At 39.9% G+C, this 72,089-nt stretch overlaps 1 protein-coding gene across 1 annotated transcript; it reads right to left on the reverse strand.

The window, feature by feature from the left end:
- Positions 1-11,785: 11,785 nt before the first annotated feature.
- Positions 11,786-50,676, reverse strand: LOC123745596 (WD repeat-containing protein 43). The gene is made up of 11 exons (XM_045726300.2): positions 50,479-50,676; positions 48,157-48,330; positions 46,901-47,178; positions 46,025-46,261; positions 38,734-38,889; positions 32,198-32,366; positions 22,859-23,011; positions 22,360-22,512; positions 20,688-20,839; positions 18,529-18,776; positions 11,786-14,490 (listed from the first exon to the last, which is right to left on the reverse strand). Exons 2-11 carry the CDS (start codon positions 48,325-48,327, stop codon positions 14,231-14,233), a joined length of 1,977 nt encoding a protein of 658 aa, XP_045582256.1. The 5' UTR covers positions 48,328-48,330; positions 50,479-50,676; the 3' UTR covers positions 11,786-14,230.
- Between the last annotated feature and the right edge of the window lie 21,413 nt (positions 50,677-72,089).

A 72,089-nucleotide genomic window follows, 5' to 3' on the forward strand; every position in this document is an offset into this window, starting at 1 on the left:
ATAGGTGTTGTGTTAGTTGTCTCTTCAGAGGTTGCATGGCTTTTCACTTTCCTTCTTATGATGTCTTCGATGAAACCATTGGAGAAGCCGTTATTGACTAGGACCTGCCTTACCCTACAGAGTTCTTCGTCGACTTGCTTTCATTCTGAGCTGTGGCTGAGAGCACGGTCGACGTATGCGTTAACAACACTCCTCTTGTACCTGTCGGGGCAGTCGCTGTCGGCTTCTCCAATGGTTTCATCGAAGACATCATAAGAAGGAAAGTGAAAAGCCATGCAACCTCTGAAGAGACAACTAACACAACACCTATACCCCCTATTAGACTATTTTACAGGAACTTCTTTTCCACAGCTCATAAAACGGAGGAAAGGGTCCTGAAAGATATTGTTAATAGAAACGTTATCCCTACAGACAAAAATCAGAGGATACAACTGACGATTTACTATAAAACCAGAAAAACGGCCAGCCTACTCATGAGAAACTCTCCAGACACAAAACAGAACGCTTTAAAAGAGACTAACGTCGTCTATGCCTTCAAATGCCCACTTGGGGACTGTAAGCTCCAAAAAACCCAGTATATAGGCAAGACAACAACATCTCTTTCTAGGCGTTTAACGATGCATAAGCAACAGGGCTCCATTAAGGAACATATAATCTCTTCCCATAACCAAACCATCGCCAGAGAAATCCTAGTAAACAACACAGAAATCATCGATAGATACAGCGATAGCAGGCGGCTTGACGTTTGCGAGGCACTACACATCAAGAAGTCAACACCAGCAATCAACAGCCAATTATTGCACAACTATATTCTACCCACCTCAAGACTCCGCTCCAATATAGAAGCATCAAGAAATATGGACCAATAGGCTTTCTACAAACACTTCTATTCAATACCCATTGTTTCTGTTCTGTCTTGTGTTGATACTTTTAATACCCTATTAATATCCCCTCCTGTTCTGTCTTGTGTTAATGCCACATCACCCTTCCCACCTCACTCAAATGTAGATATAATATCAGAGAGACGTAAGTTCTAATCAGTTGTGTATTTGTGAAGTCTTTGAAAATGTAATAAGTTTTACGAAACGCGCCCGTGTCGCGTCAGACTAGAAATAAAAATGAATTTTGGAGAAATGATTTTTGAAAGTGATTTTTGATTTACCTCCAACAGTGAAGCGTAATGTACGAAAGATTGAGAAAATTCGTGTTAGAATTATTAATCTTACTTTTTCGGTCATATTTAATAATATATATATATATATATATATATATATATATATATATATATATATATATATATATATATATATATATATATATATATATATATATATATATATATATATATATATATATATATATACATATACTGTATCTGAATTCTGTCATAAATAATTCAGCAGGCAGACACATTAGCTTGCATGTTTGTGTTGGTTATGACAAGCAATTTTACTTGACAATATTAGAGGAGATTACTCTAATGTGGGGTCCCTTGGGCACGAGGCCCAATTGGAAACAATTGGTTCAACTGCCATAAAGGCGGCCCTGCTTGCCAGTGAACACATCGTCATGAGACAGTCCAGGGCAGCATCACTCATTCTGTGAGTGAACACACCTTTATAAGTGAATGTTTAACACCCTCTAATAGACAGAAAACCCGCTAGGTTGCTCATCCTATCACTCTTACCCATACGCGGATGTGACTGATAAGAACACTTATAAAACAAGTTTATGGATCAACTAAACAGCATTTTTTTACCATAAAGAACATTTACCATTATAAACACATTTGTAAATGTGTTTATATCCGACAAAGTAGAGTGGTTGACAACGAGAGGTTGATATAGAGGTTAGCAGAACAGTTGACAGATAAGAATAGGCTATGGCGCCGTCAGCTGTCTGGGAACCACACAACAATACATCCAACCTTGAAGCATGAAATTTCAAGAGGTTTAGCCTAGCCAGAAGCGTACAATAAAACTACAAACTTAGGCAATTCACCTGACCTATCAATACCTCCTCATTAGCCTGAAGTCGCGTCCGTTTTATGATGCTGATGAATGAAAACCGAAATAAAAGTAAACTTCTGAAGCTTAGTTAAGAGCCATTCATGTTTGATATCTGACCGACGACACGTCCAGCCTACGGCAGTCGTCAAGTTCTGCATACTACAAATAGTATTTCTTAATCTAATATTGTGCAGTTACCTTTAACAAGTACTTAAAACCTTCTTGTTGAACATTACAATCGCTGATCAGTGAACACACATTAAAAATGAAGTTCATACCTCCATTAGAATAGTGGATCTAATGATGGCCAAGTCACACATCAGAAAATAAAAAAACGACGACATTTCGGACCATTATCAAGTCGACATGCGTCATTATCACAAGATTTGATAATGATTCAGGACGGATCGAAACGTCGTCGTTTCTTAATTTTCTGATGCGTAGTTTGGCTATCATGAGAGCCCTCGACATTCCAAATTCTTTCTCATTATCGATTAACTAAACATCAGGGAATATAAAATATCCAACACGGATTTATGAAAGCAATATCTGAAAAACTCCGTGGTATATTTGGTGTTCACCTGTACTTTCAAGCGGTGTTCACATATATTCGAGCAGCGTTTACATGTACTCTCGAGTGATGTTCAGATACACTCAGGTGGTGTTCCCATGTGTTCAAGTAATGCGCATATACACTAAAGAGGTATGCATGCTTTCAAGCGGTGTTCACATCACTCAGTGTTCGTATATATTCAACTAGTGCCCAAATAAATTGCAGCATCATGGTTACATACGCTCATGGAACATTCAGATAAACTCTAGCAGTGCTCAATTAAACTCTTGCAGTGTTTAAACACACCCAGAAAACGTTCACATACACGATAGCAGTGTTCAAACACATGCAAGGACTGTGATAATGACTTGATAATGGTCGAGGACGGGCCGAAACGTCGTCGTCTCCTCATCTTCTGGTGTGTGGTTTGGTCATCACATACAAGGAATGTTCATATAAACACTAGCAGTGTTAAAACATACCCAAGCAATGTTCATATACGCAAGCAGTGTTCACACGCCAACAGCGTGGGAACTTCTGCGCGCAAGACCACTGAGTATAGCTCCTCATGACACCTTCGTGAGAAAACAAACATTCATGTTGGACATTTGTTAAATATTAATACAAATATAAAATACAACTGTGGCATCTCAAGCACGTGAGAACAATGAAAGCTGCATATTCACAATTGTTTGTTACGTGCACTATGATACACTATGTACCTCCCTTCATGCTGCATAAATGCCTAAAATATACCTAAACATGTTCGTAATACTTACCGGTAAGCTCGTTACATTTGATTTAAGTTTCATATTTGATATTGAATAATATTCTTATATTCAATTTATAAAATGTATAAAGTACACTTGGCAAGGCAACTGTGTCACATTTATTATTTCAGTGAGTTTGTTGTATCTGTTGTATCATCAGAACAAATAGGGGGGTGGGATGACAATTGACAAGCCGCCGGCTTCCTGGCCTTGTCGATACCACTATAATGATAGTGGCCCTCGGGAAAATCTTTCCACTAACTGATCAAGTTAAGTATTGTAAGCAGGCCAAAGAGGATCCCTGAGTGGGAAGTCGTCTGGCAAGGCTTCGTGCAACTTTTGTTTCTTGATAGGGAATATCATTTAATTCTCTTAGATTTATATAAGATTGTATCGATGGCTTGGTAGTAATGTACAGTAGCTGAGATATTCTTGAGATTAGTACTAGGGCGCATGTGGTCGGTCTTAAGTACAGTATTAAGTGTAGTAGGCAGTAACAGTCTCCAGAGCGTACTAGTAAGGTACTTGTAGGAATAGGCTTCGAGAGCATCTTTAAACGAAAATGTTTACTACATTTCATCGGTGTCATAACAATATGACGCAGTGCCCAGCAAAACTCCTGGGTTTTGTCTTCAAAACCTGTCTGTTTCTCTGACTTCTGATGGATTGTCTTCAAATTCTGAAATTATGATACCAGGTAACATAACACGTGGGATCACTTGATTACTGCAAGCGTAGGTTAGACATACACATGAATAAGTTTGGTTGAATATAAGTTTGAGATGCCTCATGTAGGCCAATATACTTCCTTCAGTTTCCTTAATTCTAATGTTCTTACGTACTAGACCAGTTAATCAGAGTCGTGTGTGTGTTAGTTATTTGGGAGTGTAGAGGGTTGTGTATGTGTGTACCCACCTAATTGTGCTTACGAAGGGACTGAGCTTTACTTCTTTGGTCCAGCCTTTTAACTTTCAATTAACTGGTGTACAGATTCCTGAGCCTATTGGGCTCTATCATAGCAACATTTAAAACTGTGTATGGAATCTGGCTAAACCATATCACTGCTTATCTGAAGCATACCTGTAGAGGGTTTCAGTTCTTTTACTCACCGAGCCCGGCTTGGGGTTAGTGCATTCCATTTGGTAACTACTGACACTGAAAAGGTTCTAACGTCTCTATGGCTCATTTGATTACTCAGTTTCCACCTGTGTCCCATTGTGCATATACTACCTGCGTTAAATCTGTCTTTATCGACCCTATAAATTCCCCCTGCGAATCTTGGATGTGGTGATCATGTATCCCCTAACTCTTGTCGTCTTCCAGCGATGTGAGGTTTAGTTCCCGTAGTCTTTCCTCGTAGCTCATACCTAGCTTGGTTACTAGTCTGGAGGCACACCTTATAATCTTTTCCAATTCATGTGTATATTTACCTAGTTGTTCTTACAGAGGTTGAGCTTTGTCTCTTTGGTTCCACCTCTCATTTGTCAATCAACTGGTGTACGCATTCTTGAGCCTACTGGGCTCTATCAAATCTATATTTGGAACCGTGTATAGAGTCTGCCTCCACCACATCACTGCCTAATGCATTCCATTGGTTAACTAACCTGATACTGACAAAAAATTTTCTAATGTCTCTGTGGCTCATTTGAGTACTAAGTTTCCACCTGTGCCCTCTTGTTCGTGTTCCACCGATGCTAAATGGTTTGTCTTTGTCCACCTTGTCCATTTCTGGGAATTTTGTAGGTGATCATGTCTTCCCTTACTCTTCTGTCTTAGAGGGACATGAGGTTTAGCTCCCATAGCCTTTCTTCGTAGCTCATAATCTCTCAGTTCTGGGACCAGCCTGGTGGCATACCTCTGAATCTTCTCTCTCGGTATTTGCAAAATCGAGCTATTAGCTCGGAATCTAACCAATTTGTTTTTCCTCTATTATGTCTATTACATACATTTTTCTGTAACTCACGCACACACATACACACATACCGAAAAGTACCGAAAAGGAAACTATGAGGAGATGAATAAATTCCTAAGGGATATACAATGGGACACAGAACTCAGAACCAAGTCCGTACAAGACATGATGGACTATGTCACCCAAAAGTGTCAGGAGGCTGTAAGCAGGTTTGTCCCAGCCCGACAGGAAAAAACAGAGAAGCAAAAGAAGAATCCATGGTTTAATAGGGAATGTATGAAAGCAAAGGAGCTGAACAAAAGGGCATGGAGGAACTTCCGTAATAACAGAACACCAGAAAGTAGAGAGAGATACCAGAGAACCAGGAACGAGTATGAGAGTATGAGAAGAGCAGCTGAGAAAAGGTATGAAAATGACATAGCTAATAAAGCCAAGACCGAACCAAAGCCACTACACAGTCACATCAGGAGGAAGACAACAGTGAAGAAACAGGTGATGAAACTTAGGACGGGTGACGACAGGTACACAGAGAATGACAAAGAGGTGCGTGAAGAACTGAACAAAAGGTTCCAGGAGGTCTTTACAATAGAACAGGAAGAAGTCACGGCGCTAGGAGAGGTGGCAGCAAACCAAGCAACCTTGGAAAGGTTCGAAATTACGAATGATGAGGTCAAGAAGCACCATTTGGAGCTGGACGTGAGAAAAGCTGTTGGGCCTTACGGAATCTCACCATGGGTATTGAAAGAGTGTGCAGGAGCACTTTGTTTGCCACTCTCCATAGTGTATAGTAGGTCACTGGAAACGGGAGACCTACCAGAAATATGGAACACGGCTAATGTGGTCCCAATATACAAAAAGGGTGACAGACAAGAGGCACTGAACTACAGGCCAATGTCCTTAACTTGTATACCATGCAAGGTGGAGAAGATTATGAGAAAAACCTAGTAACACATCTGGAGAGAAGAGACTTCGTGACAACCCATCAACATGGGTTCAGGGAAGGTAAATCTTGCCTTACAGGCTTAATAGAATTCTACGATCAGGTGACAAAGATTAAGCAAGAAAAAGAAGGATGGGCGGACTGCATTTTTTGGACTGTCGGAAAGCCTTTGACACAGTACCCCATAAAAGGTTGATGTATAAGCTGGAGGAACAGGCAGGAGTAACTGGTAGGGCGCTCCAGTGGATAAGGGAGTATCTAAGTAATAGGAAGCAGAGAGTTACAGTGAGGGGCGAGACCTCAGATTGGCGTGAAGTCACCAGTGGAGTCCCACAGGGCTCTGTACTCGGACCTATCCTGTTTCTGATATACGTAAATGATCTCCCAGAGGGTATAGACTCATTCCTCTCAATGTTTGCAGACGACGCCAAAATTATGAGAAAGATTAAGACTGGGGAGGACAGCTTGAGGCTTCAAGAAGACCTGGACAAGCTGCAGGAATGGTCAAACATATGGTTGTTAGAGTTTAACCCAAGCAAATGTAATGTAATGAAAATCAAGCATCAAAATCAAGGGGTAGGAAGCAGGAGACCAGATACAAGGTATCATTTGGGAGATGAAATACTTCAAGAGTCAGAGTCAGAGAGAGAGAGAGAAAGACCTGGGGGTTGATATCACGTCAGACCTGTCCCCTGACGCTCATATCAAGAGGATAACATCAGCGGCATATGCCAGGTTGGCTAACATAAGAACGGCCTTTAGAAACTTGTGTAAGGAATCTTTCAGAACATTATATACCACATATGTCAGACCAATCCAGGAGTATGCGGCTCCAGCATGGAGTCCATATCTAGTCAAGGATAAGACTAAACTGGAAAAGGTTCAAAGGTTTGCCACCAGACTAGTACCCGAGCTGAGAGGTATGAGCTACAAGGAGAGTCTATGGGAATTAAACCTCACGTCGCTGGGAGACAGAAGAATTAGAGGGAACATGATCACCACATACAAGATTCTCAAAGAAATTGATAGGGTAGATAAAGAAAGACACATCGAACACTTTATGTAAGGCATACGTAAATCTGTGTATCTATGTATTTACGTATGTAGGTTAGCTTAGCATTTTAAAAGCACCGAATCACCTTCTGTGGTTGATTGTTCAATAAACCCTTGAACAATATGTTTAACACATCTCTAACCCTGTCCATGGAGGACAGAAAAAAATGTATATATGCTGGTTAGCATTGTAAATGTGTGGCCACGTTTGTGGTAGAAAAAAAACAGACTATTTAACACAAGGGGCACACGCACTAGGGGACACAGGTGGAAATTGAGTGGCCAAATGAGCCATATAGACGTTAGAAAGATTTTTTCAGTGTCAGAGTGGTAGACAAATGGAATGCATTAGGAAGTGATGTGGTGGAGGCTGACTCCATACACAGTTTCAAGTGTCGATATGATAGAGCCCAGTAGGCTCAGGAACCTGTACATTAGTTGATTGACAGTTGAGAGGCGGGACCAAAGAGCCAGAGCTCCACCCCCGCAAGCACAATTAGGTAAATTAGGTAAGTACACACAACCGCGTGTGTGTGTGTGTGTGTGTGTGTGTGTGTGTGTGTGTGTACTCACCTAGTTGTGGTTGCGGGGGTTAAGCTCTGGTTTTTTGGTCCCGCCTCTCAACTGCCAATCGACTGGTGTACAGGTTCCTGAGCCTACTGGGCTCTATCATATCTACATTTAAAACTGTGTATGGAGTCAGCCTCCACCACATCACTGCCTAATGCATTCCATCTGTTAACTACTCTGACACTGAAAACGTTCTTTCTAACGTCCCTGTGGCTCATTTGGGTACTCAAGAGTCCGCCTTTTTTTCTCCTTGTTCGCGTACCACCCGTGTTAAACAGTTTATCTTTATCTACCCTGTCAATTCCTCTTAGAATTTTGTAGATAGTGATCATGTCTCCCTAAGCTCTCTTGTTTTCTAGCGACGTGAGGTGCAATTCACTCAACCTCTCCTCGTATCTCATGCCTCTTAGTTCTGGGACTAGCCTAGAGGCATACCTCTGAACTTTTTCAAGTTTCGTCTTGTGCATGACAAGGTACGGGCTCCATGCTGGGGCCGCATACTCCAGGATTGGTCTTACATACGTGGTATACAAGGTTCTGAAGGATTTCTTACACAGATTCCTGAAGGCAGTCCTAATGTTAGCCAGCCTTGCATACGCTGCTGATGTTATTCTTTTGATGTGGGCTTCCGGAGACAGGTTTGGCATATCAATACCTAGATCTTTCTGTTTCAAGAAGGACTTCACCTCCCATTCGGTATCCTGTGTCTGGCCTACCATTTCTACTGCCTAGTTTCATTACCTTATAATTACTTAGGTTGAACTTTAGTAGCCATCTGTTGGACCATTCATTCAGTTTGTCTACAACATCTTGTATCCTCATACTATCTTCCTGTTTTAATCGTCGTCATAATTTTTGCATCATCAGCAAACAATGAGGAACGAGTCTATTCCCTCTGGGAGATCATTTACATGTATCAAACAGTATAGTCCAAGGACTGATCCCTGTGGGACTTCACTGGAGACACCTCGCCAATCTGAGACCTCATTCCTCACAATGTTTCACTGTCTTCTGTTGCTTAGGTACTCCCTTATCCAATGGAGTACCTTCCCTTTCACTCCTGCCTGCATCTCCAGCTTGTGAACTAGTCACTTGTGTGGTACTGTGTCAAAGGCTTTCTGGCAATTAAAAAATATGCAGTCTGCTCACCCCTCCCTTTTTTGTTTGATCATAGAATTCAATTAATCTTGTGAGGCATGATCTGCCATCCCTAAACCCATGCTGATGTGTTACAAAGTTCTTTCGCTCCAGATGTTCCAGTAGCTTTTTTCACACAATCTTCTCCATCATCTTGCATGGTATGTAAAATAAGGACACTCGCCTGTGGTTTTGTGCCTCCTGTTTATCTCCCTTCTTGAATATCAGGACCACATTAGCAGTCTTCCAAATTTCTGGCAGTTCACCTGTTACCAGAGATCTGTAATACACCATAGAGAGTGGCATTCATAGAGCTTCTGCTCCTTCCTTTAGTATTCAGGGTGAGAGTCCACCTGGGCCTATAGCTTTTGTGACATCAGACTCTAGCTTCCTCACTTCCCCCTCCTGGTAATCACCTCCTCTAGTGGGGTTTGGTTAGATATTCCCTCTCTTATCTCTAGGACTTCTCCTTGTTGAAGAGGGAATTTCCTTTAGACCTGGAATTTCATATCGAGTTCCTCACACACTTCCTTGCTTTATGTGTGAATCTGCCTGCCCCTGTCCTCAGTTTCATTACGTGTTCCTTCACTGTTGTTTTTCTCTTTATGTGGCTGTGAAGCAATTTAAGTTGAGTCTTTGCCTTGCCTGCTATGTTATTTTCATTTTGTCCTTCTGCCTCTCTTCTAACCCTGACGTTTTCATTTCTGGCGCTCTGGTATCTTTCTCTGCTCTTGTTATTTCTTTAGTTTCTCCGTTCTCTTGCTCTTAGTTGATTTGCTAGCTTACATCTCTGATTAAACCAAGGGTTTCATATCTGGATTTCATTTGTTTTCCTTATGGACTGCGACTAACTTGTCTGCTGCCTCCTTACACTTCTGTATGATGTGCATGCGCGCACGTGTACATTTGTACCAGCTGGTTGTTGTTGTTGTTAAAGATTCGCTACCTGGAACAAAAAGTTCCAAGTAACACGGGCTATGGTGAGCCCGTAGATTCCACCAGCAGGGTCAAGCATGCTCTCCTTGGATTCTGCAGTAACAGGTGGTGTTCCAGATGGCCCTGATTTTGAACATTGTTTTTTATTTAAATAGTTATCTTGTCTGATCATGTAAATCAAAGTTTGCTGATGATAAATATGAAAAGAGCAAGGAAAAAAAATCAACTACCAAGGGTTGCAGGGTAGCTCATTACACTAAACAAGCTATTTAGAACACAAATTAATGAGGATTGACATAGGGAGAAGAAACCAGGAAAATAGTACACCCCCTGAGGGTGAAGACACTAAATATCAGGAAAAAGAGGAGAGTATATACTAGGCAAAGTCTATCACCAGAAGAACAATTATTATCAAATCACAAAAATACAATAATCTGGCCAATTATCAAATAACATTTAGAAAGCTGAAAAGGGAAGTACAAAAATATAAATGAGATTGTTTAAATCTACTACAGAAATTGTACCAGAAATAAGTGTTTATGAGAAGTTAAAAGAACTATCTTGTAGAATATGCAACAAAACTGAATAAGGAAAAAATGGAAACTGAAGACAAATCAACAGGATATATGGAAGTACTATTTCAGTGTGAGAATAAGCAGTGGAAAAAGACTATATAAAACTGTGGAAGTAAATTCCCTCCTTAGGGATAAAAGCAGACATGACAAGGTGCTGAAGGGAAGGATGCACCTGTACCAGTTAAATGAGAGCTATGAAGCAGAGCTAAAACATACTACCAGACAAAACTTTTAAATGTATGACACTTAAAAGAACATTAGGAGGTATAGAAGCATCAGGGAAAAAATTTATGAAGTTGGAACCCTAAAGCTAGCTATCGTTTCTGTAGACCACTGGTTCTACACATCAGGCGACCTCCACAGGGTGTCTCATTCATCAATGTTTGCGAGTCAGTGACGTCGTCATATTTCCGTTCTCCATCACAGTGAAAGCTACCTATCTAATTTTTTTTTTATTTTGTTCTCATAATCAGGTAATGCATTTCAACAATATTAGAAAAAACAAAATTTAGATTTTTTTTCCCTGGGCACCATGGAGTTGTCACATGAAACATGTGCACAGTGTAGGGATTAAATGACCTTATGGTTATTTTATTTTGGTTCCCACTGTCAAGGACAGGAAACCTGTTAAACTTAAGTGAGGTTACCCAAAGCTATTGTCCGACCTTTCTCAGGATGCAACATAAAGAGTTGACTAGCTCTCAGCTGTTTATTGTTAAGTCAACAGAGGCATCAGGTCTAATGAAACATGGCCAAACATCTTTATCATAAGTAAGAATTGATCATAGGGGCTTTTGTTTATGAACAGATTGTATTACAGGACTCGTCTGAAATTATAAATCGCATGGATTCATTATTAGTAATTTAGAAAATGAATGTCAAAGTATTTACCTCTGTACCAACACAAACCTTTTATAAAACTTACAAGTGAAAGAAGTAAATTTGCAGGTTTCAACTTCACAAAGGTTAACTGTTGTGAAGTACATGCAGAAATTTGAAAGTTATGATTCACTTGGCTACTCAAGAAAAGGTTTTCTTTTAGATATGTGCAACTGCTCCATTTCAATTAGAAAACAGAAAAGATTAGATTATTAGCTTTATCATTCCAGTGATGTCTCAGGTGTTCTCTGTGCTAATTTTAGCTTTGTATTCTGATAACTTTTCGGTGCTTTGTCCGATGCTAAAATCCCTCAAATTGTTTTTCCCCATTCATAACTTCAGTCATATTTACACAAAATAAATTGAACATAACACTTCACAAGTCGGCACTGCTCGACCATATGCCAAGTGGTGAGTAAAAAAAGTCAATGGTTTTCCACACAAATTATGCTTAATTTTCAACATTTATTGAATAAACATTATTCAGGGAGCTATTTCCTACAGCAATGTCGATCAGGCATTTTATACACATTTACATATAAAAATATAAGGTCTTTATGACCATAAATAGCTGTGCATGGCAGAAATATACCCAGTAAATATATTTTTGCAAACTCAGTGGCACCTTGCACATTTGTGGTGCTCAGCGAGCAGCAGAAGAGGATGGTTCAGTTGGGGCAGAACAAATTGATGTTCACATCCCCCCTATCAAGGAGTTCAAAAGAGTTAGTAGATTACTAGGTATATAATCATCATATAAAGGCATATTTGGTCAACAAATTTAAAAATACTATGCCAGCACTTCATTAGTAACTGGTATACTTTGATCTGAATTTCAGACGAGTCATTTGGATACAGTCCAGTATGTGTATATTGTTTAGTCGTGTATTCGCTCCATGTTGAGAAACTATATAGTTGTAATGGCTTGGAATTTTCTTCTGAGTTCCCTTCCTCTTTAACTAGAGAAGTCTTTTTGGAAGACCTCAATCTTTTTGAGTCCATAATACAAGTGATATAAGATTGTTAGTTAGCAATGCTTAGCTTCTAATGGTCATACAAAAAGTAATGGCAAAATCAAGTTTTCAATGTGCTTGGATAAGTTGCTATCATTAGCTTTATTTTTTTTTCAGGGATATTCCTGCACGGGCCCTAAGCCTCTGGCTGGCCCACTAAATGTTGCTTGTTTCTGTTTTACTTGGGCGGAGTATGAGTATTTATGACTCGTATGGTCACTTCAGTAAGATTTTGCCATGTGTGTTTAATAACTTCTTCTGCTCTGTTGAATCTAAGTTGAAATCTTAATGGGTTTGTAACAGTGCACTGTGTTAGATAATGTTCCAGTGGTCTGTCGGGTATTTTTCCACAGTGCTTTAGCTTATTTAATGATTGTCACACGCTATCAATAAATGGAATTACAGTAAAAGTAAGAATAACTGTATAAACTATTTTACCATAGTTAACACACAAAAAATAATATTTACAGCCCTCAATCAGTATTTGATTTAAAGCTTCCGACAATTTCTATGCAGCACAAATTTCACCATTTTTAAATCACTTTTTTTGTAGTTATATTTCTTGATATCTCACTTGTTTAAAAAAGTTGAATATTTCAAGCATGAGGATATGCTCGTGCATAAGTGATCATGGTAGAGGTAGAGCATTAGTACATAGTCCGACCACATGTAGTACCTGGTACACATTTTGTGTTCATTAAGCACAGTTAACCAGGAAGATTTAACCACAGTAAAACATATGCTTTATGTTAAAGTTTATCATCATATATCAACAAAATGTTTACTGTCCCAAACCTAAACTTTAGGATAAAAACGAATGCTGTTATACCTAACTGTAGATAACATGAGCTTGCACGTACAGTATTGAAATATTACATTGATGATATGGCGCGGTCAATGATGTTAAAGCCATACCTAAATGCGGCAGACATGTGGTGGAAAATCTAAAATGCAAGTGAATAGGCCAACAAATACTGCCATTTCAAAACCATATTTTCTTTGTAAATATACAAACATTTTCTAAAATTAGCATAAAATATACAGAAAATATTTTAATTTCTGAATTTTAATACATTAATTCAATAACATAACAAATAATATTCAAGCTCTCAATATGAAAACTTCCCGAGCTGTAATATACCAAATATTTTGCCTAGTACTGTAATACCTTTTTCTACTTGGTAATAATGTTGGTATTGCATGACGTCTAATAAGTAGCATCTCATTTTGGTGAATGTCAATTTTGTTTATAGTTTCTTAAAACCCTTGTTCCCACAGCCTATAATTTAGTCATCATTAACTAGAAATCATATGGCAAATAAATATTATAATATATATATATATATATATATATATATATATATATATATATATATATTTATATATATATATATATATATATATGATGAATCATATATTTATTAGTGATGGGACAATATTAAACTTTCTAGTGATTCCAATACTGATGAAGAATTCACTAAAGTCTCAATTCTGATAATATATATATATATATATATATATATATATATATATATATATATATATATATATATATATATATATATATATATATATATATATATATGTATATATGTATGTATGTATGTAGTGCTCAAACCAGTAGAATTGAAATGTTCAGTACCAATATGAGCATTGGCACTTACTTGAAATATTACTTTATGTGGAGTTAACATTGCGAGTCTGGTTCTGCGAGCCAGATAAAAAGGACTTGCGGCTAAAAAGCTCATTTATACAAAAAACTCAATTGACAGCAGTGCATAAATATGAATGTACACCTACGTACATTCACCCCCCCCCCCACTATGTTGCTGCCTTATACCGACACGTAACAAAACTATCATCACATAGCACCCTTTCAAGATTTAATCACTATCACTTTCTTCTACAATAATGTCACTATCACCATCTTCCTCTTCACTCTCACTGACTACTTCATGCACCACCTCCTCCTCCTCCTCGTCAAGTCTTCTTTTAACTGAACTGATTTGTTGATCCACCTCCATATCTGAGTCCTCATCTGTGTGTCCATTAACCTCACCAATGTCTGAAAATTCTTCCCAATTGTCCTCAGATTCCGAAACTCCAAAAGTGGTTTCCAACATGTCGTCTTCATCTGATGATTCTGAAATAATGAACCAAACTAAATAAAACAGTTCAATACTAAAATAGTTCCTAAAGTATTTAACTTTATAAATAGATGGTTGTTGGCAAAACTATAGAACGTCAACTGACAATGGATGTACTATTGTACAGTACAGAACTTTGAACTATATATTCACTGGCAGTGGTTAAAACTTTGTGATTAAAACCTAATGATGAATCATATATTTATTAGTGATGGGACAATATTAAACTTTCTAGCGATTCCAATACTGATGAAGAATTCACTAAAGTCTCAATTCTGATATGATAATCTGTTTCCGATTCTTTAAAAAATATACAGTGGTACTTCGGTTAACGAATGCCCCTCTTTACGAACCTTTCGGATTATGAGTCAGATTTCTTCGAAAAATTTGAATCGGGCTACGAACTTTACTACGGGATACGAGTTTGTTGATACGCGTATGGCCGACCTAGCATGTGGTGGCACGGCTTTCATGCCTCAGTTTATCAGTGTCTCCTGCCAAGTGACTATCCCGCCTAAATTCTTTGCAAGGATTTACAGTTTTCTTTAGATTTTTTGGCTATTTAAGCATCAAAGTTATTATATATCTCGCCATTGGTCCCAAGAAAGCCAGTGGTAAGGTTCACAGCAAGAAAACACATGTAAGAATGACAACAGAGGAAAAACAAGAGATCATTCGTAAATATGAAAATGATACACGTGGTCGTTGAACTAGCTAGGTAGTTCAACAAATCTTCTGGGGAGGAGGAGGCAGTAGAGGATGTCCCTTCCTCTTTAATTAAGAAAATGTGTGCAGTATGGGAAGAACTGCAAAGTTTTGCTGAAAAGAATCGCTCAGATAAAGCTGTAGCAGGCCATTGCATTGATCTTATTAATGGCAATGTGATGTCTCACTGCAGACAAGTGTTACAAAGAAGGAAAAACAATCTTCAATGGAACATTTTCTGGTGAGAAAATCAAGCAGTGAGCCAGAAGCTGATCTTAGTGGTATGCAGGCAAAACGTGCCAGAGTGCACCCAGAGAAGTCTTCACTGCCTGATGTTATAATGGAAGGAGACTCCCTTTCCAAACAGTAACACCTCTCCTCCTCCCCCCCCTCCTCACCATCTTCCATACACCAACAGGAGTCATCAGTAAAGGTAAGTAATAACTTGTACATACTTTTGTAATGAAGATTTGGGTAAATTAGGCATAAAATGTACTCTGAAGTTAATTTTTGGGGGAGTCAGGAACGGATTAATTCATTTCTCATGATTTCTTATGGGGAAATTAGCTTTGGTTTACGAATTTTTGGGCTACAAACCGTCTCCAGGAACAGATTAAATTCGTATACCGAGGTACCCCTGTATAGTGGAACCTCGGTTCTCGTAATTTTCGGTACTCGCAGTCAAAAATTTGATTCGGTACTCCTGTTTGCCTCGGTGTTCGGAATACATTTATCATTTATACACGTTTCGTTTATACACGTCCAGGTCCACCAAGAACGTGGCATCGTGGCGAGGCGCGATCAGTTTACCAACGTCCTGCCGAGGTCACGACCGTGGTTGAATTCTTTACGAAGAATTTCATTGCTTTGGGTCTTTTTTTAATATCTGAACATAAAAGTAATTATTATATATCACCCCATGGGTCCCAAGAAGGTCAGAATAAAGTTCAACCTAAGAGAACAAGAGTCAGGATGACCATAGAGCAGAAACAAGACAGAATTCATAAACATGAAAATGGTACATGGGCTGTTGAACTAGCTAGGCAGCACAACAAATCTTCAAGGAAGGAGGAGGCAGTAGAGGATGTCCCTTCCTCAACAATTAAGAAATGGTGTACAATATGAGCAGAAATGCAAAGTTTTGTTGAAAAGTGTCACCAAAATCAAGCTGTAGCAGGCCTGTGTGTTAACCTTTTTAATGACAATGTGATGTCTCACTTCAGACAAGTGTTACAACATAGGGAAAAACAAGTGTCGCTTGACAGGTTTTCAGTGAGAAAAACAAGCAGTGAGCCACAACCAGATCCTAGTGGTATGCAGACAAAATGTAAGAGTGTGTGCCCCAAAAAGTCATCACTGCCTGATGTTATAAAGGAAGGAGACCCTTCCAAACACTAACACTTCTCCTCCCCTCCCTCCTCATCGTCTTCCATATGCCAACAAGAGTCCTCCAAAAGGTAAGGTACCTATGAGTAGTTTTCTGCATAAAATGTATTTTTAGTTAATATTTTTAGAGGTGTGGAACGGATTGATTCAATTTACTATTTCTTATGGAAAAATTTGTTTCGGCTTTTGCAATTTCGGTTTTTGTAATGTCTCTGGGAACGGATTAATTATGAAAACTGAGATATCACTGTAGTTGGATACACATTTTTTTCTGAACATTTTTAATTTTAAATTGAAAAATTTAATAATTTAATAAAATAATAAATTGGTTAAAGAACAGAAAACAGGTGGTAAATTTAGCTTTCTCTTCTGGAAGAAACCTGAAAACTGAAAACATTCCATTATACATGCTTCAATCATGCACAATACAATAAAATAAAATTTGTAAACCTATTTCAAATAAAGTTAATATTGCAACATTAGACCAATTAATCCCCTGTCCTGCACAACACATGATATCGTGGAAAAATGGGAGTGCCCTACATATCATGTTTGTTACTACAGTGGACCCTTGGTTTACGAATTTAACTCGTGCCCAAGAGATGGGTCGTACACTGAAAATTAAAATACCGAAACAAATTTCCCCATAAGAAACAATGTATAGTAAATTGAATTAATCCATTCCACACACCCAAAAATATTAACTTCAAATACATTTTATACAGAATACTACTCTAGATTTGTTTAATGCATTTTAATAATATAAGACAAAGACAAAATTTTTTGGGAATAATTTTTTCTGCACCAAAACTACCGAGACAAAACTAAATTAGTTTTGTTAATAAATGGTAAAGAATCTTTTTAAGAATCAGAAATCATGATAAATTTCTCTCGATTCTGATTACTGTACTGAAAAAGCTAGATTCTTCAGATTCTCGATATTGATTTTGATTAATCGTCCCAAAACTAATATATATACAGATGTAAAATGCAAAGTAATTACACAGATAACATGCAGGAAAATTATGAGCAAATGAGGCTGCAAGTTTAAAAAGCATCATTGTTTGGACCTTATGGAAACAAATGACGCAGAAGGTTCAAGAAACATTATTGTTTGGTGGTGATTTTCTTATACCAATTCCACCAACAAAACAATTCTAATTCTACCTCCCCTGTTTACTAGACAACCAGCTGTGGGCAATGTACTTGCCTTGCAGTGGTGTATGTAAGGTATTGCTCGTGCCCTGGGCACCACTTGAAGGGGGCACCACTGAGCAGTTTCTATTAAGACAGACAAGCCATCCATGACAGTGAAAAAATTAATTTCTTCAGATGTATGATCTGTCTTTAATTATCATAGATGAGAAGCACTAGGAGGGCCAGACTGTTCAACCACTCATAAATTATTCGGTAAAAATAAAGTGCTAGGAACTACATGACCTCAGCCTCACAGTAACATTACTTAGTTCCAACTGGCAGTATGACCATTCTCCTACACAAATTAGGGAGATAGTCTGGAAAATTGCGTTAAATGTATTCAAAATGATGCTAACCATCTTCGTTTCCATTGCCAGCCAATCAGCAAGTTAAAACTAATACTTATGTATTTGAATGCCTCCATGGTTCAAGGCAGACTCTGACTACTTAGTGTAGAATGAGAAACTGAAAAAATTGACTGTGAACACATCACAGACCAATTTATATCAGTGAAAGAAATGATGATTAGCTGTAATTTTCATGTAGTGCCATAATTAGTTAATTATAAAATTAAGAAGCTCGACTTGTATTTTTGAGCTGATATTATAGTAAAATTTTCTAAATGAGGGGTGTCCAATATTTGGACAGGGGAACAATTTCAGTGTTTGCCACAGGCACTATTTTCTATAAATAAGCCTCTACTTCCCTTTATGCAGTACTAGACAACCAGCTGTGGGGCCACGTACCTTCTCTGTATACTAGAAGAGCTTCTGGTTCTACAGAAGATTGCTTGATTTCTTGGTGCCTTGTTGTTACATGTGTCAGCATGAGATCCAGTCGTGCATGTAACTGAGTCACTTGGTGAAGTGTAGACATTCTTGATAAAGAGACTGCGTAGAATGGTTGCATTAGCTCCTCTCGATTGGGAAGTGTTGTTAAATGACTCATGTGGTGGTATAAAATAGACCTAACCCATCTCACATACCCAAAATTTCTGAAATTATATAAACAAAACAAAAATTACAATTAAATCTCAAATTGATGCAGCTCCTGAACGCTATAATTATCTGAAATCAGTTGATAGTACATTATGATAAAAATAAATTACAGAACACTTTACATACAAGAAACATAATATTTGTTTTAAATTTAAAAACATATACAACTTAGTCTTTTTGGAAGAATGTAACCGAGAGGTAAGCAAGGCAATTAGAGAAATAAGTGACACGTTTCCATTTCATCACATGACCATGGTCAATATGTAAGCAGGCTAATGAAGTTTCCAATTTCCAGTTTTGCTGACATGAAATAGTGCTTGGTGCCTTAGAATTTATTACTGTAATTGCTATCCCACATATCCTTCCAACATATAAACTTGACTGAAGATAATAAGACGATGGAAACATCAAAACTGACTAAAACTACACAAACATGTTTGATGTTAGGTTCATCAAGGTTGATGAACAAGGTTCATCAAGGTTCATCAAGGTTAGGTTGATGTTGATGTTAAATGTTAGGGAAAGCAAGCACACAAAAAATGCGCCACAACAAAATGTGTCCCAATAATTATCAAATTCATTATATATTTTTATTTTGTATTTAAAATTAAAACACAAGGAAAATGCAGTTTTAGAAGAAATACACAATAGTTATTTTGTATTTAAAATCAAAACAATAAAAGTTTTACAGTAAGCTCATAAATCTCGTGTATTTAATATAAAAATTAAAAAAAATATATTACTTAATTATTTAAAATTTTAAATGTTCTACTGCACAAGTGAACTAAACAGTTTAAAAAATGTTGAAAAGGCAGCACTTTTTAATGAACTCAGGAAGAGTGACTGCACCGGAGAACATCTGGGATGTTCTCGGATGCAGGTTCGAATCCTCGTCACAGCTCTTGTGGATTTGTTCATTGATGCATCACGCAATTGTGATTTCTGTGTGTAATGAAGTAAGGGCAAAGAGGGAGAACGGCCTATTGACATTGCTTGAGTGCATAGGGGGAGTTGAGTAAAACCCTGGTATGTGCCTCGGAGAGGCTGCAGGATCCAGTAAGCTCAGTAGAACTTCGGTTTCAACTCCTTTTGACCATGTCGTAGCTCAGTCCATTAAGGCAGCATCTGGGATGCTCTCGGACGCAGGTTTGAATCCTCGTCACGGCCCTTATGGATTTGTTCATTTGATGCATCACGCAATTGTGATTTCTGTGTGTAATTAAGCTGGTATAGTGAGTTCAGACAGTAAAAGATGATCACACAGATTCAGCAGACAATGCTACCTCCCTCCCCACCAAGATTACTCCTCCCACTACAGCACTAATTATCACAACAATCCCGCTGTTATCAGAATCCTGATCATTTTTATCACAGTCAGGGGTCTACTGTAATACTATCATTGCTAAATAATAGCATGAACATATATATTATGGCATTTTTAGGCAATGCTGTGGTCACAAGCTGAACAGCAGTGCCGAGAGCTCATTCTGCGTGCGTCAGGTTTGGTGGCTCAATCAATACTGAGGCCGTCACACCCGGGAATTTGGCCCACGATTTTTTTTAAATGGCGCCTGTTTACAAGAGCCCTGATGAAGGCGAGGTGAACCCCGTGTATCCGCGGGCCGTTTAAATCTTGCGTAGTACTCCAACACGTCATATGACCTGATGCACAATTTATAGCAAGTTACTCAACACATCATATGATGTGTTGGGCAGTTTAAGGGTTAAAGCTTTTTGGTATAAACTCCATTTTAGGAGCATGCAACACTTCTGGTTCAGAACGGGTCCAGTCCATTGCATGGGCAAAAAGTAGAGTCCATTTGAGCAGAGCAACATTACATAGCATACACAATTATGTTAGAAATAAAATATATGAATAAAGAATAAAAATTAATTTAGATACTGACTTCTGGCCCTTGCCCATTATGACTGACTGCAATTGTTTTAAAAGTGGCACTACAGCTGGTATAGGTAGTCTTCGCACAGTATTATTGATAGTTTCCTCATCTCCACGATCTAAAACACCCTGAAGTATACGCTGGTCCTTACTGTGCAAACCCTGAAATCAAAACAAGAATTAAATCAACTGCTTCTAATTCCCCCATTTCTTACTTCATATAGGACAGTGCTTTTGTGCAAACAAGTAACAGGTCTTTCACCTTATGTAGAGCAATTCAGTTTAAAATGACATGGTCAGATCATCTAACCCTGAATAAAATTTGTGTATTAAGAAATAGATGATGAAAGATACCAAATACAGATATAATCTTCCACAAACACATTTCCCAACGACAACTGATCGAGGAACGTATCCCTGGTCTCCTATACCAGTAAGGGTGGTTTGATCAAATGAGTGCAATCAAAGAAAGGTATCCCTAGTCTTATAGATTTACTTCACAATAAAAATATTATGAAATATTTTAGAAAAATTTAAAGTACAACATAGTTTGACTTGAATAGAACAAATTGTTCAGGGTTGACTGCAATTGCCAAAACTTAGAAAATGAGCATTTTGAATAAAGAAAAATGTGATGAATATTTTAAAAGATTTTTTGATACTACATTCAAACATTTATTTGGGCTAGCTATATTTACACTGTAAGTCTTATTATTTTTCATTGGTAAGCATCATTATGGCTGCAACACTTTGATGTGCATTATAATCTATTATATTCCATTCTGTGAATAGTACTGGGTAATTGTTCTGTAAAGGCCAGTTAATATCCATTAAGCATGTTTCTCACTATTTTGATAAAGTTTCTCTACCTGACAGAAGCATACACAGCGAGTTCTCTGAGTGAAGTATTTTAGATAATTTGGCTCGGTACATACGAATTCTCTATTACATATGCTACATTGTAATCAGAAATTTTGATTTCCGAGTGGCTTGTTCCTGTAAAACAACATTTTCAATAAATGCATTGTTTACCTCATCCTGTAGCATGGACTTGTATGGCTGCCACCTTCAATATGCTGCTGTTCAGTGCCTACCCTAAAAAATATTCTTGTATTTTGCCTTGTATGACTATTGTAATATTGCAATATGTAATACTGAATTGTATATTACATTATATATTTCAGTGCAGTACATCTCTGAACAATATTCTTAACTTTGTTAAATCACACAGCTATAACCATTATTCATTATTTATTCCTGAACTAATAGGTTAATGGCCAACCAGTGACTCATCCGGGAACACCAATCACAACTGTTATTATTTAATTTGGCTGTAAATCAGCAATATAATCCATGTACAGTACAGCTTACATTTAGGATCATATACAAGTGTTTTACTGTATTTTTCCAGTTAACAAGATGCAGTCACAAGATAGTATATAAAAATCAAAGAAAATAAAGACTAAACAGCAAGTTATTCTCTTGCAGTGAATATCTAATTAATAGCTAGAGTACTGTAGTTAAAAGGTTTTAAAAGTTAAAACAATTGGAATTTGTGCTAGATTAAAAATTAAAATTACATACTGCACAATTCTCAGAAAGACGACAACAACACATCTGCCAAAAATAATTGGGTTTAACTAAAGTTATTAACAAGAATACTATGAGAACATAATAAGTACCTGCAGCAGTAGATGTGCCAGATTATCAGCCTTTGGCGGTAGTATAGCATTTCCTACTGTAGTTTTATCTATTGCTAGTGCATTGAGTCTTTCTTCCATTGGTAAGGATGCTGTGCCGCTTGCATCATCATGTTTTCTTTTCAATCCACTTTCCTGCCAGAAAGAAAAATTACAATTGAAATTCTTGAATCATCAAAATTAATGCAATGATGATGTGTCTGCTATATCATGTTACCTGAAACCAAAGGCTAAGACAATCTGAATTCATATTTGCTTATTTCTCAAGTTTCTAAAAAATATAACAAATTCAACTTTCTCTACAAGAAAATTTGCAAATTAGTATGAAGCACTTTATACAAAATATTTATACAAAATATTAACACAGCATATCATTCCATAAAGAACAGAGAAAAAGTAACTGATCTTGTGTGAATACCGGTAATTTTATCTTTTCTCCTAATGATAAATACACATTAAGAACGATAGTAGAAACACTTACTGGCTGAATAGTAAGGTGGCCTGGACCTCTTATAACAGCATCTCTTGTCACTATGGGTGTTATTGTCTTCTTTAACTTTGTTTTACTTCTGGTGGTTGATACTGATGGGGATGTGCGAATTAATTCTTTGTCTCCTGATATATCTGAAATTGGCTTTGAAAAGGTATGGTAAAATTAATAATCAAGCTTATGTATATGCAGTATATAATACATACATACATACACACACACACATATACATACATACATACATAAAGAACAGCCTTTAGAAACTTGTGTAAGGAATCTTTCAGAACATACTTCGGGCCGGGCTTGGGAAAAAGAACAACTTCCAGAACCCCATCAAGCAGGTATCAAACAGGTATTATATACCACATATGTCAGACCAATCCTGGAGTATGCAGCTCCAGCATGGAGTCCATATCTAGTCAAGCATAAGACTAAACTGGAAAAGGTTCAAAGGTTTGCCACCAGACTAGTACCCGAGCTGAGAGGTATAAGCTACGAGGAGAGACTACGGGAATTAAACCTCACTTCGTTGGAAGACAGAAGTTAGGGGGAACATGATCACCACATTCAAGATTCTCAAGGGAATCGACAGGGTAGATAAAGACAGGCTATTTAACACAAGGGGACACTGGTGGAAACCAGTGTCCAAATGCCCAAATGAGCCACAGAGATATTAGAAAGAACTTTTTTAAGTGTCAGAGTGGTTGACAAATGGAATGCATTAGGAAGTGATGTGGTGGAGGCTGACTCCATATGAAGTTTCAAGTGTAGATATGACAAAGTCCAATAGGCTCAGGAACCTGTACACCTGTTGATTGATGGTTGAGAGGCGGGATCAAAGAGCCAGAGCTCAACCCCTGCAAGCACAATTAGGTGAGTACATACATACACATACGGATGTGTGTGTGTGTGTGTGTTTTAAACGAGATTATATTCTCAAGGGGCTACTCAGTTTGGAGATGGGACAGAAAAATTAGAAAAGGTGGTGGCGTTGCTGTGCTGGTGAAAGAACATCTAAAGGTAAATGAAATAATGATTGCCAATCCACAAGAAGCTGACATAATAGCACTAGAAATCTGCCATCAGGATGATAAACTAATAATCATAAATGCATATAGTCCATTGCCAAGCAACACACGGACAAAGGAGGAGCTGGATAATAAACGAAAGGGTCTTATAACAATAATGAAAGATTATAGCAAGAGCGGATAGTTCTTGTTCTGTTGGTAGTCGGCGACTTCAACTTGAAACACACAGATTGGGAAGCATATGAAACTTGAACAGAGGACTTTTGGATCTGTAGATTTGTAGACCTCATCCTGAAAACATTCTTGTATTAACATGTTAAACTGATTTTTCAGGCATCCCTGTGTACAGGAGTTGTTTAGATGTCTGGAATAAGGCTAACATAGTTCCAATGTACAAGAGTGGAAGCAGGGAAGACCCCCCTTAATTATAGACCTGTATCATTGACAAGTGTAATAGTAAAAATATTTGAGAAAATAATTAAAAGTAAATGGGTAGAACACCTGGAGAAAAACTATATAATATCACACAGACAATATGGTTTTCGATCTGGAAGATCCTGTGTAAAGAATTTACTCGGTTTCTATGATCGAGCCACATATATTTTACAGGAAAGAGATGGTTGGGTTGACTGCATCATTCTGAACCTAAAAAAGGCTTTTGACAAAGTTCCACACAAGAGGTTGTTCTGGAAACTGAACATATAGGAGGGGTGACAGGTAAGCTTCTAACATGGATGAAAAATTTTCTAACATAGAAAAATGAGGGTAGTAATCAGAGGCAATGTATCGGATTGGAGGAAATACACAAGTAGAGGGTACCACAGGGTTCAGTTCTTGCACTTGTAATGTTCATTGTCTACATAAACGATCTACCAGATGGAATACAGAATTATATGAACATATTTGCTGATGATGCTAAGATAATAGGGAAAAATAAGAAACTTAGATGATTGTCATGCCCTTCAAGAAGACCTGGACAAAATAAGTATATGGAGCACCACTTGGCTAATGGAATTTAATATGCATAAATGCCATGTTATGGAATGTGGAATAGGAGAACATAGACCCCATAAATTATGTGGAATATCTTTTTAAAGACTTCTGATAAAGAAAGAGATCTAGGGGTGGTTCTAGATAGAAAACTATCACCTGAGGATCACATAAAGAACGTTGTGCGAGGAGCCTATGCTATGCCTTCTAACTTCAGAATTGCTTTTAAATATATGGATGGTGAAATACTAAAGAAATTGTTCACGACTTTTGTTAGGCTAAATCTAGAATACGCAGCTGTTGTATGGTGCCCATATCTTAAGCAGCACATCAACAAACTGGAAAAGGTGCAAAGATATGCTACTCAGTGGCTCCCAGAACTGAAGGGCAAGAGCTACAAGAAGAGGTTAGAGGCATTAAATATGACAAAACTAGAAGATAAAGAAAAGGAGGCGATATGATCACTACGTACAAAATAGTAACAAGAATTGATAAAATTGATAGGGAAGATTTCCTGAGACCTGGAACTTCAAGAACAAGAGGTCATAGATTTAAACTAACTAAACAAAGATGCCGAAAAAATATAAGAAAATTCACTTCCACAGAGTGGTAGACAGTTGCACAAGTTAGGTGAGAAGGTGGTGGAGGCCAAAACCATCAGTAGTTTCAAAGTTTTATATGACAAAGAGTGCTGGGAAGACGGGACACCACGAGCGTAGCTCTCATCCTGTAACTACACTTAGGTAATTACATACACACACACACACACACACACGCTACGAGGCCCTAAAAGGGGCCTCGTAGCCTGGTGGATAGCGCGCAGGATTCGTAATTCTGTGGCGCGGGTTCGATTCCCGCACGAGGCAGAAACAAATGGGCAAAGTTTCTTTCACCCTGAATGCCCCTGTTACCTAGCAGTAAATAGGTACCTGGGAGTTAGTCAGCTGTCACGGGCTGCTTCCTGGGGTGTGTGTGTGGTGTAGAAAAAAAAAAAAAAAAAAAAAAAAAAGTAGTTAGTAAACAGTTGATTGACAGTTGAGAGGCGGGCCGAAAGAGCAAAAAAAAGCTCATCCCCCGCAAACACAGCTAGGTGAATACACGGAGCCTCGCGGCTGAGTGGACAGCGTTCTGGCGTCATAGTCTTAAGGGCCTGGGTTCGATCCCAACAGAGGTAAAAACAAATGGGTAGTTTTTCACCGTGGTGCCCCTGTTCACCTAGTGGTAAATAGGTACCTGGGAGTTAGACAGCTGCTAAGAGTTGCTTCCTGGAGATGTGTGCGCATGCACGTGTGTAAGAGAAATGTGTGTAGTAGACATAGAGGAAAATAAATTGGTCAGAAATGCGGGGTCCAAGAGCTAATAGCTCAATAATGCATATATAAAAAGTAAATAAATACACGCAAATGGGTGTTAAAATGTTAAGGAAATTGTTCACAACTTCTGCACGATGAAAACTGGAAAATGCAGTGGTTGAATGTGCTCATATTTCAAGAAAAACATCAGTAAACTGAAAAATATTAAATGGCTTCTTGAATAGAAAAACAATAGCTACAAGGAGAAGCTAGAGGTGTTAAATATGCCAATGTTAGAAGATAGAAGGGGAAAAAAACCCAGCGTTGAATGTAATGAAACGCCATTTTCTGGACGAGACCCGGAGGCTCTCCAGAGCTATCCAGGCTAATATTGCTAATATTAGACTTTGGCATCAGTCAGTGTGAATAGATTTCTTAGGCCTACTGGGGACCATGAGCCAGAACCTGGCCCCCTCAGAGAGGCATGAGGAGCAATGGCCTATAGAAACCTCTGTGTGGTTGGAAGCATTCTATGTCTGCCATCAACTGGGGCAGGCACCCTGAAAGATAAGCATTCCAAAACAAACCCCTATTCTGGTTATGAAATTGCTACTGAATGCAGAACTAGTGGACAGAACTCCCCAAACAAAAGCGAGCAAACGAGCATGACGTCACCACATCGCCGCGCTGGCGTCTGCAGAGCTCCCCCCTCCCTGGGAGGGGAAGTGGGAGCCCCAGATCCCTTGCACTGGCTACCCAAAACCCCCAGTTCTGAGGCTGGATATCAAAACACTCGAAAAACTGCCGACCGGAGGGACGGAGGGTTGGCTGGGAGCCTCTGGGTCTCACCTAGAAAATGGCATTTTATTACATTCAGCGCTGGTTTTCTGGGGAGGGTGCCCCATTAGCACCTCGGAGCAACCTACCAAAAGACGAAAACAAGAGGGACTTACCCGGGAGGTGGCCATTGCTCGCTCCCCAACGCAAAGCCAAGACAACAGGCTGCAATCACCAACCCAAGGCCACACAGGCCTGACAAGGCCCAGGAACATTAACGAAGGAATGCGCAGTCAGGACCCTGTCCGACCGCCAAAAATCTCGTGCCCGAATGTCAGTCCAAGCCATGTTTTCGAAGATGGCAGCAAGCGCAGCAAACGTATGAACGTCGTGGGCACGGTGATAGACCTCAGGCTGGCTGGACTGAAACACCCTGGGGATGATCTGATAGAACCGCATCCTGGAACAGGGAAGAAGGGAAACCGGAGCAACCCAAAGCGCGTCGCCAGTCACGGAAGCCGTGGCACGCAAAGAACAGCAGAGAGCTGCAACTGAACACAACACATGATGCACCCCCGGCCAGACCAACCAAGCAACAACCCAAGGACCCCTCAGGAAAGCAGCCGCCACAGTCTTCGCCAGAAAAGAAGGAGACAGCTGCAAGAGAACATCCTAACACGAAGGACCAAAAGACCAGAAACCCCTGCGCCAGAGAGATGAAGCACCCTGACCCGACCCTCAAAGGCCAATGCAAACAAGTAAAGAGCCTCGGAAAACAATCCAGAACCAAAGGAAAGGGTCACAACAAACTGAGGAGAGGCGAGCACCCCAATCCAAGAACCAGAATGGTTCAAGTGGGGCATGAGCAGGCCGGAGGTGACCCACGCCAGAGACAGCTTGCGAATTGGTGCAGAGGCAGCACCAAAACCGAAAGCAGCACCAAAACCGAAAGCAAACCGGAGCAGCTCCACCAACGCCGCATGAGACAAGACAACAGTACAGGTATATGGCAAGATGACGGTCCTAAACCTCCACAAAAGAAAGACAAGACCATGCCAACAAAAACGAAGCATACCTACGAAAGGACAAAAAGAAAGAGGAAGGACCGCCAAAAAACCTTATACTGCTGCCGAGACGAAGCACGGAGCCGCGTGGGAAGAGGCAGAGCCGCAGAAAAAACCCGGGTGTGAACACCGAGCAAGCAGCACTGGAAACCAAGGCTGGCAAGGAACAAGATGGAACGTCTGCCGTACAGAAAACTTTCCAATGCTAGCGAGCTCGTCAGGTGATCGGAGATACTGTGGTTCCGTCGCAAGACTCGTGAGAAGTGTCAACGTGAGATCAGGAACGTGCCAACTGGTGGGGTAAGGCAGGAAACCAGGAACCAAAACCCGGTGAGCCGGGAAAGAACCAACCCGGGCGAGCACACGTCCCATCCAGGAGGAACCCCCCCCCCCCCCCCCCGAGACCCCTGAAGGACCAACAAGTCCGACAACAGATGACAACAAAAAGCCGCTAACAGAAAAACGCCGAACCGCAGACGCCGCAAACAGCAAGGACAAAATTGTGATGAAAACCTAAGAGCCAGGGCCAAGGCCAACAAGGAAGCGAGCACCATGAGCCGAAACGTGAGACACAAAGCGAAAAACCGTGACACCACATCTTGCAGGAGCGGCACAACCAGCCCCAGCAGGGCAGAACGATACACGAGACACCGAGTAATGTATGAGAACTAACCAGGACACGAACTGCATGAAAACAAAAATGTACCATCTGGAAGGGAACACACAAAAAAAGGCCAGAGCCAAGGCCGTAAACCTAGCACCTCCTGTCCCAACAAAAAGAAACTGTAGGAGCATGAGAAGATGAACGGAATCTACATCCACCTGCATACAGGGCAATCCAGAAGCTGGTAGGTACATACAAGGAGAACTCAGGGCCATAACTGAAAACAGGGGCTGTGCAAAAGCAGAGAATTGAACACGAACAAAGTCCAATCTAGCACAAATGTATAGACAATACGCACATACAAAAATACACAACAATGCGTAGTAGAGATAAGAAATACGGAAAATGCAAGGAAAAGACCTTAAAGACAGTCACATCACCAGCAGCTAGGGACAAGAGAGTAGAAGCAATATGAGGAACGAAGAAGACTGAGGCAGCAATTGGGAACATAATGGACATGATCTACTACACATACAGAGAATCCAATGTACATACAAGGGCTCAGCTGGCATTGCACAATGAATGAGTATCCAGATAGCATTGAAGGAGTCAATGAAGGAGCACCCAGAGGCAAGAAAAGACCCAGGCACTGAAAGACTAAAGAAAGATCTCGAAATATGGGGCTGTGCCTCACCGTGTAACAAATAACAATAGAGAGAGACATAGGAAGGTCACGTTAAGCAGCACGCAATGGGCCAAACAAAACGGCACAAACAATACCCAACACTCGTCCAAAATCTGTGAACCAGTGCCTGGCCGAAAGTGTCACCAGACCGTATACACTCCTGTAGAGCATAGGCACTATCGTGTCACGACACAGCTTAGCTGTGCAATATTCCAGGAACATCGCTATTGGAATATGGCCAGAGTCGCAAGTGCAGGATGAGAAGAGGAGGTGTAGTGTAGAGGTGGATGCGGCGCCACACACCCGTATGCATAGAAAAGAACTAGGTGTCCGCCCCATATATATAATCCAGAACACCCCCCAGTATCTACAGGGCGTTGACTGAAGAGATAAAAGGAGCTACACCTAGCATGCAAAGCCTGAACCACCTGCACCCGAACAATGCCATCAGGTGTCACCGACCCAACAGGCAGCATGACGGAGGCAAAAACAATTAGTGTTGCCCTGAGACAAGAGGACAGAGCAACCCTCAAACTCGCACAAAGCGAAGGGGAACTCAGGGGTCACATCCATCAGACCTGCACGCCCCTGCGGGGATTAACAGGGTTCCGAGACGGAATTCACGCTCAGGGAAGCCCAGGCAGGGTACTGCTAACCAGCACCAAGTCTACCAACAAACTTTTTAATTAACTGAACCCCTGGGACGTGTACACTCACAGGGACCTAGCATGGGGTACCACCAGAACACAGAAACAAACAAAACATACAATGGGGCAACCAAACAAAACATCCCCCACCAGGTAGGAAATAAAAAAAAAAAAAAAACGCAAGAGAACAACATACCCAGGCAGAACAGAGCCGGCTGCTATGATAGGTGACAACTAGCTGCGCAGTACCCTGGGCAGCTAGTAGAACCAGTGCAACTACCTCTTACCCGAAGGTGAACTAGGGTGCCAGAAATGCACCAACACACAAAGGGCGGCCGAAAGCCAAGCAGCCAACGAGGCAGAACCCAAGGAACTTGTGGAAGGTGGCTGCAAGGGCAGTACTTACCGGGCACCTAGGGAAGATAGCTCTAGGCGCATGCAGCCCGAGTACTGAAGAATTACTCCTAGCTCGCACACTGCCTAGAAGACAGCCCCCACACCACAGAGGCACACTGAAGACAAATCCAGAGTCAGAGCACACGACTTCAGCCTAGCACATCAGCCTCAGAACTGGGGTCTGGGGCTCCCACTTCCCCTACTCGGGAGTGGGAAGGGGAAGCTGCACAGACGGTGGCACGGCGACATCATGCTCGTTTGCTCATTTTTATTTGGGCAGTTGTGTCCACTAGTTCGGCATTCAGTAGCAATTTCTTAACGAGAATAGGGGGTTTGTTTTGGGATGCTTACCTTTCTGGGTGCCTGCCCCGGTCGATAGCAGTCATAGAATGCTTCCAACCACATGGGGGTTTCTATAGGCCATTGCTCCTCGTGCCTCTCTGAGGGGGCCAGGCTCTGGCTGGTGGTCCCCATTAGGCCTAAGAACTCCATTCACACTGATGCCAAAGTCTAATATAGTATTAGCAATTTCAGCCTGGATAGCTTCAGGGAGCCAATGGGGCTACCCCCAGAAAAAGAGGCAATATGATCACTACGTGCAAAATAGTAACAGGAACTGGAGCAATTGACAAAGAGGAATTCATGAAACCTGAAACTTCAAGAACAAAAGGTCTCTGAGTCAAACTAAGGAAACAAAGGTGCCAAAAAATATTAGAACGTTCTCTTTTGCAAACAGAATTGTAGACAATTAAGAATAAGTTAAGTGAGGTGGTAGGGAGATGCCAAAACTGCCAGTAGTTTCAAGACATCACATAACAGAGTACAGTACCAGGAAGATGGGACACAACATTGTGTAGGTCTCATCTAATAACTACACTTAGTTAATTACACTTTAACAGTATCACTCGCTTTGGACACCGATCACGTCCATTTTTTTTTCTCTCGAGTCCTAGCCGTGGATAGGACTTGTGTCCACTCTAAAAATATTTGTATAAATTAATTTTTTATCCGATTGACCTCGGGATAGTTTCAAAATAAACGCCTTTAGAGTGCGCACAATTTGATACCAAAATGAAAGATGTAACACGAATCTTGATGTCAGAACACTTGAAAGATCATAAATATGTTTTTGGGTCTAAATTTAAAATTTTAAAATATTTGTTAAAATTCTATTTATTGTGCTATTATTATGGAACTAGTTTTAAAATGCGCGCCTTTAAATTGCAAACAATTTGATACCAAAACGAGCGACGTAATACGAAAATTGATGTCAGAACACTGGAAAGATATAATTGTGATGATGAGTGTCAAAAATTTAAAAATTTGTTAAAATTCCAGTTATTGCTCTATTAGTATGAGACTAGTTGTAAAACGCACACCTTTATATTGCGAATAATTTGATATCAAAACGAGCGATGTAACATGAAAATTGATGTTATCAAACTGAACGAGTATACAAATTAGGTTGTGGTGTGCAAATTGGTGCTCGGTCACGGGTAAATTTAGGCTTTGCTGCGGGGAGTCTCACCAGGCTTTTGGACATTATATGCATATACACCTGTAGAGAATTTAATTGCGAACGCAATGATACCAAAACGAACGACGTAGCACAAGAATTAAGGTGAGAAAACTGAAACGAGCACACACATTTAGGCGCCGCCGCACGCTCGCTCGCACCATCCGGCCACGCGCGATAGTGTTAAGAATGGAAGTAATGGCATTGAACAGTATTAAGAAAAACTACACAAAACAGGGAAGAGGATACTCAAAATTAGTTGTGTATATAATTTATATTTTTACATAATCAACAATTTGCAAAATACAGTCACAATGCATTTATCACTTACCATTTTTTCAAATTTGAGGATGAATGACTGCCCATAAACAATGATGATACTAGATGAATCATCATTACAAAAGAAGGATGATATTATTGGAATAGTCGTCTTTTGGGTATTATCTTCAGTAACAATGCGCAACTTTCCAACACTTTTAATTGCTGCCCTGCCTGAATTCCTGTAGGAACATCATATGAAATTAAATAAGATATGAATTTTAATTATTAAAATGATTCTTGCAACTGAGCATTTGCCCCTCCCCCTATCAAATATCATAAGATTTAAATAAAAGCTTAGAACATACAAAAGTGCAATGATTTTCAAATTGTCTGCTGATTATCTTGCATATAAATAAATGTTTATGACCAAACATAAGAAAATATTAAAAAAAAATTAAACAAGTAATTTCAATACAGAAACACTGTACATACTAGTAATGACATTGATTGTTGATTAATACTATATTTCTTACATTTACTTAATAAAGATTTTAGTTTTGGATATTTAACCACTGCACTGCGCAACATGCCTTGAGTCTCTCAACGGATGGTGAGCAACGCGCCTCAGGGATCTCATAGGTATAGCATATGAATCAAAACTCCCGTGGCTACATCGGGTTCACATCAGCTTCCTCAGGGCTCTTGTAAACAGACACCATTTTCTTTTTTTTTTGTAAATCGTAGGCAACATTCCAGTCTCAGTACTGAGTGAGCCACCAAGGCTGGCGCAAACAGCATGAGCTCACAGCACTGCTGTTCAGCTTGTGACCACAGCATTGCCTAATAATGTCAAAATATATATGTAGCTGGTATTATTTAGCCATGATAGTATTATAGAAGAGTCTGAGTGTGATACAGACTGTGTACAATGTTCAAATATCAGTGAATCAATGCTGTTCAAGATGTTCACAGTGCCAGCCACAGCATTATTTCGTCCATCTAGGAATCTTCAAACGACTTCTCATGTTCCTTTACAAAATAAACTTGTGGTAAATTATTCCTTTACAGGATTTAGTGACCAGGATTCTGATTGTAACGGACGGTTGCACAAGACCTAGCATAATCTCCTTCCCCCTTCCCCCCTCTGTTCATCCCTCCCCTCCCCCTTTCCCCTCTGCCCATTTGTCTAAGTCAAGAGGCCACTGGTGGCTGGGCGGCTCTCCTCTCATTTGGCCCTATCCCTGCCCACTTTTCCCCCACTCTACCCTCTCTACCCCACTCTTTCCCCTCTTCCCTGCCTCCTCTACAGCCGTGGGCAAGATGGGGCCAATAAAACTAAGTGCCATAAAACCTTATTGTCAAATTTCTCTTGGGTGGCTGGTCATACGAAGCTTGTTCACATGAATCTGGTTATAACTGCTTATTTCCAAGATTCCTTAAGAAGATTGCCTCCAGGCAGTTGTTGGGCATTTCATTGGCCAAGAGCAGAGGCTTTTGTTTCATTGGGTAGTGGTGCCAGGGTACTAGGCCTGGGGGCTCAAGTGACTGGACAAAGTCTGAGAGGTAGAGTCCCCCAGGGTAGTGCCGGACACCCATTGGCCAAGGGACCAGGGCATCCTGGTTGATACCATCCAGTTTTGGTTTGAATTGATTGACGCTCCGAGCCCAGAGCCAAGCTCGCGGGGAAAACCATAGGCCTCCCAGGAGTAGTCAAAGGAAATTTTAGTCGGTGTGACTTGGGACACATCCAAGGACCAGGGGAGGGGAGAGCAGCCATTCAATATCTGTGGCCGGTAATTGCAGGATAAGATAATGTGCGCTTGAGTACTCATGTTCAGTTTTCATACCATTGTCTCGTATGACTTAATTACATCTAGGATATAAATAAACGTGTCTTTTGTTAAATAAAGAGCTTATTAATGTATTTTGTTATTTAGATATTTGTCCCTCCTTTTTATTAATTCAGTCATTATATGGTTTGTTTTCATGCTAGTTTGGAAGTTCCCTGCGTTCTCCCCCATTTTAGGGATATTAAAGTTACCTTGAATCTAAATAAGTAAAGTCAAGATTTCTATAAATAATTCCCAAGCATTTTCGTCAAGATTCCTAAGCCCTTTGAGTTCATGATTATTAATCTCTGTCCTTCCTGGGAGATCAGTAGTGCAGGCATATTCAGGTTCAGGAAGGTGGTGGCAGCCGTAAGTATAATTATTATTCATTATTTAAATTTAACCCTTTATTTTGTGTTCTCCATTTAATATTTCATTTAAACACATTAGCTGGGAGTTCAGTGAGGGTCACATTGAGCTTGCAAGCAGTGTTAAGCTGGGGTTTTAAGTGAGAAAGGGGAGTAGCAATCTGGAGGTGTTACATGAGAATAGCAGGACTGTGGTGATAATTAGCACTGTGCATAGTATTGTTGTGAGGAGGAATTTTGGTGAGGAGGGAAGAAATTGAGGTAGCGTCACTGTGTATGGCAGCCACTCATGTTTGGACTCGTCATACTAGCTTAGTGGTTCGCTATGAACACAAATGTAGATACAGTACAGTACTAATATATAACGTGTGTATATAGTGTAATAACAGCAACAGGAGTATGTTGGGAGGAGCCATTTTGGTGAGGGAGGTGGCATCGTACTCGTAGTGTTGCCTGCTGTGTTCCTTGTCATGCAGTGGCCACTGTGCTGTTTGGACACAATACCAGTTTAGTTGTATAGTTATGGTGCATAAAACATGTAGATACTTATACATAACGTGTGTAAATAGTGTAATAAAAACAATAACAGTATGGTGGGAGGAGGAATGTTGGCGAGTAAAGTGTTGGAGGAGTGAGGGAGGGCTGGCTGAGTGTGGCAGCTCACTCTTGTTTTTTTGGGCTCACCATACCAACTTAGTGGTTTGTTATGATGAACACACATGTAGATAGGAATATACAATGTGTGTGTATATAGTGTAATAACAGCAAAAACACTGTTAGACTGATCGTAGATTATAATATATACATGTCACATACAGTATATGAACCCCATAATTTTGAGCATAGCAATGTTCCACATTTTGAACTATATATATTCCACACATTACACACTTTTGAATAATATTACAGCAAAAAAACAGAGAAGAAACGAATGAGAAATACCAAAATAATTGTGAAACATTATATTTGCAGCAACTGCCGACCCATGGGGTCGGCAGTTGTGGCCGACTGGCAGTCGGCCGGGTGGCAGGGCCGACTGACCCCGAGCGCTCCATCACTTAGCACCCATAATTTGCTCAACTTCCAAGCTCAATCACGGCTAAAATATGTCACATACAATATTTTTTATTAATTTCCCATGATTAGAGACTGCATTTTAACAATATAAGAGAAAATAATTTTTTGGAAAGAATTTATTTTCGGTGCACCACAGGTGTGTCATATTTTAATGCAGAGCAATTCAGTGGTTAAACCAGTTAATACACTTTTCTTTGATTGTTTTTATGGTACTATTAAGTTTGTTTGAATTCATCCTGTACCATCTGCAGCATTCTCCTGATGTGGTAAGTCATTTTGTATACAGTAGTCTCTGTGCATTAAGAATTAATTATATTTTTGCCAACATTCTAGCAAGAGCAAATAGAGTTGTGATTTAGGATGATCTGTGGGTTAAAATGTTTGACTAAGTCTATGCAGGAAGTATGTTCCACAATTTACAGATTCAGTATTTTCAATGGGAACTTGTCACAAAGAAAGCAGGCCACAAAGACATAACCTTAATGTTTTCACGTAACTTATCCAATGTGTAGTCTTTCTCCACGTTTTCTTTCCACTTTACTGGTGGTTGACAGTAATAATAATGGGTTAATATTTCTCCATTAACAAACTTTTGATAATGGTAATTGTGAATTAAGGAAAATAAAATGATCTCTGTTGTTGCAACAAGGTCACTGATGCTGTGAATTAAGACAACTAGTATTCATTCAGTATTTTAATTATTTGGTCTTCAAGAGTTCATATGACTTATATTTAACTGTCAGTTTTTGGGTTGATCTCTGATTACCAAGCTCCTCTTGCCTTGTACAGAGAGCCAGAGTGAAACCCTCTTCTGGTTCAGGTGGGTTTCAGAAACCTAGTGGGATTTCATAAGGCTTGAAATAAGTCCTTGTGCAATAGCTTGGGAAGTTAGTAAAGGGGGGCCCCTCCCAGAATGCAATGATCCAACTATAGAAAACCTATAAAACCTTGAAATCTGAAAATTTTTAAACACAAGGAAATCACAATAATGTGATATATCTGAGAATATCATTGCAACAAGACGGGGATTAAACCAGCATCCTAGGTAGTCCTCAGGCATACGCATTAACCTATGGACCATGACATGCAAAAGATTATATAATCTGGGATATGTCCAAACCCACTAAATAGGCTGGGGCTTCAGTCAATGTTGTTCTGCCTAACGGGGACCACTAGCCAGGACATGGCCCCCCTCAAAAAGGTGAAGGGAGCAATGGCCTAAGGAAACCCCATTGTATTTGGAGATATTCCATGTCTGCCATTGACCGGGGTTAGGCATCTCAAAACAACCCCTACTTGGTAGGAAATGGCAAAAAAAAAAAAGACCGAACAGAGAAACAGAACTCCCCAAAAGAAACAAGAAAACAAGCAAACGTCATCCACCACCGCTGTGGCGCTTGTTCGCGCAGCTCCCTTCCCCTCAGGAGGGGCACGGGGGAGCTCTGGACCCTCGTGCTGGCTACCCACACCACAGTTCGGAGGCTGAGCATCAAAAACAAAACCGCCAACCGGAGGGAGGAAGGGTGCCAAGCGGGCTCCAAGGGCTCACCCAGGTAATGGCATTTCATTACATTCTACATTGGTTTTCTGTAGGGAGCCCCTTTTCTGTGGGAAGGAACGAAGGGGGCCCACTGGTCAGACCCAGAAGCTCCGGGTGGATGACTAGAATTGAATACCTCCGAAGCCACCCCGGAAGGGGACTTCCCCGAGACCGCCAGTCTCTCAACACAAACTAAACACTGCCCCGACTCCGAAACCCTCAGACGTTTCGGAGCCCGCAGCAAGGAGGGGAAGGGGGGGGGGGGACCAAATGAACCACTGAAGAGGAAAGACAAGGAGGGGTGGATGGAACCAAAGTCGAAACGACTCCCACCCCCAAGTCTGGGTCCCTATAACCAAAATGGGGAAGTTTCGGGGCATCCGGGGAAGCAACCAACATATCCCATTGCAGCATCCTGAACCTAGCATGCAACTCAGCAACTGCCTGCACCCTCATATCATGTTCAGTAGCTTGGGTGAACTGGAGCACATTCAAACAACAAACGCCACACGACTCCAGGTCAAAAGAATCACCGACCCGACAGGCAGCATGGCATTGGCACACCCGGTGATTGTCACCCGGAGAGAAGGGGGGGGGACAACCTCGCACGAAACGAGAGGGGACTCAGGGGTCTCATCCATCGGACTACCTAGCCCCTGCAGGGTTTCCCAGGGCTCTTAGCCTTGGTAACACGCTAAGGGAAACCCAGGCAGGTCACTGCGAACCGGCGCCCAAAACTAACAAACAAACTTCTAAAGCAGAACCCCTGGGACGTGTCCACTGATGGGGACCAAGCAGGGGGTACTACCAAAAACAGATATATATAAGAGAAGGACCCTAATATGAAGAGGAGGGGTAACTAACCAAAGACAGACTGCCCACCTGGCAGGAAAACAAAAACAAAAGAAAAACCCTGCAAGAGGACAACGTACCCCAGGCGGAACAGAGCCAGCTGCTATATAGGTGATAAGCTGTGCAGTACCCTGTGCCCCTAACAGTGATGAAAACTACCTCCTACCCAGAGGCAAACAAGGGCAACAAAGATCCCCAGCTGACTCCAAGGGCGGCCAAGTACCGAGCAGTAAAATACACAGCAGAAGGTAGACTCCAAGATGACTTGTGGAAGGTAACCCCAAGCCGCAAGGGCAGTACTTACTGGGCACCTAGGGAAGGAAATCCTAGGCGCATGCAGCCCGAGCACCACAGAATATTACTCCTGGCACACACACACACCATCTGTAGAGACAGACCACGCCACAAGGCACAGAACTGAGACAAAATGCAGGAGCCAGAGGCACAAGACTACACCAGGAGCACATCAGCCAAGAACTGCTGGTTGGATCACCAGCTTAGGGGTCTGGGGCTCCCCCTTCCAGGGATTTGTGCAGACAGCGGCGTGGCAAAGTAATGACCTCATACTCATTTACTAATTTTCGTTGGGGAATTCTGTCCACTCATTCGGCTTTCGGTAGCAATATTTTTACCAGAATAAGGGTTTGTTTTGGGGCGCCTATCTTTCTGGGTGCCAGAAAGTTATACATATCCATATCAGCCTGGATAGCTCCGGGGAGCCGACAGGGCTCCCCCAGAAAATCCACTTATTTTTGTTATCATTAACTGTTTTTGTTACTACCTCCTTCCAACAAGCTGTTGTTTCTCTCATTCATCTACCAGTTTGTGCAGTTGCACACACTTCATGTAAAAACAAATTGTAATATACGGGGAAAAATCCATAAAACTGAATAATAGGTGTAAGTTCCCATGTGTGCAAATTATCAGAAGTTGAACTTACCCATTGAGGTGCTGTGTAAAGAGAACAAGGGTGCCAGTTCGTGTAGTTGCAGCGAGCGTTACAGTGTCTTCTTTGAATTGTGATACCGCTACTGTACTTATGACTTCTTTTACCATAAAACTGCCAGCAGGTTCATTATTCTCACTTGACAAATCCCTGTTAAGATTTGCAGGAATATGTACATTACATGTTAATTATAACATTGTAAAAAATTTTTTTTAATTATTTTTGTTTTTTTAAACTAAGATTAGGGTTCATAAGGGCTATCAAATGTTGTACCTAGTGTAACTGCAAGCAAGAGCTGTTATTCTACCTCAGCTCATCTGAAGCCTGCTTCTAGAGAGACATTTATTTGATGAGAATGTACTTTGAAACTAACTATCACATAGGAAACTATCATACATATAGGAACTATCATATAAGGAACCTGGTGAAACTGCAAGCAAGAGCTGTAATCTGCCTTAAATGTAATTTTAATATTTAAAACTGTTTTAAATGTGATATTAATCCTGAAAAGGCACATCCTCTACTGATAGCATAATATGCAAAAATAATCTCAAAACATAGATATACAGTTGATTATGAAACAATGATACCAAACAAAACACCAGAAAAGTGTGTAGGAAGAATTTATGATGACATGAAATTATACCCTGCATGAAACAAATGTTTGTCATTTTTTTAAACAATGATTTGAATTGTTTTCTGATTGATCTATGTTGTTCCAGTTTGTTTTACTTTATAATTAGCAAAAATGCTCTCATCATATTCATCATATAGAACAGAAAATGTCAAGCTAAAACATTTACATACAAAGTTGTGCATGCAGTTATTATATAATACACACTCGTGGCATGCTCACCTGCCCACTAGTGTAAAAACAATCATTATTTGGCTTCCTCCTCAGAATTTCAAACTGATCTAACAGCCACTCCCACACATGCCCATGCACCATAACACCCACTCATTCCCTCACCTACCAAACAAAACCCCAAGTATTATATATACATATAATATTATAAATAGTAAAATTACTTAAGTCAACAAGTGATCCATACAGTGAAGCACAAATACAATACATCAGACAATGGAGGTGTGTGGAGAGTGTTTTGAAAAATTTAAAAGACATACTGCAGGCATCAAGTGTTGCATCTGTAACATAAGATCTCACCTGAGCTGTGTAGAATTATCTACAGCATTCACAAACAGTTTAGGAATGTACTGGGTTTGCAAAAATGACAGGTTAACACTTTCGCGCTTTCCGCAAAGGTCACTCAGCCAACCGAATGTGCGCGCAGCGTTTTTATCGCTTAAGCGTAAAAACAAAAATGTGTATACTCTTTTTACTCTTCTGACCTTAGTTCTCATGCTACGTATTTCATTTTGGTACCAACGTGTTCGCAATAAAATTCTCTAGAAGAACATCAGTAAAAAAAGTCACGAAACGTATAGGGATACCAGCACCAAATAAATAACTACGAAGATGACTCGCCGTGAGCGCCCATCAGCAACAAAATGTTTTTACTCTTGGGATTGTAATCACCTCCACACTTATTCTACAGCGTTAATTTTGGTATCAATGGACTCGCAATGAAATTCCCAACACGGTGATATGAATATAAGCGTAGAATAATGATGCGGCCCGCCCGCAAGAGTGTGGGAAGTGGTGAAATTGTTACCCGGTATCGGTGACGGGACGACGCACGGCGCTTTGAAAGTTTATACTTATTTCACTCTCATGACATTAATTTTCTATGTACGTCATTCATTTTTGTGTCAATGTGTTCGCAATAGAATGTTCTATGTGCCCATAGGTAAAAAATATCAACAAAGCGTAAGTTAGAATAGCGCCAAATATAAAACAACGCTGGAACATATCAGTGAGCGTCAAACACACACGAAATGTTTTTACTTTTGTTATGTTTGTCAAGTTTATACTTGTTGCACACAGTTATTTTTGGTTGTATATTGATCGGAATAAAATTCCCTAAACAGACATATGCATATAATACATGATATGGGGGAAGCATTGCCAGTATAAACGGCTAAAGTCACCCACCTGCAACCCGTTTGGGACAAAATACCATTTGATCGAAGTTATCCACACCTTTCATGAACTTATTGTACCATGCAGCCTAGTGGTGAGAAAGAGAGCCTCATAGCGCGCAGTTTGAAACAAACCCAAAGTAAATCGGATAAAAATTGAATTTTATACAAATATTTTAAAAGAGGACTCAACTTTATGTCCACTATGCGTTAGCGTTAGACGAAACGGGACGCGCCGGCGCGTCCAGATAGCGCGAAAGTGTTAATATGGAAAAACATAACAACTGATGAAAAAAGATTCCAGAGTCACAGAGATTAACATTCACAGAAAAGTTACCAGGAATATATGCGGACTGTGAAAAGACATCACTGGATAACAACCAAAACTCAGGAACAGGTAGTTTAGAGATCCACAGCAGTAGTGTGGAGGGAGAGGGTATTATTGTACAAAACAACAGTAATATTGCAGCCAGGTAATATAAACAATGAGAGCAACAGTGAGAAAGAGTGCAAAACGAATGAATTGGGACGAAAGACAGAGATGGCTCCAATAAAGAGGTAGCCAAGACAGCCACAGGTATAAATATCCTGAAAAAAGTATAAACTTAAAATATTTGCAAATTCTATGCACGAGGAATATGCAAATATGGGAAATTAGGTGCAAAATGCACTTTTCTGCATCCTCGAAAATGCAGGAACATGTTAGCGCTTTGGAACGGAGTGCAGATACTTCCACCCCTAAACTATGTAAATTTTCAATTAGAGACAAAAAATTTTACAACCTTCAGTGTCCAGAATTCCACGTACTCCCCTAATTGTCCTTGCGGGGGTTGAGCTCTGGCTCTTTGGTCCCGCCTCTCATCTGTCAATCAACTGATGTACAGATTCCTGAGCCTACTGGGCTCTATTATATCTACATTTGAAACTGTGTATGGAGTCAGCCTCCACCACATCACTGCCTAATGGATTCCATCCGTTAACTACTGACACTGAAAAAGTTCTTTCTAATGTTTCTTTCTTTCTTTCTTTCTTTCTTTCTAATTCAATTTTAATAATAAAAGGATAGACTGGAAGAAAATAAACAGGGTACTCACAAACATTCAATGGGAAAACGTTCTAAGTAATAAAAATCCTACACAAGGAATAGAAAAACTGACTTCTGAAGCATATGAAGTCTGTCTGAAACATGTTCCTTTGAAGGAAAACCAGAAAGAGATCCAACGTTGAAAGAGAACGCAGACGACACTACAAAAGAAGGAAAAAAATTAACGGAAATGCTAAAGCAGACACAACTTGCCATACGAAGAATGAATAATTTAAACAGGGAGTTTGAAGAAATCGAACAGAGACTGAAGCATTCATATCAGATTGAAGAAAGGCAACAAAAACAGAAAGCAATTCAAGAAATAAAGAAAAACCCAAAATATTTCTTCACATATGCTAAATCAAAAGCAAAAACCACTGCCAGTATTGGACCTATTCGTACTAGTGAAGGTTCATACAGTGAGGATGACAAAGAAATTAGTGAAATCCTAAAAATGCAGTATGAGGACATGATTAGCACTCTGACAAACAGCATAAAAGGGGAAGATCTGGACAACTTCTTTATGTGTGACATTCAAAGCCCTATAAATATAACTGATATCATCATGAGCATGACAGATTTTGAAAGAGAAATTGACAATATGCCAATGCACTCAGCCCCGGGTCCAGACTAGTAGAATTCAATATTTATAAAGAAATGAAGTGCCGGTAGCACAGGCACTCAGTATAGTGTGGAGGAAGAGCTTGGAGATATCACTGGAGAGATACCAGATGCGCTTAAAGCAGCAGACATAGCCCCTCTACACAAGGGAGGGAGCAAAGCATTGGTAAAGAATTATAGACCAGTTGCACTAACATCCCACATAATAAAAGTATTTGAGAGAGTGATCAGGAGTCAGGTCACTAGATTCATGGAACCAATGACCTCCACAATCCAGGCCAACATGGATTCAGAGCAGGAAGATCATGCCTCTCACAGCTCCTTGACCACTACAACAAAATCACTGAGGCATTAAAAGAAAAAGAGAATGCAAATGTGGTATACATGTATTTTGCAAAGGCATTCGATAAATGTGACCATGGAGTGATAGCACACAAAATGAGGTCAATGGGAATTACTGGTAAAGTTGGACGCTGGATACTCAGTTTTCTGTCGAACAGAACACAAAGAGTAACAGTCAACCATACAAAATCGAGTCTAAGCGCAGTTAAAAGCTCGGTACCTCAAGGTACAGTCCTTGCACCCCTGCGTTTCCTTATTCTCAAATCAGATATAGACTCAAATACAAGGCACAGCTTTGTATCATCCTTTAAAGATGACACAAAAATCAGCATGAAAATTACCTCTGCTGAAGACATTGAAAACCTACAAGCAGATATTGATAAAGTTTTCGATTGGGCAGCAGAAAATGACATGATGTTTAACAGCGATAAATTCCAGGTACAGTAGTACCTTGGAACACGAGTGTCCCTGTATGCGAGTTTTTCGGGATACGAGCCGGATTTCCTCGGAAAATGTGTCTCCGAAGGCGAGGGTTACCTCGGAACGCGAGTTTGTTGATACGCGTTCAGGCCGGCTTAGCGCGTGGTGGTACGGCGATCGTCGCCCCTCCGCCCCTCAGTTTACCATTGTCTCCCGCCCAGTGACTATCCCTCCTGAATTCTTCACAAGGATTTACAGTTTTATGTCAGTTTTTTGGCCATTTGAGCATAAAAGTTGTTATTATATTAATATCTCGTCATGGGTCTCAAGAAAGCCATTGATAAGGTTCAACCTAAGAAAATAGCTGTGAGTAGAGGCAGTAGAGGATGTCCCTTCTTGATTAAGAAAATGTGTGAAGTATGGGAAGAACTGCAAAGTTCTGTTGAAAAAACTCGCCCAGATAAAGCTGTAGCAGGCCGTTGCATTGACCTTTTAAATGACAATGTGATATCTTACTACAGACAAGTGTTAAAATGTAGGGAAAAACAAGTGTCTTTAGACAGATTCTTAGTAAGACAAACAAGTCCTAGTGGTATGCAGGCAAAATGTGCCAAAGTGTGCTCACCAGTGAAGTCCTCACTGCCTGATGTGATAATGGAAGGGGACTCCCCTTCCAAACAGTAACACCTCTCCTCCTTCCCCCTCCTCACCATCTTCCATACGCCTACAGCATTCAACAGCAAGGTAAGTAATACCTTGAACATAGTTTTGTAGGTTTATTTACATGAATTAGGTATAAAAATTTAGTTTGATGTGGGGTTTTTGGGGTAGTCAGGTGAACGGATTAATTCATTTCCCATTATTTCTTATGGGGAAATTAGCTTCGGAATACGAGCCGTCTCCAGGAACGGATTAAACTCTTTAAACTGAGGTACCCCTGTACTGTACTCAGATACAGTAAAAATGAGGACCTTAAACATAATACAGGATACAGAACACAGTCAAATTTGCCCATAGTAGGAAAACAACATGTAAAGGATTTGGGAATAACGATGTCTGATGACCGTTTAGGGAGCATAACCAAGCAAATATTGTGGCAGCCAAAAAAATTATAGGATGGATTATGAGAACTTTCAAATTCAGAGATCCCATCACAATGGTTGTACTCTTCAAATCAGTTGTGCTGTCCCATTTTGAGTACTGCTCAGTACTCATTTCCCCGTTCAGAGCAGGAGAGATTGCTGAAATAGAGGGAATACAGAGAACATATACAGCATACATAGACACGATAAAGCATCTAAATTATTGGGATCGTCTCAAAGCTCTCTAAATGAACTCGCTAGAAAGACGACGGGAGAGATATCAAATAATATACACATGGAAAATACTGGAGGGCCAGGTCCAAAATCTGCGCCATAAAATAACAACATACTGGAGTGAACGATATGGAAGAAAATGCGAATAGAACCAGTGAAGAGCAGGGGTGCCATAGGCACAATCAGAGAACACTGTATAAACATCAGAGGTCCACAGTTGTTCAACTTCCTCCCAGCGAGCATAAGAAATATTGCCGGAACAACTGTGGACATCAGGAGTAAACTAGATAGCGGGCCGCTCCAAGCAACAGCCTAGTGGACCAAACTCTCAGAAGTCAAGCCTGGCCTCAGGCCGGGCTTGGGGAGTAGAACAACTCCCACAACCCCATCAACCAGGTAAGCAGGTTTTCTTTAAAATAATGTCAAATGATTGTCATAGTTCATGTTAGTAGAAATTACTATAGACTTATTTAAATCTCAAATCACTATACCCTCAGCCATTCCATTGCTGGGGAAAAAGAAGTCGGTGAGACATGATTATTGCAAGTCACTTTAAAGGTTAGTGGCAACACAACTTCACTCACTTCCCTCATCACACCAACCAATTCAATACCAAATTCATTACTACCCACCCAATAGCACAGTATCACTCACATACCACTAACAACCACTCACAGCTATCCCTATCCATCCAATCCCATCCTCTCACCAAATATATAAATTTTTTAGGGAATTACCCAATCCATTAAAAATATAACATATTAGTAAAAATTATAAGCACTGTAATACTGAAGTTTTGTATGCAGTAAGTTATGTGGCTTGCTTTGAGTGCTATGTTTCTGGTTAGACAATAGTTAAATTTATTTTATGGAGTGACAAATTGAGAGAACAGGCTGCACACACAGCTCTCCCAACCACTCCTACACCCACAACATTTCCACATGTACACACCACATAATTTAAATCCAGGTAAAGTATACATGAAATATGCATATACATATAACTATTGTACCTCCTAGCCTAACAAACTGAATTCCCAAAACTAACTTAGCAAGCTGATTAAGCCTAAATATGCTTATTATTCCAAGTATGGCTACCACAGTAAAACTAGACCTAATAAAATTTTTAATTAATCTTATCTATATTATTTGTTAGTTTTTGTAAAACATAAGAATTTTTTTCAAGATATGAGAGAAAATCTCAGGCTATCAGGCAAAATACATCTTACCTACTAAGCCTAGTACTGCAGTTTTAGTTATTCAGTACCACTTACCACAAATTCCCTTTTGTGAATATGCACATTTTATGTGAATATGCACATATGCCAGGATTTTACCTGAATGCATCCCATGTGGAAAGCATAGGGAATGGTGATATACTGTATTAAAAGACTATTATCAAACTGCACAGATAATCTCTCATACAGAAAATGCTCCACCACACAGATACATACTAAACTTACCAGACATAAATGAATCGGTCATCTTGTGATGAAGAGAGAAAGTATCTTGTGGGTCCATCATAAACTGTAAGAGGTAGGAGCTGCATCACTAAGGAACTGTGGCCTGTGTATGTAGTCTTCAATTTAGCATCACCACTTTTTCTAAATATGTGTAAAACTTCAATTTCACGTTTAGCCACACAAACTGTTTTCCCATTTAATACACAAACAGTGCTTCCGCCTTTCACATCCACAGATCTGTAAGAATAAGTACTAGTAGTAGCAACATTGGTAGTACTGGTACTGTAAGTAGCAATAGTAATAATACAGTATAACAATAGTAATAATAATGAAACCCTCTACATCAAACGAAGGTATATATATATAAAAAAAAAAGAAAAAAAAAAAGAGGCATGACAATTATTTTAAGACGCTTAGAAGGAGTGTTGCAGGGATTGTATTGTTACATCCGTAACATAAGATTTTATTTGAGCTGTACAGAATTAACTACACACTATGCAAACAGAAAAGGTACATACTGGATTTATCAAAATGACAGACCGATATGGGAAAACATAACTAAACTAATGAATAACATTCCTGAAATATATAGGTTAGCATTCACAGAAAAGCTACCAGACATATATGCAGATTGTGAAAAACAAGCAACAGCCTGTTGGACAAAGTTATCAAAAGTTGAAGGCCGGGCTCAGGAGTAGAAGAACTCCTGAGACCCTCTCCAGGTATGCTCCAGGTATAATAACTGAAGTAACATTTGCATTAGCAGCAACAAGCAGTAGCAAGCAGCAGTAATAGCGATATCTAGCCTAATTATAATACAAAGACAAATTTTAGGATTCATGAATACAGCAAATTTATAAAAAAAATCATACATACACTAGTTTTTCTCCTGAAGGTATATTCCATTCTACTAGGGTATTATTGGCTGCTAAAGAGAAGAGCCTTTCAGTGCTGAACCAGACAACGTCTAACAGCGCATGGGGTGCAGCATGATCCAGAGTAGCAACAATCTCTCTCTTTTCAGGGCAGTAGAGGTGGAGAATTCCAGCTTGTGTTCCAAGGGCTAAGAGACTAGCTTCTTCATCAGCTTCTAAAGTTTTCTTCTTCCCCGTTTTCTTTTTCACTGTTTTCTTCTTTTTCATGTTTATCTTTGTCTGAATGGATAAAACACGTACAAGTTAAACATTGTTTTGTAGACTTTTACACAAATTTCTAGACTACAAAAATGAGAACAATTATGCAGTTAAATATATATTTATATATTGAAAAAACCTAAAAAATTTTAGCGAACAAATTTGTGCAGTTTATACATTTAAATATGGTTCAAAAGATTGATTCATTCCAAGCCTCTGTTCAACTGAGAACAACCTTGGCTGTTATTCAAGCAATAATTACTATCTTTGCTGCATTACAGACACATTACAGTATCATGATTATCATGATACTGTAATGATTATCATGATACTATCATTACAGTATTACTGCCAAGACAGAATATGCTTAGCTTAGCACATATTTTAATTAAATCAATGTTAGACATCAACTGATTATCCAAGAAGATCCTAGCCAGAAAAGACATAACTACAGAAACCAACACACACCAGAGGATGGATGACAGAGAGACAAAGGAGAAACGCCAGCTAAGCTACATCATGTGCGACACCGAAAGGTTCATCACCTGACAACCATACAAGTGTCAGTGCGCAAGACCTAGAAACTCCTTATGTGAAGATCAGCAGAGAGCCTAGAACCATCAAGGTAGGTGGATGTGGAAGGACAACAGATGAGATATGCCAGTAAACCATGCCTGAACCATCCACAAGGGAGCCAGCAAAACACTTCCTGCATATGTCTCCAGAAGAATCGTCGTTTAATCAACAGTCTTTTTATATATTTATATTTCAATTTATTTTTTTTACAAAATGTGCATACTGTATTATACTACATTCAGCTATTTTCCACTCATCCAATTTCCTATATTAGTTGTACAAATATTTTTATTAAAAAAAAAAAAAATTATTTTTCCGTCTTGCAGGTTTTGATAAATTACTTAGGAGTGCAGACATTTAATTTAATTTTAATTCAAATTTATTATGTACAGACTTATCAAAAAGGAAAAAATAGAATTATACCTGGGGAGAATACTGGATACATGAAATGGTGGCTGTGAGATGCTCGGCTGGCTTGTACTCGTGCTCTAAAATTCCGGAGATTGTATTCCAGATCCTTAAGATCCCATCTGGGCCACTGTGTGCAAGCTTCTCACCAGTTGGTGAGAAGCTTAAGAGTTTTGATGATATCATTGCCTGTGAAAATAGTTGTGTACATTAAAAAAAATACTAATAACAGAACCATATGCTACAGTACTACAATTAAAATAAATTAAAATTGTTTTATATAATAAAATTTTGTTAGGTGTAGTAGGTTATTTTTCGCCTAGCTATGAGAAAACATAATTATAATAGGCTAGAAATGATAACAAAATGGAACTAGCTAGTAGGCGAATGCAACATTATAACTATAGGCAATCTATTTTAACCAAAGATTAAACCAAATAATATAAGCGGCAGCAAATATCAAGACGAATAACTAATATAACCTGTAGCATTGTTTGCTAACCTAAAGTCTCTGCCTGCAAAATATACTGAATTCTTACCAAATATTTTATTGCTATTAAAAATGATACAACATGTACATACAATACTCTACTGAACAACATTAAAAGCCCAATTTTTGCACAGTGATGGATAATGCAATTTCAAATAGATTTTTTGTTTTAATCCAATTTTCATTCAACGTGTTGGGTGTTTTTCACTTTACGTGAGGTATAGTGCGGGTTATCAGATGACCTGCAGCTCATGTTCACACACACACACACACACACACACACACACACACACACACACACACACACACACACACACACACACACACACACACACACACTACATTTAAACTTTGTGATTCCTTTGTGTTTTATGAACTCGATTATGTTCTTGCATCATGGCACCTCCTAGATATTGTGCATTTCATTATTTAATTTGTTCCTGGAAAGTGGTGGGAATATTTAGTAATATGGGTATGCTCAAACATGTGCTTTATTGAGAGAAGTGCAAAAAAAATCAATTTTCAGAGAACAACCCTATTTTTCACATAACAATAACCATTAAAATTCAATTTGCAGTGTTTTCGAGAAACAATCATTATTAAATTAAGGAACTGCTGCATGGTATAACACTGATAAGTTACACTAACTCGAGTAAGTTCCCATTCAAGTTCTCAAGTGTACCCAATTAGGCTGTGAAGGTTATTCTGTTTATGCTATTTATTGTCAAATTTTATAGTTTTTAACTTTGTGCATTTTTAAACAGAAATATGGGTTAAAGAATTATTGTAAACAATTTAATAATACTGTTATATAACTATATTTTACAAATATTTCTTAAGAAATATTATAGCCTGTATCTTATACGGGCTTTTCGAGAAATAGTTCCTAATAGTTTCTCTTGTGTGTGGGTCCGCATAGGTAGAGTATGGTTAGAAAATGGTCAAAAGTTGTCATTCTTTGTCAATATTACTCTTTTAAACAAATCTATTCTATCTTAATCAAAAAGATACAAGTAATATAGTACCCAAGATGGCTCACCTACAGATTTTAAAACCCATCAAATCTAACATAGCCTGCTTGATACCTACTTGATGGAGTTCTGGGAGTTGTTCTACTCCCCAAGCCCAGCCTGAAGCCTAACCTAGTGATATACACAATATTAACAGAATATGAGCTTTGTCAAAATCCCTGGACATGATTTTACTAAACCCACCTAACAACAATATAACATTTTTGTGCACTATGTATTTGATGAACAAAGTTTGTGAAATCACATATTTTAACTGTTGTTGTTGTATTTAGATTTAGAGCTACTCAGAACAAAATGTCAATGTAGAACAGGCTATATTGAGCCCATATGTTTTAACTTCTTGTTGTTGTTTAAGATTCAGCTACTGGGAACAAAAAGTTCCAAATAGCATGAACTATGGTGAGCCTGTAATGGACTTACCTGGCACAGGAGTGGGGCTGTAACTATTTTTTGTAACTGAGGATCGACTATGTTGACAGCTGTTGACATTTGCATACTTGGCTTTTTCATATGACAGCAATACCCACTTAACTTTTCTAATGAATATAAATAAGTACCTGCTCCTCTATATTGAAACATTAACACAGCAAGAACCACAGGCAATTCATCTAACCAAATACAATAAAAATTGTCTACGACTGAGCTCAAATATTACCCACTTTCAAGGAGCTTCTAAAAAACAGAAAATGACTATTATACCACCTGTCTAAATAAAGCAAAATCTATATCGTACAAAATACTGTTATCTAGATTGAAGGCGAGATGCGTGAGCCTCCAGCAACCACCCCGACCACTAGGTAATACCGTCTCACCAACCTTCTACGGCGGACGTAATGGCAGTCAGACCCAGCAACTCAGCCGCCGACACAAGACAGTTCCAGGGAGAAGGAATAAAAAGAGAAATACCCCAAGTGTGTTGGTGTTGTTGGTTGAGGGGCGACAACGAACGACCCCAAGTGTGAGCACACGAGGGAGGTACACACGCGGTGTTTATGATGCAGCGAGCAGCGGAGACAACTCTCGGCGTCTATGAACAAGTGCTAGTCGCCGGAGCCTCATTAGAGCCATCCAACACTCCGTCACTGGCGTCTTAAGCCTCTTCTCATTTCATCTCTCAGGTTTCATCTCCCTATAACTGCGAAGGTACCTTGCAAGCAATGCGTAAATATAATAACAATAATAATTTATTTGCACGAAGGTACAATGTGTTGGTGAGATTACTTTAGATTAGTATTTTTACATTCATGCAAAGCCACTAACACGCATAGCGTTTCGGGCAGAATGTATACAATTTCAGGAGAGTAGAAATAGTCTAAGCTACTCTATTCCTTTGAGATATATTTTATTGTCTCAATAAACGTACTTGAACTTGAACTTGTATACAATTACCTTGGTAGACACGTTCAGTGTTCATAGGTCTATCGAACTGTACATCAAAGTTTCGTTTTATTTTCACGGCTCGTGTACCTCAACCCTCAGGTTTTATCTTCAGTTAACTCTTAAGATTCCTTGAGGTACGATTACCGTGGTAGACTAAAGCTTCACATAGTTTTACCGAGTTTATACTAATCGTCTTCTTATTTCATTTTAAGGATCATGCACTTCATTAGATCCCTGGAAACACAAACCGTAACTGTCTCTATTTTCCGCTTGTTACAACTTGTAATAAAGTTGTTACATCTTGGCTTAACGTGTTTATGGCGTATTAGAACGCTGTTACAACTTGCTATAATGATTGTTATAACTGGTTAGGAGGTGTTAAAACTTGTTCGAACGTTGTACCAACGTCGTAGTTTCGGTGTGTGGATAGGTATTAAGGTTTGGTTTGATTAGATGTGATTGGATTTATCGGAACCCGGTAGGCGACTCACCATACTTGATTTGAATAACCATGTACTGTATTAGCCTATAGTAAACAAGGATAAAAGGAATAGCGGAAATATGTTACTAAGTGGAGGAATGTAAAAAATGGGATAAAAGGATAAGCTATAACAGCCTAACTATAGCTGTAAGTAGAATTTTGTGTTTGTTAATATCAATTTAGCAATCACGCATTCACGTAATTAATCTATCACGTGCTTAATCAATCACGCATAGCGTTTCGTGCTCGAAACGCTATGCGCGTTAGTGGCTTTTCAAGAATGTTATACTCAAACCCCAATGTATGTAATTTGTCTGCCCAATGTACCTTCTTGTATACAAGTAAATCAATAAACTTTGCCTTGGATAAGGTACATGGGATTGCGGTTTTCTATAATAGATGAACTTGCATATGCATAGGTGTTAAGAGGAGTTTTCAGAAATGGATTAAAGATTATCTCATATGAAGGAAAGCCATTGACTAATTAGTCTGATGCACAATGAACGTATGGAGCGGTGGTTGTTTATTGTGCACCCTCTATGTGGTATGCGGTGCACCTTATGCTCATCATTGTGAACGGTAGTTCATTGTGTACCCCATATGAATCCTGTGAGTGGTAGTTCACTGTGCACTACATATACTCATCCGGTAAGTGGTAGTTTACTGTGCACTTCATACTTATTCAAAGAACAATAGTTAATTGTATACCCCATACTAATCCTGTAAATAATTATTAAAAAAAGGCATAAAACCAGGGAGACTATGTAGCAACTCATCCTGTATAGCGATAGTTTACTGTGCCCTCTATACTTATCCTGAGAGCAGTAGTTTATTGTGTACTGCTAGTAGTTTATTTCCCCAACAACACTAGTCAATAGCAAGAGATCACACGTTCGTTTTCATCAAATCAGTCACATTTAATGGAGAAACGCAAGCCTGAAATATTTTTGTTAACAATCTGTCATGGGGTAGCGGTTACCATACTGGTTATGTCAGTGTGTGTGTGATACACCTGGCTTTCTAAGGTTCGAATCCTTCACAGGAGAAGAGTTCTTGGTGTTACATATAATATGTGTTTATGTAAGTGTTTCGTATATTTCAGGCTCACATTTTCTCCATTAAATGTGACTGATTTGATGAAAACGAACGTGTGATCTCTTGCCTTTGACTATTTATTTATTTATTTATTTATTTATTTACTTATTTATTTATATATAAGAAGGTACATTGGGTTTGTGAGGGTACATAGCAATATAGCATGGTGTTTACGTTCTTGTAAAGCCACTAGTACGCGCAGCGTTTCGGGCAGGCCCTTAATCTTACAGATAATTTTAAGTAGGTAAATTCTAGCAAAATTTATAAAATGTTAACAGGTACATTGTAAGAAAAAAATGAGAGAGATTAGTAGGTATATTAAAGCACATCGATAGCTCTTATTGACAGCACTGACAGCTTGATTGATAATTTAACAAACATTAATAGGCACAATACACCATATTGATAGCATATATAAGACGACAGCAATGATCATAAAGGTAAAGTTGTTTGGCTTAGGTACATAAATATTGGAGGGATTGGGTAGCACTAGATACAGTGCAAGTTTAAAGCACAAGGCAGGAAACTATGAAGATGTACTCTTTGGTTTTGTTTTTGAATGAGGCAAAAGTTGGACAGCTTTTTAATTCATTAGGGAGTGAGTTCCATAGACCACGTCCCTTCATTTGCATAGTGTTTACACAGATTAAGTTTGACTCTGGGGATATCAAAGAGATATTTATTTCTGGTGTGGTGATAATGGGTCCTATTACATCTGTCCAGGGAGAGTTTCAGAGCAGGGTTTGCATTTAAGAACAGGGTTTTGTAAATGTAATTGACACAAGAGAATGTGTGGAGTGAGTTTATGTTTAGCATGTTTAGGGATTTAAACAAGGGGGCTGAATGCTGTCTGAAAGCAGAGTTTGTTATTATTCTGATGGCAGACTTTTGCTGGGTGATGATGGACTTGAAGTGGTTTGCAGTGGTTGAACCCCATGCACAGATATAATAATTAAGATAGGGATAGATTAGTGCATAATATAGTGAGAGGAGAGCAGAGCTAGGTACATAATATCTGATTTTGGAGATTATACCAACTGTTTTAGAGGCTTTCTTAGTTATGTGTTGTATGTGGGTGCTGAAGTTGAGTCTCTTGTCTAGGAATAGGCCAATAAACTTTCCATCATTTTTATTATTGATGTTAACATTGTCTATCTGAAGCTGAATTGCATTTGTTGATTTGCTTCCAAATAAGATGTAATGGGTCTTTTCTATGTTTAGTGTGAGTTTGTTGGTTGGCATCCATAAGTGGACTTTTTTAATTCATTATTCACAACATTATTTAATGTGTGTGGGTTGGGGTCTTAGTTGATGAGAGTAGTATCATCAGCAAACAATATAGGTTTAAGAATGTTAGAGACATTTGGCAGATCATTGATGTGTATAAGAAATAGGAGAGGTCCTAAGATGCTGCCCTGTGGCACCCCTACGGTTAATGGTACAGTGGGAGAGGTTATATCATTCATGGCTACACATTGGTGTCTATCACTAAGATAGGATCAGATATAGTCCAGGGCAAAGCCTCGAATTCCATAATAGTTGAGTTTAAGTAAGATGTAGTTGTGATTAACAGTATCAAAGGCCTTTCTCAGGTCAATGAAAAGTTCAATTGGAAACTCATTTTTGTCAAGAGCTGAGTAGATTATATCAAGGAGACTAATAATTTGCGTCGTTGGTACTCTTTTGGGAGCGGAAGCCAAACTGACAGGGGCTGAGTATGTCGAATTTTACGAGATAGGAGTAGAGCTGTTTGTAGATAATTTTTTCAAATATTTTTGATAATATGGGTAGATTTAATATTGGTCTGTATTTGTTTATGTCTGCCGGATTGCCTCCTTTATGAACTGGCGTTACTCGTGCTTTTTTAAGGATATCAGGGAAGGTATGACACTCTAGGGATTTGTTGAACAGCTGAGCTATGGGTGGCGCAAGGGCGTGTTAGGTACTCTTGTATACCATGGATGGCACTTCACTGGTGTTCCCAGCTTTTGTTTTTAGTGAGTGTATGATGGACACAACATCTGTCGGGCTGACTGGTGAAAGGAGAAGAGAGTTTGGATAACTGTCTGAGAGATATGTGTTAATATGTGTCTGAGTCTGTGGGATTTTTCTAGCGAGGTTAGCACCAACCGATGGAAAGAAGCTATTAAATTTGTTGACTAGTTTTTTGACCAGTGATACAAATTTGACTAAATTTGACTAGTGTTATTGGGGGTTAAAATGTTGGGAAAAGACCTCCTGACTTTCAATCCTTTTAACAATCTGTCATGGTGTTACCATACTGGTTATGTCAGTGTGCGTGATGTATCTGGCTTTCTAAGGTTCGAATCCTTCACAGAAGAAAAGCTCTTGGTGATACATATAAACTACGCATTTATGCAAGTGTGTTATAACGAAAATTAACACGTGATGAAAAATGTGAGTGTCAGACCACGAAGGAAGAATTGAAACAGGAATTTCCTTAAGTACTTTCGTATTTAATAATACACTATATATATTATACAAGACTAGGACAAAATTAATTTTAAAGGGCCTGACGTGTGTCGTTAACGGATGCGCTTCGCTGAAGTACTTTCCAGTTTCTTCGAAGGCAGAGGAAAATAAACACAAATTGTAGAGGTGATAGTACTGTATATATTCCGTACAGGATGAGAAGAGGTGAGACGCCATCCAGTCAGGTGACTGGGTAATCTTGCTCTGCATGCTTATTGGTCGGCTGCTGTGGTGCAAGCTAGTATGTTGTTGTTCTTATAGATTCAGCTACTCGGAACAAGTTCCAAGCAGCACGGGCTATGGTGAGCCCGTAACTTACCTGGCATAGGAGCGGGACAAGTAGCACGCGCTATGGTGAGCCCGTAACTTACCTGGCATAGGAACGGGGCAAGTAGCACGGGCTATGGTGAGCCCGTAGTGGACTTACCTGGCACAGGAGCGGTGCCTGCAAGCTAGTAGCTCTGTCTAGGTTTTATAGATGGTAGAATGTACCTACGTTGCCTAAGCGAAATCTGGTTGCTGGATGATATTATTTGATGTACAGGAATGATTTGCCAAATGTCACTAACGTTCTTAAACCTATACTATATGCTGACGAAGCTACCTTCATCTACTCAAACCCCAACCCACACACACACACACACTAAATAATATTGTAAATCAAGAATTAAAAAATGTCCACTCATGGATGTTAACCAACAAACTCACACTAAGCATAGAAAAGGCCTACTACATTTTATTTGGAAGTAAATCATCAAAAACTGTTGGTATTCTCTCTAAAATTAGATATTATGTTCCAACTGTGCTCTCCTTTCATTATACTACTTACTACTCTATCCCTATCTTACATACGGTATCTGTGCATGGAGTTCAACCACTGGAAATTACCTCAAGCACATCATCACCCAGCAAAAATCTGCTATCAGAACTATAACTCTCTTCCAACAATACACAGCCCCTTTGTTTAAATCCCTAAACATGCTGAACATACACTCACTCCACACATTCACTTGTACTATTTACATGTACAAACCCTTATTCCTAAATGCCAATCCTGAGCTGAAACTCTTTCTTGAACCCATGAGCACCACACCAGAAATAATTAACTCTTTGACATCCCTAGAGTCAGACTAAATTCGTGCAAACACTTCATGCAAATAAAAGGACTCAGTCTATGGAACTCACTCCCTGCTTTATTCAAAAGTAAAGCAAAAAAGTACCTAATTTAATCCCCATAATTTCCTACCTTATGCTCCAAACTCACATTCTATCCTGTGCTGCCTACTCACACAATTTTAGTAATTAAGACTTGCAACCTCACCAGTACCATCAATTCTATCAATTTATATTGTAGTGTTACACTCAAATTCTGCTACAATGTAGCTATTAATACTTATACTTTTATTAGTTACATTAAGGACCTGCCCGAAACGCTATGCGTGTTTCGGGCAGGCTTTGTAAGAATCTTACACTACTCAAACATAAATGTTATGTACTGTACTCTCACAACTCAATGTATCTTCTTGTATATGAATAAATAAAAAAATCATGTGATCTTCGATAGAGCCATGTTGTGTGTACATCGTCCGGCGACTTGCAAGAGATCCTGTCGTCTATAATTCGTTTTCCAAGCCGTTGAAGAGAACTTCCCAAGACTTCTTTCCTTTGTTTTAACGGAGTAGAGCAGCAACTCAGCACTCCTATTTGGCCAGCACGAAGTCAATACGTTGTACTGTATGTTAAGCAACATGTGCACGTAGCACAACAGTGTCCTGATACTGGTTGCATAGCACGTTAAGCAACATATGAGCAACAATACTGTGGAGCTGTGTCCAAGAATGGGTTGCACAGCAAGTTCAGCAACATATGAATTTCGACAGTGTTGGTCTCATGGGAGGAGTGATGAGAGTCATAACATCTCCACCAGTCATCTGTGAAGAGAAGGAAAGATATTACACATGTAGTCAGAGCAACGTGACTTAAACAATTAACTCAACCCGCACATATGTAAGTGGCGACGTTTCGGATGCCACTTACATATGGGATTCGTGCCAAAATCATAAATATAAAAGTTTCTGTTGTTTTGAACGAAATATTGAGTTCTTAAAAATATACGCGTCTCATTACTTGATAAATGGTATTACAATATCAAAACAGTGCCTTTCAAAACGTCAATTTGTCCTAATTAGCGTAATTTCTCCCCGAAACGCTATGCGTGCTAGTGGCTTTACAAGAATGTAAAACTTCAATGCTCTATACTGTCATAAACCCAATGTACCTTCTTGTATATAAATAAATAAATAAATAAATAAATAAATAAATAAATAAATAAATAAATAAATAAATAAATAAACAAATAAATAAATAAATAAATAAATAAAACCTTGAGAACACCTCATCACCAACACCGGTCCTCGGTAAGACTCCATGTATATGGTACGAACTCCCTCCCTTTTCCTAATCTTATTTATTATTACACTTAATATATTTATTAGTTCCTCACGACGACTTTTTCCTCCAACCGAGTGGCAGACAAATTACGTTCTTCAGACTGTCGGACAAAGTGTGTCAATCCTGTCAGTTATATCGCCTATCCCAACCCCTGGAAAACATACTTTCGTCCTGTAGTGGGCGTCCCCTGAACAGCGGCCCCGTCCACACGTCTTCTAGAACTATACAGCTGTATGAAAGGACACAGTTATGACACTTTTTGGTGTAACTGATACAGCTAATATAGAATAATCATTTAATTTTATAATATATTTACATAGCGAGGATACATAATAGTGTTACTTGCCGTAGTAGAAGGGGTACCTGCGTGGGCCAGCGTCTTTAACCTGTTTGTACTCCTTGCAAGTTCGCCAGGCTGAAGGGCAGGCTGGTGGCCCACTGCCACGCCCCCGTCAACCTGTCAACAAGATGATGCTTGTATAACATACGTGTTACCATGTGCTGATAAGTAGAGCTTTCCCCATTGTCACTGAAAAGTCGATGAAGGAGATGGCGTCAGTGAACTGACTGTAATACAGCATGTCCTCCCACCACCCCGTCAGGTCCAATGTGTCCAATAGATCTGCTTCGACCGTCAGATTAAGCCAGCGGTACCTGGTGGCACAGTGGTATACGATGGTACACGATGGTACAACCCGGTCAGCCACGATGGTACTCTGCTCACAATATTTATAAATCAAAATATATTGATTAAAATTCAATCTTATCCATAACAAGAACTTGGCATGCATCGCGTATCTGAATTTGACTATGACGTTGGATCACCACCACGAGACGACAGCACTCATGGCATTACTGGGCACAGATATTTCATCAAATCACTTCAACAGCTTGGGCCACACGAGCATCAAGTGTGCGTCAAGCTTCGATGGTCACCAAACCAATTTTAACATGCATCAGAAAACTCTTGACCCCTGAAGGATTCGAACCCGGTCAGCCAGGACCTCCATGTCCCTTGGCATATCCCGTACTATAACCACTCAGTCTCCGACTGTACAACAGCATTGGGAAGTCGTCCATATATGAATCCAAAGCTGATATGCTAATTATAAGTGACTCCTTGTCACAACAACAACAATAACAGGGACAACAGACAGGGAGGTAATAATAATAATAGGGGCCATAATAATATTTTTTTCAGAAACAGAAACAGGGGCAGAGGCAACAATCGGAACCAGGAGAACAACAGACCCAAGCGCTGGAACAGCACGAACCGAGACCAACAGGCAGGAGACAGAGACCGAGGGTGGAACGGTGGAGATCGGAGAAACTCAGGAAACGACAGGAATTAAGGCAGAGAAGAGGACAATTGAAACAGACAGTTGTCTCTGAGGTACCCTTAACTGAACAGGAGAGGAAACTGTTGGAAAAGGGACTTACGTTCGTGATAGGCCCTCCGGCGCATAAGAAGAGAGAAGACACGATAGAGGATCTGTGCAACAACTTCGAAACTAGCATCAGCCAAGTTTGGAGCAACCTCCGGCCGGAGCAAGGTAAGTCACAGGGAGCAATTAAAAGAACTAAACTCTCCTTCTCTTTTAGGTACCTCCACCCCAACAAACCAGTCCAGTGCCCAAATTACAACCTAGTAGGCCTTAAACCGGTAATCCAGCAAATGAAGGTCGACCTCAAGCGTGGTGCGGAACGACGACGCAACTGCAATCTCACAAGGGAGGAGAGGGACGCCCTATCAATGCTGAAAGGACGCACGGATATTGTGATAAAGCCGGAGGACAAGGGAGGTGCTGTCGTCGCCTGGAGAAAGGACAACTACAGGAACGAGATGAAGAGGCACCTGGCAGACACTGCAGCCTACAAATAGATACACAACCAGGATGAGGCGCTTAGAAACGCCCAAACGAGGAGTAAAAGGATAGTCCTCAAGCTGTTCGAAAACAAAACTGGGGACGGGAAAGGAGGACTCATGCAGGCAGGGGCGAGAGATGTCTTCCTGGCCTTTGAATCCATCATTCCCCACCTCTACCTTTTACCAAAGATCTATAAAGCACTAGAAGAAACAACAGGAACGTGGCAAGGAAGACCGGTTCTAAGCGGCTGCCGGGCCCCAACAAGGCCGATAGACTGGATCTGCACAGCCCTCCTAAACCCCTTACTGTCTACTATCGGAAAGAATCCAAGATACGACGGATTTTCTCAAGAAAATTGCAGAAATTAGAAGCCCCGTCCTGAGAGGGGTATGTCTTTTTTTCATGGATGTGGTATCGCTCTACCCAAGCATACCACAGAGAGAAGCTGCAAAGGTAGTAGCAACTTTTTTTTTACAGATAACAGAGCAAAAATCAGACAGGAGCTTCGAGACGCAGGAGTATGGAGAACCCCCTCGAAAGAAACTCTTGAGGAGGCCATCCTCCATGTGATGAGAGACACCCTTTTGCAATTTGAAGGACAAGCATACCGGCAAACCAAGGGTACAACGATAGGAGCATCCAGTAGTGTGGCAATCGCTGAAATATTTGTGCATGTAGTGTTCGAGAGGAAACGATCCCACAGGAAGGACGGACCGGCGGTATATTTCCGTTACATAGACGACATCTTCGGAATAATGGAGGATGGTTTCCCGCGCCTAGAAAGTTTCTTTTCATGGTCAAATACGGTTCATGAAAACCTTAAGTTTACCCTCGAACACAGTGACTCCACGATAAATTTTCTAGATACAACAATGTATAGAGACCAGCTAACCAGGGATCTGAATACGAAGGCATACTATAAACCGACTAACCTTCACACGTATCTGAAATTTGACTCGAGCCACCCACTAGCTTTGAAGAAATACACGGGGGGAAACAAAGACACGAAACACCTTTAATTACAAAGTTAAGAAGCAAGAAAATGAACTCATTTTGTTGACTTACATTAGCTGATATAAAAGATATGTGATTGGTCAGTTGTGTTGTCCATCTGAGCCGGCACCGTGATTGGCTAAGTGATAAGATAAACAATGTTACCTTCACTCTGATTGGTCAAACGAAAAGGAGTAGTGACCTCTGTCGTGAGGTAGGTGAACCAGTCAAACCCCCAAGTAACTCTCGACAAATTGTGTTTGGATATATTAGTGATGACTTTGTAGATCGATTGGCCAATGAGGCTTGCAGGAAAGAAAACGCTGATTATGACTGATCTATCTAATGCAATTATTAGAAACATTCAAATTAAATAAATTAATTCAGATTTAGAAGAACTAAGAAATTCCCAGAGACCTAAAAGCTGCAGTATTAAAAGCTATGACAAGTTTTGTAATAATAGGTATTTGTATGGTCAGCACAGTAACCGGACCAGGCAATGTGATGTAGTCATTGCGCGAATTCGCCTTGGCTATAGACACATCTGGCAGGTTAGTGAAGCTGAGCCACTACCAGAATATTCAGATTGTAAACTCTGTGATAAACCTCTAATGGGTACACTAGAACACTATATTGTTGAATGTGAAACCGTAAAAGATTTTAGACCTCCTGGCCTATTGTACCATCAACTGTGTAACTATTTCATTGACTCAGGTGTTCTGGACGACATCCTAACAATTTATCCAAAATTTGCTTGTCCATTTTAAAGAATGAAGAACAATTTTATTTAAATTACTTCCAAGCTGCATCACTAATGAACCCATCCCTGCCCTTGTGTGGCAGTGCACAATATAAAGTTGTTTTCACATATTCATACATTAAAACATTGATTGTAACCATGATATATATATGTGCCAGTTTAGACCTATTGTCTTGTGTATGACCCTCTGTCCTGCGTGACAGTGAATACCAGCATTATCCTCACTTTAATAGGACTTAATTGAAATCCTCAGATTAGGCAAAATTGTAATTAATTTTGTCAATAAAGATGTTAATAATAATAATAATTAGTGATGACGGGATATTTGAAGTGCATTTATACTGGTTTTAGTTATGGAACAATATTGTGGAGTCTCTTAGCGACAACTCTTCTGAATTGCCTGCGGTTCAAGATATTTGTGATTGTTGTCACCAGTACGGCAAGTACAACAACAAGTTGTATTTGTACCTATTCCCTAGAACACGTGTGTGTACAATAAAGTATATAACTGGAAACTTGGTCCGTTTCCCGTGTGGACAGTAGTATTCAACATCTCCAGTCAAGGAAAAATGGCCCACTGACGTGGGGAACGCAGTCCGTTACTAGGCTTTGGATATTTAAATTTTATAATTAATATTAACCATAAGCCCGATAAATGTTAAGTGCCCGAAACGCTATGCGTGTTAGTGGCTTTGCAGGAATGTAAACACATCAATGCTATGTATTCTCATAAATCAGATTTGATTTATGAACAGTACCTTCTTAGTACCTTCTTGTATATCACTAAATGAAATCAATACATAACATTTATTTATTTATTTTAACTCGTGTCTTGATTTTAACACTTATCTCGCTAAATGTGGGTTGTCAGCTTTGGTCTAACGATTTGTGGGAAGTAACTGTAAAAACCTGTTCCATACCTGTCCGTGTCCCAGCTGAACGACCCGTCATGCCCCCATTGGAGGCAACTTCTTGTCTGACTCGCTGTCCCACTCGACGACCATATTCCTACCTGTGGTCACGTGTTCTAAACGAGGCAGGATGTTCTTCGTCTGTTCCACGTAATGGTCGAATGCCATACCCATAGCCTAGCTTGTGACATTAGTGTCATACTCATAGACATATACAAATGTCACTGTCGTTTGTCGTATGACGCTAACGCTCGTGGCATTAGTGTCATACTCATAGCCTAGCTCGTGGCATTAGTATCATACCCTTAGCCTAGCTGGTGTCACTAGTGTCATGCTCATAGCCTAGCTCGTGATATTAGTGTCATACCCTTAGCCTAGCTGGTGTCATTAACGTCCCAGCACCGAGGGTTCGAGTTTGTTCCATGTTGCACCCTTCAGTTTGCTCTTCCATTCATACACTACAATTTTGACGCTATGGACCACAACCTTAAATTTCAGATGCTCTAAGCACCTCCAATATTGACGCAAATGACACTAATAAGCATCGTAGGTTAGGTGGACTCCTAGTAGTTTTGTATGCTTCTAGTTAGGGAAGCCATTTCAGATCTGACGCTCGGCTAATGGCAGGATGACTCGACAATTAATCCTGTAGCCAGGTGACGGACACTTGTGTGGACTGATTATTGGTCGTTGTTCACTACCATTATACCAATTAATCTATATATTTTTGTGTGAATATACAAATCTAAACAAAATCGCATTTTTAAGCGTGTACATAGAGCAAAACGTTTTGTCTGCATAATGCACCAACCGCGCCCTCACTTGGAGCGCTGTGGTATGGGGGGGGGGGGGGGGGGGGTTGAAATAGCATAAGCTACTCTATCCCTTTGAGATGTATTTTTTTCTTGTCTCGATAAACATACTTCAACTTGAACTTAGAGCGCTGTAGACTTTTCCTGTTTCAGGAGTGGCGTGTGTTTTTGGCGTATGTGTTGATGTGTGTATAAGTATTAAATCATTCAGTCTGGTAACATTAGGCTGTCAGCTAAATACGCTATCGCCAATCTGTCGAAACCGTAAATGTCAAGACAATAAATGCTTCAGTCTAAAATTCATTTGAAAACAAAAATGAGCAGGAATAATGGGAACCCTGTGACAACCGATCGGCTTCCTGTCCTTGTCGAAGCCAGTAGGTATGGCGGCTCACGGGCAAATTCGTGTAAACACGTTTAGCACATGGAGAGGTTGGGGTGTGGCGTCAGCTGGCATGCTTACATCAGGCCCGTGGATGGTGACGACATCAGGAGGGCGGTGACGACATCAGGAGGGGCTTGTGACGACATCAGGAGGGCGGTGACGACATCAGGAGGGCTTGTGACGACATCAGGAGGGGCTTGTGACGACATCAGGAGGGCTGTGACGACATCAGGAGGGCGGTGACGACATCAGGAGGGGCTTGTGACAACATCAGGAGGGCGGTGACGACATCAGGAGGGCTTGTGACGACATCAGGAGGGGCTTGTGACGACATCAGGAGGGCTGTGACGACATCAGGAGGGTTTGTGACGACATCAAGAGGGCTTGTGACGACATCAGGAGGGCTTGTGACGACCTGAAGAAAGGGGAAGGGGGCTGGTGACGACAACTGGGGTCGGGGGGTCGGGTGAATACTTCACTGGCTCCTCCAGCCATCCAATCGTTACTAAAATACGTATTTTATCTCAAACATATAATAAATAGACGTGTGCTTAAAACTTATGGGGTATTTTAATTGTAACAAATATTTTAAGGAAAACTAAATTGGTGTTTTGGTGTTTTACCTTTTCTATGGAAATACGGCCATGAGCATGCTATAATCAGGTACCATATGTGTATGTGTATTATTATTATTATTATTATTATTATTATTATTATTATTATATATATATATATATATATATATATATATATATATATATATATATATATATATATATATATATAAATAAGAAATTAAATGTCTAAGTAGAAACTTTAATAATATATAGGCTACACATATTGTTATGTTTGCTTTAGCCACTGCTATCTATTCTAACCAGATAATAATATTGTCCAAAATAATATAAAATAAACACAAAGTTTAAATAGCCTCCAAGGGAATTATGTGGCAGTTGATGCAAGGCTGTATTGTCACAGTTAGCAGGTACAAGTTTTCCAAGTACCGCCATTACTGGCAACTACAAGCTGTGTGCTCGACGACATGTCGTTTACGATACACTGTTCTGGTGTCGTCAGTAGCACGGACGACGAAGGTCTTATTACGTAGTGTTCCTGGTGTGGGAAGACATTGTTGAGGTGCTTGACAGTAGCTGCAGGAGGGCAGGCAGCGACCCACTACCGCCCACTGGGGGTAAAGGTCCTTGTCGCCTAGGTCGTCCTCGGGAGCAAGTAAGGTCAACACGTGCTTTACTTGCAACGTTGGTCGACATCCCACAACGGTTAATTTCTTCATCTGCTGCAGGATCTGATTCTCCCAGTCCGATTCAAGGGATGTAACTGAAGAAGCCAAGTCATAACGAGAAGCCTCCGTGCTTAGTAGACCTGTCGCTGCCAAACGATTCGTCGTTGTCGTATAATACAGAGGTGTATGATTTGTTTCGACAGCTGAAGATGTGATGTTGTTACCGTGGTAGACGCTCCATAAAATAAGTATAAGTCGAGTAAAAATTACCAGTCCAGTTGTTACAAATATAATACAGTATCTGCGGGTCCTGATGCAGGATGAGTGACTCTGGGGCTCTGTACTGTGGTCCATGTTGACTATAGACAGCAGATTCATGGTCGTTGAGTGTATATCTGGCCGTGTGGCTACGGAGGCGGAGGTTAGTGAAGTGATGTCTGAATGGTGTCGAGTCAAGACGTGACCCTTGTGTCCTGTCTCACTAAGATATAGGCATCTGCGCACGCCTCGATGCGTTCAAGGTGTTACGTTCACGTACGTTCACTTGCTAACAGTCGATGGGATTGTACGTTCAAAAACGTGCAAAGTGAACGTAACGCCTAGTAACACTTGATGGTAAATAATTGTTTCAAATTTATAAAATTATATATTAATAGAACATTTAATAATATTAAAATATATAGTTTAGCTTTCGCAATAATGGGCAAAACATATTGACAGGAAAATACATAACAAGAATTACGATAATAGTTTGATAAATGTGAGTTGTGAGTGGAGGCTGAATTATACCTAGGATGAAAAGGCGAAATAATAGGAAGAAACTGCATATAGATATGTGGGAGCTTGGTGGATGATGATGGTGGATGACGGACTTGGGGTGGATAAGATAAGGAATAACAGAGGTGGTGTAAGGATTAGGGATAAGGAGAGAGGGAGGAAGGGAGAAGGATGGAGAAAGGATTGAGGGAGGGAGGATGGGAAAAAAGAGAAATGGAGGAATGAAGAAAGGAAGGAGGGATGACAAGGCATTTCTGCTATAGAAGAGAATCATAAACATACAAACCATCCACAAGCCATGCTCTGCCAAGCCTTGCACGTCCAGTGTGATACAACGGTAACCTACTCTCTCATATAAATTAATAATAATTCCATCATCTCATTTGTTATTTTCCTCACTAATTCTCTCATTGCATTCCTTCCATATAGGTCCTCACCCTCCTGTAATACCCATGTCTGTAATATGTCATCTTCCTTAGCGTGTTTCGTGGTCAGAAACGCCATGAAGTCTGATTATAATAATGGTATCGTCCATGTGGTTATACAACAGCCTTCAGTTGCAATGTCAGTTATCACCCAGTGTGGTCATACCCATCATGAGCTTTGGTGTCGTCATGGTTGTGGGGGTCCCGTGGGCGGTCACGCCATGGTCCTCTGATAAACGTTTTGTTTCTGATGAATATACCCTTTTTCTTTATAAATGAACTTCCTTTAATAATTTATCATGCCTGCATGTGTTTGTCTGTTTGTACTGCCTGATTGAATCGAGAAGAATGTCAAACAATTCCTTCACTGGGCTAAATCTTAGAATTAGTTAAATGTATATAATAAACTAGATAGTTCATCAAGCCTGATATAATCTCGGCTGTGTGGTTGTCAACCTGTAGACTGCAGCCTCTCCCTCCGTACGTCCCCGAACGTTCGTGCGTTGCCTCCTCGGACTTACTCTAATGAATAATACAAGAAGATAAGCTACGTGTTCAATTGTATAGCTTCTCCTTCATCTATCCAATCGTTGCGTGATTATTGTTCTCAGACAGGCTTGTAAACTAATTTGTTTTAAGCGAAGAACAGTAAACTAGTGTATAACAGACTGCTACTATAATCAGCCGAGTTTATGGACATTACCGACTGCACGTCGTAGCCACAACGAGGTTTACCAACACAGGTTTACAGATGAACAAATCCACAAGGGCCGTGATGAGGGTTCGAACCTACGCACGGGATGTTCCTAGCTGCGCCTTAGTCATCAAAGGTTTAACTTAGTCAGGTTTACAGATCATTGGAGTTGAAGTATAAGGTTGAAGTATACCATAAAATGTGATGTGAGAGCCAAGACGATTTAAGTATATCATACGAGTTGATGGAAGCGGTTGATAAGCAAGACTGCATCTGAGAAGTATATGTTAATTTTAATAATCATTATGCCATGACATCAATACTTAATTGCAAAGTTGTCTTTTGATTACATCACTGATGACGTCAGTACAAATGCATCTTTCATTCAATGGAATACTGTTATTTGAAAAAAATGAATGAAAGAGATGATATGCATTGAAATAATGAAAATGGATGATAGGCATTAAAATAGCATATCAGGTTTTAAAAACTTGCAATTTGAAGATTATTAGCTATGTTTTAATGTCGTTTTTGAAGACTTTCCCGTGTCAAATTTGTCCAACTTTTGATATGCTGTTCTCCACATCAAATAGTGTCATCGAGTTTATGTAAACAAAAAATTGCATTTTTTGCAATTGCATTTGCATAGGTGGTATATATTTTTTTTCTTTATTAAATAATATGCAATATAAAGATCATATTTACATTAGTTTACAAGGGAAAATAATACATTATATATGGTTTATATAATTCTCAGTAAGCCAAATTTTCATATCATCACCGATTATGAGTCGTAAACCCCATATGAAACTTGTTCCTGCCTCGCAAGAACTTCAATATATTGTCTACTGAGTAACCCTCCTGCCTGCCTGACTATCCACACACATACACTGTGCAACCCGTCCTCTTAAAAATAACGTCACTTTTCGCTCGTATGCGCGCTATGGCCAAATTTGGACGTAATTTGAAATGAAATCGACTCACAAAAGTGACGTACTGTCCCGTTTTCTGTTTGAGTCGTCCGGCTTACTCGGACAGGTTAGAAGAGGAAACTTTCAATTAACGTTTTTCATAACGTTTTGAAACTTTGAGAATTTCCTGCCCACCTAACCTATCAGAGGACCCTTATCTTACTGTTGTTGAAAAAAAATTCCTAAATTTATTTTCATTTTCAAATTACGTCCACTTTCGGCCATACGGGCAAACGGCTAAAAGCGATGTAATTTTTAAGAGGACAAGTTCACCAACTGAGAATTATATTACCTACATATAATGTATTTTCCCTTGTAAACTAATTTAAATATGATCTTTATAGTGTATATTATTTAATAAAGAAAAAAATCTATACCACATAACCTCAAAAGAAACAGTAATCAGAAATTAGTATAATTATTGTATTATTAATTGTCTTACAACGTTGAGATATGGTAGTTTTACCCTCGTCAAGGATGCTGGGGAAGATGCATGTAATTCACGATAACGGAAGACTTTGGGCTCTTAAACCTGATTGTGGCTACACAAGTGATTTATATCCGTATAACAGCAGCTGACTGTGTCATCAGTGGCTGGCTGACATGCTGATAGTTACAGCTGACCAGCGTTGACAGCTGACCAACGCTGATATTTAAGTGTATGTTAGCAAGGGTTTTGCGTATATTAATTTAAGATGTTTAGTCAAAGGACTGAATGAGGACTGAAAGGACTGAATGACAACAACTCAATGAGCTGTTTACCTTTTTTTGACAAACGTTTGATTTTTAACCACAAAATTGGTGCCTAGATATTGTTTTAACTTAAATTATTATTGCATTTAACATAATATTTGATTTTATAAAGTAAATAAAACACATGTATAGGTTAACAAATTTAATAAATATGATATAATAATATACAGTGAATGAGTGTTTCAGTCATAACTTACAATACTGAGATAATATAAGAATTTTATAAAACATAAATAAAAGTTTTTTGAGAGCTATAGTTTCTCGAAGGCATGTTAAGACACTTGGTACAAGGCTTCACTGTCACAGCGCTTCGTACTTTACCACCATTACTGGCAGCTACAAGTTGTGTGCTCGACGACCTGTCGTTTACGATACACAGTTCTGGTGTCGTCAGTAGCACGAACCACGAAGGTCTTATTACGTAGTGTTCCTGGTGTGGGAAGACATTGTTGAGGTGCTTGACAGTAGCTGCATGAGGGCAGGCAGCGACCCACCACCACCCACTCGGGGTAAAGGTCCTTGTCGCCTAGGTCGTCCTCGGGAGCGAGTAAGGTCAACACGTGCTTTACTTGCAACGTTGGTCGACATCCCACAGCGGTTAATTCCTTCACTTGCTGCAGGATCTGAATCTCCCAGTCCGTCTCAGGCGATGAAACTGTTGAAGTCAAGTCGTAACGAGAAGCCTCCGTGTTTGGGAGATCGGTCGCTGCGATACGATTCGCTGTTGTCGTGGAATACAGAGGTGTATGATTTGTTTTCTCAGCTGGAGATGCGCTGTTGCTGTTTGCAAGACTCGCCACAGAATACGTTAAAATAAAAATTGCCACTCCAGCAATCGCAAATAGAGTACAGTATCTGCGGGTCTTGATGCAGGATGAGTGACTCTGGGGTTCTGTACTGTGGTCCATCTTGACTATCGTCGGCATCCTCATGGTTGTGGAGAGTGTAGCCGCACGAGTAGCTACGGAGGCGGTTAGTGAGGTTATGCCTGTCTGGTGTTGATACTTGAAGTGACACTAAGACCACCTTGCACTAGGGCAAGGTATCGACGCACGTCAGGGAACGTTCGGTGTCACGTGCAGGTACGTTCACTCGCTGATTGTCTGTGGTATTGGAACGTTCGAACGCGTGCGAGGTGAACGTATCGTTTAAAACACTTGGTGGTAATGATTTTTTATTTGTCCTAGTAATTCATCTCATTTATAAAGAAAAACATGAAATATTACATAATATATTTTGACTTTTGCAATGAAGGGGAAAAATCTGTATGTACGAAGGAAAATAGCAAGAATTACGATAATTGTATGCTACATGTGAGTCGTGGGTGGCAGGTGGTTCCAGGGAGAATTGTGTTGGATAAAGGAATGTCATAGGCCTTGGCGTCGAATCAAATGAAATGTTTTAAGAAATATCGTCATTTACAGTGACCCCCCCCCCTCCCTATGTGATTTCCAAAGTTGTTCCATAGGTACAGTCGTTTATAATAATATTTGTTCTAAGAGAGAGATAGAGGGAGGGAAGAGAGGAAAAAGATTTGGTAGACGAGGGAGGGAGAAGGCGGTTACGAGGACGTGAATAGGGAGAAAGAGTTAATAATTAACTCGCCAACAAGTCAGGGGTAACAGGATATTTTAATTAAAAGTAAATTGATATGATTAACACCAGCCAGTATGTATCCCTGGAGAAAGGCCAAATCGTATACAGGCGTTTCTACGAAGCTCGTTTTTCTAATTGTCAAAACCGTGTATGTCATTAGGTTAGGCTGTGCTACATTTAGCAAGGTTTGGAGGTTTTAAAATCCGTTGATAAACCATCATGGGTACGATAATTCCAGCAGAATAAACAGTCTGAGGCGGGATAAAACTATGACGTCATAGTAACGTCACCTGCCTTTTATAAAAGGCGGGAGACCCACATAAAATACATTTTTACCATTTTGGTGAGATTGGGTTAGGTTAGATAAGATTGTGTTGGGTCAATTTAAAGAGTAGCGATGACGTAAGATGGTGAAAAATGTCCTCAGGTCTTAGAGCCTACTCGTACTTGTGACGTATCCACTCTACTCGTCTCTCCCACCATGACAGTACTCAGCCCGGCAGCGTTGAGTCCTCATCTGGCTCACGGCACAGTTGATGGTAAAGCTGTCACTGAAAGCCTTAGTGTTATCTTAAAGCTTTAATGACCAGAGTGCTGTAGAATTAATTGATTTTCTTACATTTTCGCTCCCAGCGTTCATAATGTATCAGAAGCGTGTGCTCGAGGTGGCTCCCTGGTGAACGATATGTTGTGACGCGGTGAACTAAGGTTTAGCTAAGCTTCCTCTAGCACAGAGAATGTCGGCGTTTAATGAGCTTAAGTCATTTATTTTGTATAGTTCATGTGTCTTACCAGTAACTCGATCAGTTATATAGTAAATATTTATGGAGAGATGGACGAAGACAAATACGTGTTCATTTTTTGTCTTATCCTGTAGAGTGATAGACAACGTGACATCAGCAGCACCGTTAGTGTCAGTTCTTTATTTGTTAGTTTGTTTAGTTGTCTGTTATTAAGTGGGAATTAGGTTAGCTACTCCTTACACTGCAGGAATTGGCTGCATCTGATAGTGTGGCTGTGTTGTTGGTGGTGTGTAGCCCTGTGTGACTGGCTGTGTTGTTGGTGGTGTGTAGCCCTGTGTGACTGGCTGTGTTGTTGGTGGTGTGTAGCCCTGTATGACTGGCTGTGTTGTTGGTGGTGTGTAGCCCTGTATGACTGGCTGTGTTGTTGTTGGTGTGTAGCCCTGTATGACTGGCTGTGTTGTTGGTGGTGTGTAGCCCTGTGTGACTGGCTGTGTTGTTGGTGGTGTGTAGCCCTGTGTGACTGGCTGTGTTGTTGGTGGTGTGTAGCCCTGTGTGACTGGCTGTGTTGTTGGTGGTGTGTAGCCCTGTGTGACTGGCTGTGTTGTTGGTGGTGTGTAGCCCTGTGTGACTGGCTGTGTTGTTGGTGGTGTGTAGCCCTGTATGACTGGCTGTGTTGTTGGTGGTGTGTAGCCCTGTGTGACTGGCTGTGTTGTTGGTGGTGTGTAGCCCTGTATGACTGGTTGTGTAGCTGGTGGTGTGTAGCCCTGTGTGACTGGCTGTGTTGTTGGTGGTGTGTAGCCCTGTATGACTGGCTGTGTTGTTGGTGGTGTGTAGCCCTGTGTGACTGGCTGTGTTGTTGGTGGTGTGTAGCCCTGTATGACTGGCTGTGTTGTTGGTGGTGTGTAGCCCTGTGTGACTGGCTGTGTTGTTGGTGGTGTGTAGCCCTGTATGACTGGCTGTGTTGTTGGTGGTGTGTAGCCCTGTATGACTGGCTGTGTTGTTGTTGGTGTGTAGCCCTGTATGACTGGCTGTGTTGTTGGTGTGTAGCCCTGTATGACTGGCTGTGTTGTTGTTGGTGTGTAGCCCTGTATGACTGGCTGTCCAACTCGTGTCCTATACCTGGCTGGTTGTCCCACTAGCCACGTTGGCCCTTCCCCTGGTTCATGTCTTATTGGTGCCCTCACGCCATGGTTGTAAGACCCGCCATAGCCAAGTGGGTTCTATTTACGTCCAAAAGCAATGTGGTGGAGCGTGTGCCTCCTGTGTTGCTCTTTACCGCATCTTTTATGAAAATATTAAGGCATCAAATAGTTAGCAGGAAGGGGAGTGGTTGGGGAAGGCAGAAGAGCGGTTGGGGACGGCAGTGTGGTGGTTGAGGACTTATATATATATATATATATATATATATATATATATATATATATATATATATATATATATATATATATATATATATATATATATATATATATATATATATATATATATATATAATTTTCCGATTACCACAAGGCAGGAGCAACACAGTGTTTACACACAAACAAAAGTAGTTTCCAGGGCGAGCAGCGTGGCACACTAGGTGGCAACACTCCTCGG

Source organism: Procambarus clarkii, chromosome 10 (genome assembly GCF_040958095.1).
Source record: "Procambarus clarkii isolate CNS0578487 chromosome 10, FALCON_Pclarkii_2.0, whole genome shotgun sequence".
NCBI classification, from domain to species: Eukaryota; Metazoa; Arthropoda; class Malacostraca; order Decapoda; family Cambaridae; genus Procambarus; species Procambarus clarkii.

Coding starts and splice junctions, on each gene's coding strand:
- LOC123745596 (XM_045726300.2), bottom strand. CDS start 48,327: ATGATATCATCAAAACTCTTAAGCTTCTCACCAACTGGTGAGAAGCTT. Junction 38,890..46,024: donor GACCGATTCATTTATGTCTG/GTAAGTTTAGTA, acceptor AAATCTTAACAG/GGATTTGTCAAGTGAGAATA. Junction 32,367..38,733: donor TTTACACAGCACCTCAATGG/GTAAGTTCAACT, acceptor ATGTTCCTACAG/GAATTCAGGCAGGGCAGCAA.